This window comes from Seriola aureovittata, chromosome 5, assembly GCF_021018895.1.
Source record: "Seriola aureovittata isolate HTS-2021-v1 ecotype China chromosome 5, ASM2101889v1, whole genome shotgun sequence".
Taxonomy (NCBI): Eukaryota; Metazoa; Chordata; class Actinopteri; order Carangiformes; family Carangidae; genus Seriola; species Seriola aureovittata.
This window is the reverse complement of record NC_079368.1, coordinates 2,762,450-2,822,415: the sequence shown is the minus strand read 5'-3', so window position 1 is coordinate 2,822,415 and position 59,966 is coordinate 2,762,450. Positions and strand designations below refer to the sequence as shown.

Below are 59,966 nucleotides of genomic sequence, written 5' to 3'. Positions count from 1 at the left end.
CCTTGAATGCAGATACCTCACCGATCTACCTGTATATAATCATAGTAAAGTATGAAAACAAGATATACCTCATAAATTTCATTTATTTTTATTGTACAGCCACTTGAAATCAATGTTTTACTTCAACAGATCACTGGATTTTTTTTTTCTTTTTCATTTTTTGTATGATTATACCAAAGAAGGGAATATTTTATTGACACACATCTACCTCATTTGTTATAGACTGTGCCAACGAGCATGTTCACGATCTTAATTGCCAGTGTATTCATGGTGTTTCATATCCATGTGTTTGTGTGGATACAGATGCTTTTCAGTCAAAAGAAAAAACAGTAGATGATACTAGAGAATTAATGAAGCAACATGTTCAAAAAAAGTGCTTTTTATGTTGGGTGTTGTGCCGGCGCAACAGAGCAGCCTGTAGTGGGACACCATCGGTTCAGAGTCGATCCAGTCTGCATGAAAACCTGAGTACACAGAAGAAGACAGAGTGCTGCACCAGTGAGCCACAGACCTGATGTCCTCTGTCCCGTCAGGGGCGGAGCCTGAGGACAGCGGTGTCAGGTGACATCAGTCTGAGGCGGGAGGTTTACTTCTACAAAGTTTGGTTTAAAACACAGACCAACAGGACGGGTCCACAGGGGGTCAATGATCTTCAGTGTGACCCCACCCTCAGGACAGACATTTGTGGCTCTACCACTGATGACGAAGAGCTGTCTTCCTCACTGTGCAGCAGTTCTCATGCAGACGGTTCACAGTTCACTGTGACGACAGTGTCGCGCTCCCGGCTGATCACTGGTGACACAGTAAAACTGATAATATATTGTGTGACTGTATGTATCCATGGTGATGTTGAAATTGTACAAACACAATCGTGCAGCAGAGGACAATCCTCAGCCAATCAGATGAGCTGACTCCTCGGCTGCCCGTCGAGCTGGTGAAGGTGGTTCGTGCTTTTTAATTCTCGTGTTTACTTGAAATGCTCTTCAGCAATCAGACGATTCTGCAGGTAGATACAGATCAACCACTCCCTCACACACACACACACACACACACACTGAGACTGTCGCTTCATCTCGGTGTTCATAGAGCTGGACCCAACAGGCCTCCATGATCTGGAGAGCTCAGATAACTTTATTATAATCTGTGTCGGAAGCATAAACACGTATCTCCACCTTGACAGAGCTGTGAAGTGGGAGAAGTTCAGAAAAGTCATATTCATCTTCTTTTTGTTTGTGATTTATAACAGTTTGGGGAGACATTGACAAAAATGCCCCCACCTCCACCTCCCCTCAGCAGGGGTAAGGTCAGCAATGATATGGATCATATTGGCTGTGGCTGTGACTGGTTTCTTCTTCTCCGAAGCAACAGCAGCTGAGAGTATTATGGTCTTTATATGAATCTGCCACAGTAAAGTGTCAACAAGACAAAATGAAGCCTGATGACTGTAACGTCAGTCCAGAGGGTCATCAACTCGACCAGCAGACTGGATGTGATCTGCTTGTCCTTCTTCACAGCTCCAGCAGACTTTAAGACCTGGTCTCACATGAGGTCCAGATTCTGGAGACCCTGTCCCAGGTCCAGTCACAGTTAACAGTTGTGATGATGAATTATATTGAAGAATAGCCTCGATCCAGGACTGTCAGAGCATAGATGGTGGTCCAGGATCAGGATCGGGATCGGGACTTTTCAGTCACTCAGAGGCTCCAGATGTTGATATCTGATTGGAGACTTTTAAGGTGGAAAGCAGCAGATGTTAAGGGATTTATTTCTACAGAGAGGTGTCGTCCATCACAGTCAGTAGAAACAGAAACTCATAAATCTATGATTTTAAATGTTTTGCTGTACTGACTTTAATGAGAGAGGCTTTTCTTGTGCCTAATGTCATTTCCACCTTAAATGTTACTCAGCAGATCACTGACCACCTGACTTTGTATCTTTAACAACTTTTGCGACTGAAACGTCTGAACCAGTTCTGGAGGACCGCCACACGGAGTGGGATGCTCCCGGATCAGGGCTCCTTCAGGACTGGACCTTCTCAGTCCCGTCTCAGAACCTGTCCCTCCACGCCCCCCCCCCCCCCGCCCCCCCTGTACATACAGCTGAACGATGCCAATCACTGGACAGGTCAGATGACTTACTGTCCTCACCACAGAGTTTGGGAAGCTGTGCCCGGGCTCAGCAGCTCTGCATGCAGACCAACTCCTCCTGACTGATGTAATCTAATAACATGTTGTTTACTTTAGCTTTAGGCTGTGCTGTAGTTTTTAGACACTAACCGCTTTACTCGCTGTGTATAAGGCTTTAAATGTGTCTTTCATTTCCCTTTTGTTCATCTTGGATAAATCCAGTTGCATTATGGGAAAGCTGGATTGTGGTGCTCAGGGGTTAAAATATACAAAAAAAAAAGAGGTGAAAGAGATTTTCCTGGTTTCCCATTTGACTTGTAGTGTATTTAGAAATAAAATCATGCTTTTAACTTCAGTGTGGTCTCTGTGTCGTTCTTATTGCCAGCGATGGTTCTCTCCTAACGTAGAGGAGAAACATCTGAACAACAACGCCATCGCTGAAGCAGGTCGAACGAGGTTTATCATGGGAAACATCTTCAGTCATCAGTGTACCAGAGATAGTGATGTCAAGAACCTCCCATGTTCTCCTTTTTCTTTTAGATCAGCTGACAGGGGGATTAAGATTGTGTAGGACCAGACCACCTCTCTTCTTTCCTTGCATGGATCAGAAAAGCAGTGTTATCCCTAGAACAGTGGTTCTCAAAGTGGGGTCTGGGGATCCCCAGGGGTACTTGAGGGGGTTCCTGGGGGTCCCCAGCAAAAAGAGAAATTATTTATTCTCACTATAATTACATGCATAAGTAACCAGGGGTGGACAGTAACGAAGTACATGTACTTAAGTATATTTTTCCAGTTGTTGTTCTGTTCTTTACTTGAGTGTTATTTTTTGGGAAACTTATGACTTTTTTAATTTAATTTTTAATTTTTAATTAAACACAGGTTCCTTTCGTTTTAAATGTTTCTGTGTTTAACACGACCAAAATTCATCACTACCTACAAAAATGTGCCTTCCAACTGTAGGAAGCATGTGGAGGTATTAACTCTGTGTTTGATTCCAGATAAACAGCTATGGTTTAGTTGATTCAGTGTTTTTATGACCATTTTTATCAGCTTTTAATCATGTTCTACAAGCTTGTTATTTCAGGTTCTACAGTCAGTCAGTCAGTCAGTCACTCAGCCAGTCAGTCAGTCAATCAGTCAGTCAGTCAGTTAGACAGTCAGTCACTGAAGTATTTTAAAATCAAATACTCCAGTACTTTAACTCAAATAAAACTCTGACTGAACAACTTTCCCTTGTATTGGAGGATCTATAGTGTAATGTAACTTTGTCCACCTCTGTAAGTAACACAATGACAGAGTGTGTGTGACTGTTGTGGTCATGGGTTTAAACACCTTTTGCAATAAAACATCTAAAAGTGAAATCTTATCAGATGGGGGTCTGTGGTCTAATTTTTGTCAGTTTAGGATCCTTGATGTGAAAACATTACAGAACCCCTGACCTAATATATTGGTTTCCTAGTTTTTGGCTAACACTACTGGACCTGCAACATCCAGAAACTTCTACGCTGGACTCATCCGGGACAACAATGTCCCAGCCTGGGTTTACAGGAAACTCACACACTGGTATCTTGAACCATTAATTTGCCCCTTTATTATTGAGAGATCCAACTCTGAGGGCACATGAACCATAAGTGACCTCTACATAGAAGAAATATTTTCATCCTGTGTAGATCTTTCCAACAAATCCCATTTTGTTCAAAAGCATTCGCCTCATATGTCCCTCTGTCTCCATTAGATCAGTGGTTCTAAAACTGTTTCTCATCAAGGACCCTAACTGACAAATTAGACCACAGTCCTCCATCTGATAAGATTTTAGGATAACGTTATTACATTATTACATAAAGTGTGACCAAACTAGTCATAATATACATTCTGGATGCAATTATAGTATAGAAAAACTACATTGAAGGTGGTGGTGTTGGCTGATGTAGAGTGCACATTTAAACACAGGATCCATTCCAGCAATTTTATTCGTCACAATTAAAGATCCATAGATTGACGGTTAATGGATGAATAGATGGATGATTTTTTTCTGTACACAAGATATTAAAATACATAAAGACAAATGACAAAATGTCAGCACTAACAATAGATGATAAATAAGGTAATAAACAAAGTAAATCAAGCTGACATTACTTCCACTTATTTCATTTATACATCCACTATCTCTTCCTTTATTTTCAGGGTATTAAACAAAGGAATCTACTGAGACATTATACAAATAAACATTCAAAGGCCATGCAACAATAAAATGATGCTATAAACCAAAATAAACCAAATAAAAGAACATAAAGTTAAAAAAGTCCATTCTTCAACTCATAGTGGTTCTGTGTTCTCAGTGGTGTGGAGGGAAAGGGATTTGCAGACAGAAAGGTGGGGTTTTATTACTTCCTGGATGTGGTTAATTGGATGACAGCTGGAGGTGAGGCAGGATATTAGATTTAAATTTGTTATTTAACAGTATTATTATAATTGTCTTTGCAGGGGGCCCCCAGGAACCCCCTCAAAGACCCCTGGGTATTCCCGGACCCCACCTTGAGAACTATTGCATTAGAGGACCCTTGTGTCATTTTCATCATAACACAGAGGTGCAGCTTGTGAACAGGTAAGGCAGGCTCGGGGCTGTTAGGGGGCCCCTGTGGCTCCTGCCCCTTAAACAACCAATGGATGATTTGCAGTGAAATCTCAGAAGCAGTGGTGGCAACTATTTTCATTAAAACTGCACATACAGACAAGATTATAATAAATATATGATATAATATATGTGATTTAACCTAAAAATAATTAAACTAAAATGACTGCAACTATCTGGGCTCATAATGTGGGTTATTTACAATGTGACAACCTTATTTAGTTATTATTTGGGTTTTTATTTTTCTTATATTCTCAAAAGTCTACTAATTCTGCTATTTAATACATTTTCCATTGATGTCCGATGCCAGTTGAATGTGGTTCTCTGGTTCTGGTTCTCCCAGTGTGAACATCAGACACTGCTGAGACATGAACACACAGAGTTACAAACCCCTGATCATCAGAGTTTCTCTTTCCAAATACAATAAAACACGATTATGAAAAACGAAGACGTTTGCCTTCTTTAAAAAGTGGGAAACTGAAAAGTCCAATTCAGCAAACGCACACAGTTGAACTAATGCAGTTTGGTTGAGTGCAGCATTAAGCAGGTGAAATGGGGTAAAGATTGGTTAATTAAGGCTGAGAATCCTCGTGTAATTAGGAGCAGCAAAGATTAGTGGGAGTCAATGCAGCGACGAGGATTTGCCAGTAATAGACTTATTATTGGGCTTGGCTGAATGTTACTTTATACTTCTGAATAAACAAAAACAAATTAGAAGCAGTTGTCCAATAATGGGTTATCTTGTCAACGGCTGACAGAAATCCATGCCCCTTTAACACAGTGTTAATTTTATGCACCACTGACAAGCACAGTGCGAATCAATAGCACTACTATAAAATAAGGTGAAGCATCAATCTGCAGTGACGTGGTGGATGGAGGTGGATGGAGCTGTGAGCAGACGGACTGAAACATGTCAGCAGGCTTTCTGGAAGAATCTGCTCCGAACGTAATGAAGCCTGAGCACAGAGTGTGACGTCCAGACAGACTGACACAGCAGGAAGCACCCAGGGCTGACTCACTCAGTCAGAGAGTAATCAGATTACTTTCTCTGCATGCGTTACACATTGTGTATTAGGTGTCCGAACTTCTGCAGTGGGCCATGTAGGCTTCGCCCCGACACCTTCATTTATAGGTTAGTTTAAAATCAAAATGATCTTTGGCCCAGTGACCAGATTCATATACACTTGGGAACGCTGGCTGTCACTGTCACCAGGGGAATACCAGTAACAGGAGAAAAACTATTGATCTCATCCAACTAAGAGCCTCATCAGCAGTTCTGACTGACAATTTCTGACCTCCTGTCACAACTTGATGCAGAACACAGACAAAATAGCTACCAGTCAGATGTGCACTGAGTTATGGCTCATTTATACTCAACATCAGGAATGTATGCAGGCGCACCCTTTGTGCACGCTTTCTGAGACCTTATGGACAGGGATGAAATTGATCAGCTTCACTGTAAATCATGAGGCAGTGTCGCCTCGAAACACGACAATGACGGGACAAAGATCAACCAGTGTTCTGTCCAGTGGATTTGCTTAATGCCCTCAGGCCGGCGTCACAATCTGCCCCTTAAGAGAAGAAAACTGCTGCTCCAAGTAAATTAAAAGTAGATATTTCCAGTATGCTCTTCAACAAGCTTCAACAAACTGGCACCAACATTAGAAGAAACGCTCTGTTTCTGAACCGCAACAATACCAACAATGCTCTCAAACGTATCAGTCATTCTCAGCAAATATCACATCCATTAATCTGGAGTGTTCACAACACAGCTAATAACTGTTTGTATTGAACTACATCTCTTTGACTCTGTTTCAAGGCAACAACAATCACAAAAGCTTTAAGACCTTTAAAAGATTCAGGTTTTACTTTATAATAAAAATAAATAATTAAATAAATGTGCATAATACATGTTAAGCTTTTAATTGTTCTTTTGTGTTTGCTTATATTTTGCAACGCAAATCGGGCAGTGTTGTTTGTCCATTGTTTGATGCCGTATGTAGCTTATGTCCAAGATGGCGGACCCAGATCGAGCACCGACGCTGACATCGTCCACCATCACCATATTTGTTGTTGTCAGAAACATTTATCTCTGTGTTGCCCTCTGGTGGAGGTATCGCTGAACATCCATGCCAACGTAATGGAAGTAAGTGGGCAATCGTTTGAAATGGATGGATCTGTTTTCATTCATAAAGAGAGCAGAGAAATAGGGGTGAGGTCACAGCTGTGTTGAATAAAGAAACCAGGGGAGCCGCCATTTTGGGCCCCATCAAAACTGTAGGCAACATTCTGCACTAATGCAACACTGAGACCCTCAATGAGAAATGTGCTAAAGGCCATTTTACACATTAAATGTAATTTTAATGGTAGAATTTAATAGACATTTTTTTACTAATAAGAAAGAATAACTTTAACTTTAGAATAGATATAACTTCAATATACATGAACCTCTTCAGTTGGATATTAAATAAACAAAAGAATAAGTTTATACACCAACTGGAAAATAAGCAGCTGTACAACTGGAAAACTAAATGGAAATGAAAAGGCCTGATGGTGGCGCTAGAGGAAAGCTCCAGTGGTCACCGAATCCAGCATCCAGGACAGACTCCATGCTGTATTTTTTTAATATGATGATCAATATGTGGAAAAATAAGTTGTGTTTGAGGATTTATGAGAAGGATTTCATCATAAAATCATTTTCCTTTGTTGTCATAATAATGCTGCTCACATACTGTCATCCTGTCTTTCCTCTTTCCTGTCTCTCTTTTCTTTAGTTTTGGAAGCTGAAAAAGAAACTGTTACACAGTAAATAAAATATGGATGGAGCATGGCTGAGTGGTGACAGCTTTGTTGTGACATCACAAAGTTCCAGAAGTCCTGACGGCTGGTTTTACGGCTCAGTTGCTGATTACAGGCTGTGAGCATTTCTCTGTGGACTGAGCACTTTGATACTTTCACAGTATTAATATAGAACCTAGACCTGCTTTATAATCAAACAACACATGGACAGAAACCTTTGTATTATTTGGACCTTTAAGTCTTTAAACATAAAGACAGTGTGAGAGTGAAGAGAATCCAGATCCTCTCTGATCATCAGGATGTTGTTTGTTTCACTCAGTGGTTTGACACATAGATGTAGAGTGACTCTGTGATATACTGTACACGACATGTTGACTGATCTGTAGTAACATCTAACTGAGGTCTACAATACATACTGTGCAAGTCTGTGATGTGTCTGGATCACCTTCATCACCTGTGTATGTGTCTCTGTCCTCTTCTTCCTGTCTCCACCAGGCTTTACAAATGGAGGACGTTGGTTTCTACATTATTTTTTAGGAAAATAAAGTCAGTTATAACCAGTTGATGTTGTAGCTTCCATGAACACTCACTGGGAATGCATCAGTGTTAATTTGTTTTACTACCAGGATATCAAATCAGTCATTTAAAGTCAAAGCCTAAATATTAAATCAATGTATTTTAGTCCAGTATTCCTCTGTGTATATATATATAAAACTATAACTACCTACATATATATATATAGGTAGTTATACTTATTTATCTATCAGTTGGGGATGTATAGACCGTATATGTAGTGATGAAAGAAAGAGATCACAGTGAGGTACACAGCTCATATAGACACCAGAGGAACAGAGAAAAACCACTGAAGCAGGGAGAAATAAATGACATTAACAGTTCAAGGAATCAGGAGATTACTGTGTGTGTGTGTGTGTGTGTGTGTGTGTGTGTGTGTGTGTGTATGTGTGTGTGTGCGTGTGTGTGTGTGCGCACACAGGAATGCTGCCAGTCCAGAGGCTGAAGGCCATGACAGACAATCACATGCAGCCTAAAAATAATTGTGTTCTGTCATATAATACTGAGACCATTGTCAGTGGCTGAATGCAGCGTTTCACCAACAGCTTTGTGTGATGGAAAATTCTGTGAAGCAGGTCGTGGCTACGTCACTCTAAATGATGCAGCCAGAGGAGAAGAAAGGAGAATACATTCCTCCTCATCATCCACATAGTTTTAAAAGTCAGTTAAGTAGCAGTTTATTGAGACGTTACAGGAACACTTCACACTGACTGGATCAGTTGCTCAGCAACAGCTTAGCACAGCCAGAGTTCAGGTGTGTGGTTGAGACGCCTCAGATCAGGTTTCAGGTCTATCTGCTGCCCTCAGTGTTGAGCATGAGGCTCAGATCTAATTTATCAGAGTGATTCAAAAAGACCGAAGCACAGAATCACTTCAAAGGAAACCTGATCGTCTCATTCATCACCCACTCAAATCAACTCTCAGCCACTCCCACTGTAGGAGTCATTATGTCCTGAAATGTCTGCCTGTCATTTAAGGTGTATTCAGATGTTACATGTAGAAAAATGTTGATGTCACTTAGTTTGTATTGGGTCACTTTTGAGACAATTTCTGAACAGAGTTTATCAGCTGTTGACAGTGGTTTACAATTCTCCTGCTAACAAAAAAAACATTAGATACAGCATATTATACAACAATTAAATCCAGATGTTACCCAGATATCTAGTGAGTCAATTTCTCATGTGTCTGTGACAGTTTAACATTTCCAACTTTCACTTAAGTAGCTATTTGTAAGTTTTGCCATCGCTACACAGCTAACATTAGCATTAGCAGCTGTTTGCTAACAAGTGTAGAAAAACCGTTGTGAGTCCTTCTTCATTCTTTACTCATTAACAGCTGTCTCCAGAGGTTGCAATAAACACCAATGTTAACTGCTAAAAAAGATGGATATATTGGTTTAGAAACTCAGAGTGGGCTGCTCAGCCGCTGCCATTTTTGCAGTAGGCCCTACCTGGGACTGACTCACTGTTGGAGCCAAACTGTAGTGGTCATTACAGGAACTGCAGCCCCGGAGGTTGATGCTTGGTTTTGACAGTGGTGGCTGTTACATGAACTGCAGTCAGTGTCCTGTAGCTACGTAGGTACGATCGAGCATCCTGGGCATCAGCTAAAACAGTGACTTGATGGTCAGACTGGGAAATAAATTCACTCTATATAGTGCTTACATAGTGTCAATATAAGGATTAACAGGAGAAGAAGAATATAATTGCAATTGACTGAAAAATATTGACTGACGTCCTATTAGAAATCAAGAAACTCAAGACCCTTTTAGAGTAATATTTATAACTGCAGACATGATGACTAATTACAATTTGAGAGACTCATGAGTCTAATAAACAGCTCTTAAGACCAACATTCCTCTTGTACTGTACTGTTACCTTCTCATATATTACGTACACACAGGTTCAGCTGAATTTATGTGCATTATCTATCTTTTGCAAAATGAAAAAAAAGGACTTATTTCCAGATTCATGCATAGAGTTTGGCTCGGTACTTAAAGATGTGTTACAGTGCATTTTTTTTATCCTCCACACAATCCTGTCTCTGAGCTCTGCAGGCAGTACTTCCCTCCTCATGGTTTCTGCTCTGATCTGCATTGTCAGCTGTGAGACCTGATATAGACAGGTGTTTGTCTTTCCACATCATATCCAATCAGCTGAGTTTACCACAGGTGGACTGCAATCAAGGTGTAGAAACACCTCAAAGATGATCCAGAGAAATGGACGAACCTATGCTAAACGTCAAGAGTCACAGTAAAGTGTCTAAATAAATATATATATATATATTCTATATTTTTAGCATAAAACTGCAACATAACAAAATGTGAAATAAGTGAAGGGGTCTGAAGACTTTCTGAATGAACTGTAGGCCACAGACTGAAGGCTAGACAGTCTACTCCTGCAAAATAAATGTCGTAATAGCATATTTAACATTTTTATTTCCTACTTTGCATTACAAATCTTAAGAGGAGCTCTCACCACAGGGTAGGTAGGTAGGTGATTGTTTGAGCAGAGGCACTCAGACATGTGTGCACCTGCCAGCCTGTGTCCACTGGACTGGATGATATGGAACATTTAATATGCAAATATGTGAAAAACACACAAAGAGGCAACTGGAGCCTTGTAATGATGAATGTTTCCTGCAGTCACACTGCTGACAGCCTCACAAACACAGCTGTGGCTCTGCTTTGCCTGACAAATAAACCCCGGTCATGGTCGCTGCTACTCCACAACACAACGAGCAGCACAATGAGAGTGGGCAAACACTCCTCTAAATCAGGACTCTGTCTCTCAGCTGGAGCTGAGACTAAAACAGACAACAGGTATTAACAACTGCAGTCGTTTGTTTTATTGGACCAGAGGGCAGAATAACGATGGTCATGGGGAGTTAATTAATTCTGAACACACGGTGATTAGCGATCAAGCTGAGCAAGAGTGATTCACTGACCTCTTCTGGTTGAAGGTTTCAAGTCCGTGGTGCTGGGTGTGGTCAGAAGTGTTCTGTTACATCTGTACCTGCACCCACAGGTGATGTCAAGGTGTACTGACAAACGTTGGAGTGAACGTCTACATCACTGTAGTAAGATGATGAGCAAAAACAAGACTTCAGCTAAAGTTATATTTTAAAGCAGCAAAACAAATGAGAATATGAATTATCAGCTGAATCTGCAGCTGTACACTGTCAGTTTCAGAGCCAGATGTTTCCCTCAGGAGCTGGTGGAGATTCATCAGGTGACACTGACACCACTACACATAATCATCATGTCGATCTGTAACAGCTGGAGGTGGAAACAGGCACAAGTTCAATATGTCAAACATTGCTATCGCAACTTATTTCCACTGCCTCCGAGTGGCCACAACATTCAGTTACTACAGGCAGTGCTTGAAGCAGAAAAAAAATTGCCAGTACTCACCTGTGCATCGGCCGATATAAGCAAAACATTATTAAATCCTAACTTTCCACAGAGAGAAATATCGTGGGTGGTCACAATATATATTTATTTTCTCAAAGGAACCATTTGCAAAAGTATTAATTTGATACTGTACATTATGTATGTGTGTACTGCTGTGAGAACTTTGAATAAGCACAGACGATCTCTGCTAGGAGTAACTTGATTTGTCGAGAGGTGAACCCGTGAGTCACGTAGTGCCCTCTGGGTAATGCAGTTCATATAGGGTCAATACGAGTCGCCCAGAACCTGACATAGAGAGAGCAGAACGACAGTAACAGCAGCTTGTGAGAAAGTAAGGGTTAAAATCCTTAAACCAGGGGTTCTCAAACCGTTCACATCAAGGACCCTTAACTGACACAAATTAGACCACAGATGTTGTGTGTTTAAACCCATGGCCAACATATTCATTCATTCTGTCATTGTGTTAGTTATGGATGGAATTATAGTAAAAAATAATAATAATAATAATCCCCTTTTTAATGGCAACCCCCTGCGGGTCAACAGACCTTACTTTGCGAACCACTGACTTAAAGGACATGTTCTTGTTTTTATGCCTCTGCACCAGCAACTGCAACTGCATGTTGTTTTTCATATCATGTTGTCCGTCTGTCCCATTCTCGTGGACATGATATCCCTGCTTCAAATTTGGCGCAAACATTCGCTTGGACTCAAAGATGAACTGATTCGACTTTGGTGGTTAAAGGTCAAAGGTCAAGGTCAGTGTGAACTCACAAAACACTTTTTAGCCATAACTCAGGACTCCACACAGCAATTATGAGAAAATTTAACACAAATGGTTCATATTTTATATGAGCCTGGATAAACTGGGATGTAACCTGAAACTAGTCTGAGTGGAGGAAGCAGACAACCATGAGGCGGTAGTTCTAGTCTCAAGACTTCAAACTAAATTGAAATCTTTTCTACTATTTTTGTGAGTTTGGAGTTGGAGTTTACATTGGAACATACTGCCTCCAGGAAATAGCCATATCCATCCATATCCATAACTCTGAAAAGCTTTCACCTTCACCTGCTAAGGTTTTATGCGTTACCAAACTAACTGTCAGCTGTACAAATTAAAGCATTACAACCTTAAACAGTGTTACAGACACACACCGCTCAGCTTTAAGTGGTGACTGACCAGAAGTTTTGTCCTCGGGGCTTACCGTAGCTGTAGGACTACAAACCTGTAACAAACAATATGATTTAGCAGGAAATCCAGTTTCCTCATGGCCTAGAGCTCAGTATGTTCAGAGGCCTGAACTACACTGACTGCATTATTCTATAATCCATATTTGTACAGTGAAATCATCTGAAACAGAGCAGTTTTTCAGCTGTTGGGAATGAATGAAGTTTAAAACTAAGCTACGTCAAACACACCCTGGACCTGTTTGTGTACCGGGCACACTGAGGTTAAACTGATCCCCTGATCTGACTGTGTTTTAATGCCAAAGAAGCAAAGTTCTTCATTTCCCTACATTAACTTTAAGCAGTTCCTCTATGAAAGACCTGGTTGTTTATGTGCTGCAGACAATCTCAAACAGCTTGGTGTGATTTCTCCCCCAGTCAGAATCACAGCCTCAATTGATTCCTGTAATGGACACTGGCCGACAAACTGTGTAAGTGTTGCAATTACAGCATAGTGCAAACCACCAGCCAACTCCCATCTGAGCGCATGTGAAATAAAAAAAACATATACAGAAAGTACAACTTCACCATCCCACGTGGGTTAAATGATGAGCATAATGGTGGCTAACTGGTTTCACTCATACCTGTTCATTTAGAGGGGCTGTGTGGAGGACAGAGGCTGACAGGGTAACAAGGCTCCCAGACAGATGTGAGAGGAAAACTCCCAGAGGAGGAGTTCCTCCTGCAGCAGCTGCACACCTAACAAGCCTCCATCCACCTCACTGAGACCAGCAGCTGCTGCTTTATTCCACCAATAATTGGGATCTTGCCTCCGCCTGCCATCCGCTGCCAGTCAGATCCGTGCTGTACTGAATAAAGGCTCGCTGTTTTGGTCTGTGTAGACGTGTACCGTCGACTTCTGTCTCTGTGAGAACCTATTAGAGCTGTAGAGACACTTTGTGTGTGTGTGTTGTTGTTGTTGATCAAATTAAGGCATTTTGGCTGATCCTCACTTCTTCAAGGTGCTGGTTTTGGATTTGGACTTCCCTCAAGGGTCACAGCTAAAACTGGGATCAGGCTGAGGTTTAAGATTAGGGTGTGTGTGTGTGTGTTTGGCTTGGGCCAACATTCGATATATATACAATATATATATATATATATATATATATATATATATATCACAATATTTCAGTGTTGCACAGTCTTGCCTGCTGCAGAGTTCAACCCTCATTTCACAGCAGAATCACTTATACCTGCAGCATAAAATACAAGAATATAATTATGTTTTATTTCCCCTCCCCCATGATAATATTGTATATCACAATATATATTTGATGCTAGCATAGTTACCCTGTTCTTCTGTATACAGCACTACGTGGTTATCTGTTCCTACCCTCTCGTGATTCTGGTTTCTTACTCGTTACCAGATTTCACAAAAAACTATCAAACCATAAGAGGATTTTTGTTTTCTTGACCTGCTGGAACTCTGGCAGAGACTGTTCTTGCGAATAGCTAATGGCTAATATTACTTATGTAACTAACAAGGAAACTCTAGCAGCAATCATGACTCTGGTCCAAGCACATTCCCTGATTAAAGGTGGACTATGCGATTCCAGAGAGAGACTTAATGTAGAGTTCTGCAGGTCCTGGTCCCAATCCTAAAATGAATTGTATTTTATCACTTCCTGTTCCCTGAACTCTCTGGGTTTGTTGAATGTGTTTTTGGTTAGATGACTGAAATAAGGTCTGCGGTCAACACAAGCTCAAGACATTTTCATTTATTCTACAACATGAAATACATCAGTAAATACCCCAGTCCTGATTCCTTTCAGCTTTTGCATCTCTTAAAAAAAGCCGGTTGCTAACAAGTGTCTGAATGAGAAGTTAAGCAGAAGTTAAACATCATCACAGAGAACATGGAAACTCATCTACTCACCGGTCCACCTGCACAGCCTGGTTGTGTTTATACTATATATACTATATACGCGCTTACAAACTGTTACTAACTTTGTAAGAGGAAAGACGTCGGGGCTCAATCAAACTACAAGTTGAAGTTTAGTGATGTTGGCGAACATTAGCTTTTCACTTCTACTGGTTGTATTTAGGCTTCTAACGTCATAAAGTGGTGTTCATTAGTGAAGATGATCCTGCTGAACAAAACCTGTCAGTATTTTAAACATTTCCGTAATAAATGTAAAAATCCCATTGGCTCTCTGTGGCACTGTATTCGAACTCAAGAGCCAAACAAATGCTCCCCTTCTGTCAGTGCTCCTTCAGAAGCTCCGCCTCCCAGGCTAGGTGACCAAATATGGCAGAAACCAGAGCGTGTTACATGGCGTGGAAGTGCAGTGTCGCTGTGGCCTTAACCTGACAACTGACATGAATGAGGCTTTCCTAAATGAAGCTTTGAAAGTTAATTAAACTCTTCCTCCAGGTTGAAGGTGCCAGAGTACACAGACGTATGGTGTGTGTGTGTGTGTGTGTGTGTGTGTGTGTGTGTGTGTGTGTGTGTGCGCGTGCAGAGCCTGCAGCGCATTCCTTCCACTGGGACCCAAAATGGTTGAAGACAGCCATGACAGTAATCACATCATATAAAGGCAAATTCTTTCGAGGTCTTGTTTCCAGTGGCTGCTGTTTGACAGGCAGCAAACAAACACCTGGGGAGGGCGCTGACCTTAACTTCCCCTCAGCCTTCACTGACTCCATGGTGGAATCTAATTTCCCAGGTTGACTTCCCCCCCCCCATTTTGCCTCTGCTCCCCCCACTTTTCCTGCCCTGGTTGTCACCTTACCTGACACGTTGAGGGGACAATGATTTATTGGGCCCCTGACCAAAGATTAAAAGCAGTTGACAAGGGGGTCATTGTGGGGATTTTAACAGTGTTCTCTCTGATATCAAGAGAAAGTGTTGTAGAGCTGAGAATCAGGTTCTAACGGTCTGAGTTAGTGATTGTTTTCTTCAAACATCAGGTTTTGGTGATGAACAAAGTCTTTTCGGTGCCTCAAGAGGAATCTGAGCTCAGAACAATATCAGTTCATTTCAGTTTCCTTTGTAACAAAAATTGCAAGTATTGAAAAGATCATCTATAAAATAAGGGGCTCCATACTTGTTTCTGCAGCGGATGGAGTCTGACATGTTTAGATGATCATGCACTGCATCAACGACATTTGCAGAGCATCTTGTTTCCAGGGTTTGATGAAGAAACAGGTTGTTGGTTGTTCAGGTGATGTTTTGATTGGTAGATCATGAAACTTCACTTCTTTGATGCAGTAGTTGCAGTAACAGAGCTTTGGCATCAGTGTGTTATGTGCGCTGTGATGAGTTTCCTAACTCAAGGTATTTCTTGAGACCGACCAGATCTTGCAAACCGGGTTTTGTAACAAGATGGAAGTGACACAAGTTGGAATCAGTGCAGCTCGGTCAGATACGTCTTCAGATGATGACATCACTTCCCTGAACTCATCAACCTCACTCAAACATTAGATATAAAACGGACGCAGTGTGTGGAGGTGGGATACCGCAGGTCTTTCCTTCCTGCTGCTGTCAGACTGTAGAACAAACACTCAGTAGACCACACACACACACACACACACACACACACACACACACACACACACACACACACACACACACACACACACACACACACACCAAAGACAATGATTAACACACACCAGCTGTGCAATATTCCTTATCTGCTGCTATTTTTTGACATATTTGAACATATTTTGATATCTATCTGAACATTCTATGTTGCTATACTATATTATTTATCTAATATTCATCTTTTGTAATGTTTAGTATTTATTAGTATATTTTCACATATCTTGTCTTGTCTTGTCTCATCTCACCTCATCTGATCTCATCTTATCTTATCTTATCGTATCTAAGATGAGATCTTGTCTTATCTTATATTATCTCATCTCATCTCAAAAAAATAAATATCTACTTATGTGGTGGTCTTGTCGAGCCTGTAGTGAGTTTAACTTGAGTCTGACAGTCTTGGGGTTATCTGGCTAAATAAAGCTGAGGTGATAAATAAGTGTGGTTAAGTGAGCATTATGATCATGTGAAACAACTTAAAAGAAATTCAGATTAATGTGCTAATGTTTCTACAGAGGAGGTGAGCTGATAGAAATGTTGCATCATGGGAAATATTAAACCGTGTGCGGATCATTTTATCAGATATTTTAGTTCTCATGTTCTGAGCTGCAGTGATGAAGAGTGAAAGCATCAACACTGAAGTGCAGCTAAAGTTCACCAGGTAAAGGAGGTTACCACCTGTGTTCTACCTGGAATGCTAAAGTCCTAAAGCTAAAAGCATCTCCATGTTAATCTCCCCTGTGCAGAACGATCTGATCAGCACCTGTGATCATAGTGGAGACGGCTGCTGATATCATGTCAAGCTAAACAATACTGCCAAGACCTGAGAGTCTGAATCTGCCCATCATTTCATATGACGTCATTTGATCTGCCAAATGAAACGTTCTGACCATTAAGATGCTGACGCTGGTTCATCGCTAGTAACTTAACAAACTGATGAAGCAGCAGGTACAAATGCTGATGATGGAGAGTAAATCATAAATCCTTTATAAGGGTAGTCTTACTGTAAAGTGGTAGTGATGTTGATGGCTGTCATGGTCAGGTTCCACTCTTTGGGTACGAGGCAGAAAATAGTTGTGGGCTTATGGTGAGTGTTGTGTTCATGCATTCAAGTGAATCAGTTCATGCTGATGTCAGAGTGAAGGAGACAACTGTCAATCATTGTTCATCAGTCTCCGCTGATCTGGTCAGATGTTTTCTTTTCTTTTTGGACTGATAGAAAATGTATTTTATATAATACGTGTAGGTGAACCTTGTTTCACCAGCGTCCTTAGGTGTTGAGCTGTGGTCTGAGTCTCTGACTGAGGTTGTACTGCCCCCCTGTGGAAGAGGAACTGAACTGCCTTCTCATTAATGTCAGACTGAAACAAGCGAAGTAAACCATGTCCCCATGGCAACATTTTAAACTGAAGAGTAAATAGAAGGTGTAAATGTTGTAGCTCACTCACTCACTCTTTCACACAGACAGACACACACACACACACCCTAAATTCTCCTCTCATCATTTGTTTATACATTAATGTTGTTAATATATTGAATTAGAGATTTCACACAAATAAAAAATGAACTTAATAATGCAATTGTGGTTTTTCAGAATGACACAGGACGGAAAATTAGTAAGAGCATTTTCAAAGAATTGAGGTTAAATACTTGTGTCTGATTGGCTGTTTCTTTACACGTGATGATCTGAGAGCTGCTCTTTCCCTCATCATGCCACTCAAAGCAGAAACAAGCAGCCTGCATCTTACTTTTCACTTCCTGAGTTGGATCCTCAGAGAAGTTTGAACTGAACACAACACTGAAGATGATGTTCGATCACAACAACAACACGTCATCACTTCCTGGGAATAACAACACTTGTTGCACAACTTGAAGAGCGATAGAGTTTAACTGAATAAAAAAAAAAGAAAGAAAAACTTTTAATAATAAAAAACGCCCACACATGGAAACACAATTCAAACTGCTTCAAGTTCACAGATACAGGAAAACAGACGAGTCTGTACTGAGCCGATTGTAATGAACCTGGTGAACAACATGAGTCTGTTAACACGGTGTCAAAGAGAAACCTCCAGCTGATCTGGATTCTGTTTACAAAGTATGAAGAGTAAAAAAACAAACAAAACAACGAACGATGGCACGAGACCCCGCGGATCCACATCACCTACATCGGCGTGCAGGTGGAGAGACAGAGGTAAAGTCACAGACACTGACCTCCTCAAACTCTCTGCTCTCATGAGTGAAGCTGCTGTGTTGAACTTTATTTTACTTTATGTTAAAGGTTCACCAACATTATAAAAACATATTTTCTCACCCACCACTGACTCGTCTTCATGCTGATACTTTGGTTTTATTTGTCCAGATTTTGAGACACTGATTTGTGTCTTCAGTCCAAAACAATGAACAGTGAGTTTTTCAGATGTTTCTATTGTAATTCTACTAAAGAGTCAGAGTAACAGGGAAACTGAGTCTGCATTTTAATCCATAGACTAAATCTGTGGTAAAACCATCCTCATAACCACATAATTCTTTTTGTAATTTGGGTGCCTTATCAACATGTAAACTCATAAATATCAACATGATGTTTGAAAAAACAGAAACCAGCCTGGCCTTTACATCAGCGTCTGTAGTGAGTGAGAACAGAGGAGTGTGGGTCCCTGAGATCGAGAGCTTTGACACAGTAGCTGCAACATGAAGAACGGTGAAGAATAATAATGATGATGATGATGATGATGATTATGATTATGATGATGATGATGATGATGGTGTTAACAAATGTTCACGTCCATCACCAACACAAAGTGTCATCAACACACAGCATGAGCCACAGAGAGCAGAGAGGTCAGAGGTCAGAGAAGTGACAGGAACAAAATGAACCGAACACTGTAAAATCCTCTGAACTGTCTCAAACTGTCTGTGAGAAAATTTAAAGGAACAGTTCAATACTTTTGGAAACAGACTTACTGACTTGAGAAGATGGAGTCAGGAACCTGGTTAGCCTAGCTTAGCATAAAGACTTGAAGCAGAGGGAAACAGCTAGCCGTGGCTCTGACAGATCTGATGACATTAAACATGTTCATCACTGAGTGTTAGATGTTGGTAGGTGTATCTGTGAACTTAGGCTAACTGTTTCCCTCTGCTTCCAGTCTTTATGCTAAGCTAGGCTAACCACATCCTGACTCCAGCTCCGTACAGACTGATATCTGAACATGTGACTCAGAGAGGAAGCAGGTGAGTGCATCAAACAAGCAGAGAAATGGAGGACAGACAGGAGGAGGCAGAGTGGTGTGGACCAGTAGCTGAACTACATTTACAACTTTATTAACTAACACTAGTTAAATTATTATTGCTCTGACTAAATTACAGCGGAACAAAGGAACAAACTTTACATTTGTGTGACAGAGAAGCTGCCCTGTAACAACCCCGATCGAGGTTCTGAATGACATCTGTGAGGGCCAATCAAAACATGAGTTACTGACCTGCCCTCCTTGTTCCTGTCAGTGTAAATGAAAGGCAAAGCTGGAGCAGGTACAGTGACACAGACAGAGACAGCCCCGCCCACGCTGAGTGAGGGGGGTCAGACACCCCCACAGTCAACAGTCTGTTCATCAGTCCACAGGGGGGGGGAGGGGCTCCTCCATCCAACCAGTGAGTCACATGCAAGGATGCTGTCAGTCCGAGCTCTTCCTCCCCTCAGCCTGACTCTGCTCTGTGACGATGAGGCACAGGTCAGGTCGACCATGCCTGAACGCGCTGAAGTCAGATTCACATGTGCAGGCGAACAAATTGGTATAAATGAAGATTCCAATGTCCTACGTGTTTCCAACGTGTGAAGAGAGTGTCAGGAAAACCTCAGACCTCTGCAGAGCTGACGATGGGTTATTTAAGTATTGTATCTGTATTGATGTATGGACGTCAGAGGACCAGCTATACAGTCACTGTAAAACTGTACGGTGAAACACAAAGAAACTGCATACTGGTTAAGGCAACATTTCTGATATGAACACAGACATGTCATGTGAGAGGTCTTCCTCTGATTCCACTCAGTGTACACTCCCTGCCCGACGTCAGTGAGTGACAGGTGAAGCGATACAGACCAGAAGTAAAACCCTAGGGGTGTTGGACTAAACCTTTGTATTGATGTAATGTGATTAAAGATTGGAGAACTTCACTGACACACCTTTGGGAAATTGTCTGTCTCGGTCACCAAAACCATTCACCATCCTCCCACAGGACGAAACACCAGAGGACGACGACAGACACGCCTGCGGAAACCGTTCAGGTCATCAAAGAGCTCATTTATACCAATTTGGATGCTTCCATGTAAAACTCGTCATGTACATGTAGTCTGGATTTTTTTTTAAAAAAAGGCCACAAAAACCAGGCCTGAAAAGGTCCAGAGAGACGTGGCTCAGTCTAGAGAAATGATGTCTGAGATGCCACTGTCCGCCCCGCCTCCAGCGCCCCCCCCTCCTCCTGTGATGACCCGGGTTTCGTGGATGGAGCTGGCGCTGTGGGAGCTGGTGTCGTAGTGGCTGCTGGAGGAGACCAGGGCGGAGCTGGTGCTGGCTGCGGCTGCGCTCTGCATGCTGCTGGTCAGGTTGTCCAGGAACATCTGAGGCCGGTAATGCTGAGCGGGAAACACACTGATCAGGATCAACATCATCTATGAACTAGAACTTCCCCAATGTGTAGCAACATCTATAATCTTAATTTTCTCATTTTATCAGATGATATTTAGTGACCTCAGTCCAGCAGGAAGTGAGTCAGGCTCATGTGTGAACTGGTCATCATGCTTCATCACCATCCACAAGCTTACCACAGAGTATTAGGGCCACATTGAGGAAGGAAAAGAAATCTGAAATTTCAAGAATTAAGTCATAATTTTGAGAATGAAATAAGAATATTACAAGAATAAAGTCGTAATATTACAAAAATGAAAAAGACAGATGATGATGCTGACGAGCCAAAAGATGAAGTATCTCCTTATTTGTGAAACCTCAGCTGCAGTAGAACTTCACAGGATGCTCCACGTTCCTCATTTTAAAGTTTCTGCTATTTCCCCTTTAAAATACGTAACATAAAATTACAACTTTATTCACTTTATATTATGACTCCTTTCTTGTAAAATTATGACTTTATTCTCAATATTTCAGATTCTTTTTTTCCTCAGTGTGGCCCTAATACTCCATCGTAACAAGCTAAACCAGGCTTAGTTACCTGTTACTCTGCCATCCAAGCAATAAAGTCTGGTCTAAGAATTCATTACTGTTACTGACATTAGCTTCTCCTGTTGTTTATTGGTTATAAGGCTGTTACACTGAGACTCCATCCAGCTACTATGTTTCATCTCAACACGACTCCAGAGTTTTCAGTGCCTAAAACAGAGACTTTCAGAAACTCTGCTGGACCTGTTTTATTTTGAAAATTCTGAGGTAGTGTTGTAGCTGGACGTCAGAAACTGAGACCATTGGAAACGATGACGTAGACACCCACGGTCGCTCCCTGATTGGTTCTTATCAGCCTGGACTACCAGTGGTTATTGATCTTGTTGTCTTTTCTAGCAGCTGCTGTTCAGTGAAATTCTGTATTTTAGCGCTACGACTGCCTTTGAGTATTTTCTGCATCTAACCAATTGCAGAGTACACACTCTGCTTCCTGTTTACACCAGCTTGCCCACGCCCAGTGGATGTGAATAGTCATGTGATATGTGTTTTCAGGTGTGATAGTAAGGACTGAGATTACTTCTGGTACTGAGCTAAAATGCTCATCGGGACAGAGATCATTTTAATTTTAAAAAGAAGATGTATCAGTGTGAGCACAGACCAACAACCTTCACATTTTTCTCAGTGAACATAAACTCTAAATTAATATATCTAATTAAAAACCTTGACTGCAACTATTATCACACTTCTACTAACTACTATCAAAAGTTATTACAAACAAGTACAAAATGAAAGTAGCAGCTCATGGATATGGATCAAAATAAAGTGTAATAGTCTGTAGTCTCAGATTGTTTTCAGGGTGGAGCTCCGGTTTGTGAACATTAATTCACTCTGACAATCTCTGAGTTTTAGTTACTTATCAAGATGCAAATGATAAAGATTAAACCTAACACATTGAAAAAGTGACTGGATCAACTCTCCCTCTCTGAGGCTGCTGTTGCTACGACTCCTGGTTCAGACAAAGTGCAGCTTTTAACAGCAAAAACAAACATACCTGAGGATCTGCTTGGATTAATGAAAACAAATCCAGACCTGCAGGTGAGAGAGAGAATAAATAACAGTGTATTACCAGCACCACATGTGTTAGTGACAAAGCTCACAGTCTTCTTGTCCAGCTGACTCACTCTGCATGTCTGTGGGGATGGAGGCCAGGGTGGAGGGGTGGAAGGGGACTGCATAGTCAGCGAGCGTAGAGGTCAGATACGACGGGTCCAGGGACTGGATGTTCGGCATGCGCACGGTGGGCTGGTAGGTCAACACTCTGAGAGGAGACAGCAGACTGATGACTCTGAGGCTTCAGGTACAAATATTAGTTACTGCACCACATTAAACAGCTCTTACTGCAGCTGTGTGAACACTGACAAAGGAAAGAATTGTTTCTGGAGAACAGATCTGTCTGTGGTCCTACAAAACATCACAGAGGCGCCGGCTCACCCCTTTGCATGCATCTCCTCGCTCTTGGTAATGTAAACACAGCGTTTCTTCAGTGGAGGGTCTGAGTCCTCTTCATCGTCAGAGGAGGAGGAGCTCTCCAGAGTGAGATCTATCACATCAGCCTTCTTGGTGGAGCTGGGCTCAGTAGAGTGAGGGACCACTGACAGCTGGCGCAGAGGAGCTGAGGTAAAGACACAAAGGTCAAAGGATATTACTGTGCTGCTCTACTGTCAACAACATGTGACTCTTTGTGCTCTCTCACTCTCAGCCACAATTCACAGGTTTCTATTGACATCATTCATTAAAAACAACTCAAGAATGCAGAGTTTTATTTCTAAAAAGTTTGGTCATTTCCTGAAACAGCTGCTCAATGTAGCCTTTAACAAACATTACTTAAAAAGGAGGAAATAGTGCATCTGTTGGGGTCTATTTTCAGCAGGTGGATTAATCCACAACTGCTGTTGTGCTGAGTATTTGTAGCAGTAGGACAGCGTGTGTACAGTGTGTGTGTGTTCATGGAGATGAAGGAAACGTGTGTGTGGCTCACTGATGTGAGATATATCAGGCTGTAGATACACACAGAATGTGTTAGCAGGATGAATTCAAACCTTGTCCAGGTATCACGATGATGTACTTACTCTCCACTTTAGGAACTAACTGAGACGGGACCTTGACTGCCTCTTTCTTTGGTCTCATGGGGCACCAGGTTCCATCCTCCTGAAACTTGATTTCATCCACATCTGAGCAGTCGTTCAGGATCTCCAGGAACAAACTGGACACAGATTAAAACACAGATTAAGTCACCACTACACATGAACTGTACACTAACTGGTCACACAGGAAAACTGAGTGTGTTGGTGGGCTCCTCAGCTTCTGATGCCACAGTTCTCATGAGGAGTTTTGCTCGCCTCTCTCTCTCATTGACTGAACTAAATGACGTGCTCTGTCCGTCTGTCGATGCCTTCCACTCTTCAGAGTGCAGTTCCTACACACAACAAGCAGCTTCATTACAATCAGCTGACTGGAGTGTGTGTGTGTGTGTGTGTGCAAGTGTTGCAATCATGGTTTTATGTGGTTATATATGTTAAACTGTGGCAGGAAAATGAAACTTAGTATTAATTTAATATTAGAAATAATATAAGTTACAACATTAATAGGAAAACAAGTCAAATATCATCTTGAGGTTTGCAAAGGCATGAGCAATCGCTGATAATTAATGATCACCTATCACGGATTTCATCGCAGAAAATGACCTGAGGAGTGTCTGAAAGTGTGTTTACATTTTTACAGATGAGCTCACTCTATAGTCCTCTACACTGAACTCCCTGGGTAGTGAGTAGGGAAGAGTGAATGGGTGAGTGATTTCAGACACAACCTTGGTCTTCTTATTTTCTCACCAGCTACTTGTGACACGATCAGTGATCAGCTGCAGAGGAGGCTGAGATGTAGGGACTATAGAAACACTCACTGTTGGTTGTGTTGGCTTTTCGACTTAGTGTTAATTAGTGACGGCTAATATGACCTGACACTGATGACATCTCTAAGTGCCCATAGGGAAAGTGTCGGTGTGTGTCAGCTAAAACAACAAGCTGCTACCTGAGTGTTTCACACACTGACAGAAAGGAGAGAAAACTGTGGCCAATTTTTACTCTCATATACAGTGAGATGCTGCTCTGTGGAGCACAGCTGTCATTAAGGAGAGCAGTAGAGTACAGTCAAGAAAGAATCAGATATGGCTGGTGTTATGCTATGACCCGCAGGACATCTCTACTTAATTTTATAATCTGTAACTTTTCCACATTAAACATCTAAAAACAACTAGATCTATGTTATATATGTTGATGCTCTGTGATGTTACATTATCTCACATGTTTCCATCAATTCTCAAACCAGAGAAATCTGTGATTTTAAACATGGTAACGCTCCTTGTCATTTGGTCCCCTGTCAATGACATCATATCCTGTATGATAATGTGTCAGTGTTGTGGTTTCCTGCCAGAAGCTCAACATTGACTTTTATCTCGTTTTAAGCTGAAACAAGCTGAGGAAATGTTAGACAGCTCAGCTCCCAGCTGCTGAAGAAGTCCTGTCCTGTGTCACTGAAGAGCGTCGCTGAATCTCTGATTTTTAAAGCAAAATGGCTTCATTGGTTTACTGGTTCTCATCCCCTGGTGTGTTTGTTGTGGAGAGGAGGACACCTCTGTGGATAATTCAGCTGCTGGTAAAAACCTGCTGAACGTCTGGTTCATTAGTTATCAGAGAAACAATCAGAACAAAGGTTAGCATCAATCTCAGCTCCATCTCTTCCCTGAGTCTCTGTCCTCCGTACAGCGTCGCTCAAACACTGACTTTAAATGTCAAACTGCTTCATTCAGTGTTTTTAACAGTTAGAATCTGTTTGATTTCCTGAACCACTGACACTGAAGGAAACTGAAGCGGGAGGAGCTCACGGTAATGGTGGTGAAGACAACAACTCCCATGATCCCATGCTATTTCATGACGTCAGCCAACGCTGTCTTTTGATTTTGCATTTGGCATTTACAGGGTGAGACTGAACTCCTGCTGCTTTTTTTCTCTCCATATGCAAGTATGTAGATGTGTATTTATGAATAAAGTCATTGTTTTTATAAAAAACTTATCAGCTTCTGTTTGGGAGGAAGACAGATATAAAACCAAACTTTTCTGTTAGGATGTTATGAAATGATATGAAAAAAAAACTGACCCGTCAATGATGAGACTCTCGTACGCAGCCTTCTTGTCACACACAGGACAGATCCAGGTGGGTTTCTTCTCATTCATCTGCAGGTAGAGGGCGGCGTCAAAACACTGCAGGTGAGAGCAGGTCACCGCCCGGCACGGCACCGTCAGACGCATCTTACCAAGCTGGAGGACAGGACACACTGAGGTCAGCACGAGCACAAAGCTGTGTTCAATTTATACAAAGTATGACAGGTGGACAAGTGCAGGTCATCAGCAGGTACTGTGTGACACCTGAAGCTAATGCCATAACCTTATATATACAGCAGACACTTGTTATAGGCAACAGTCACTGGTGGCTAAGCTAGCAGCGCTAACCATACAGTGAATAGCCAGCAGTGATGGACAAATGCAACTATATGCTATATATTACTTATTTAATGTAACAGATGTATATGTCAGTGGAACACTGGGCTGTCATTCTCACACACAGCAGCATCTGTCTCTGAAGAAGAAAAGTTACATACTGTTTTCACCATACTCTATTCAAACCTGCACATCACTAACAAGACCAGTTCTAAACCTAGTCTATGTCTGGACCGCCTTTGGAGGCAGGTCTTTAAATCTAACTCCCTCTGTTTGATATGTTGAGTCTGTCATAGCGGTTAGTACGAAGCCTCGTTACCGATGACTTCTCTCTCGCCCTCCCTCTCTCCTGCTCTCTCCGCTCAGTGTGTCTTATGTTTAGTTATTCCTCTGCCTCCTTTAGTAAGAATGATACATGTAATGAAAGTAGTTTATTTGCGGTAATATTTTTAAATATCATCAGTCACTCAGTGACATTCGAGATTATATGGTTGACCCCACTGTTGCGGTCCAGTCAAAAATCAGTATATGACGGTACACCAAGTGTGGTGCAGCATCAGTATGTCACTGGACAGTGGTGTCTGTCCTTTTAAGTCCCACGCAAGTAGCAAAGTGCTTCACATGAGTCAAATATAAAACATCAAAACTCTCTCCTTCAATTTCCAACGTAGGCCAGCAATGAACAACCAGAGAATCTCAGAATGCATCACAGGGGGATATATCAGAAATATAGGGAGGGATTATAAAATCAATCCTAAAGTAAACGGGCAGCCGCTGCTAGGACCGGGGTGATGTGAACACACTGGACTGAGTTAGGAGCCGAGCTGCAGCATATGAACTAACTGTAGGTGGTGCATTGATTTCGGACTGAGACAGGTATATAGAGAGTTGCAGTAGTTGAGGTGGGAGGAAATAAAGGCATGGATAAGTTTCTCCTGATCTGTGGCTGAAATCAGAGTCTTCACTTTGGCCGTATTTCTCAAGTGATATAACATGTATAAAGAACTTTTTTCACCTGGGGTTCAAAACACATATCCAAGATTTTTGGCTGATGGCTAAATGTAATTTGTTAATTGATTTGAGTTCTTTTTGTGGGGGGGACCAAGTACGATAACCTCGGATTTTGTGTTGTGTTGATTTTGTGTGATTTCATTGTAAGAAATTGTCTGACGTCCAGTATTTCATTTCAGTAAGAAGGTTGTGGACGGTTGTTATGTCGGACTGGTCACCGGGTCTGATTGGTAGATAAGTGTCATCGGCTTAGCAGTAAAAATGGACATTGTATTTTCAGATGATGTCACCAAGAGGGAGCACAGAGGTGACAGTCTGCAGGAGCTTTGAGTTCTGATACAGAACAAAACTGTGAAATTGTTGTGTTTCTATAAAGGCAGTGAGGGATGTAACGAACACCTGTATCAGCTACATTTACAAACAGCAGTGAATAAAAGTGAAAAAGTGACTTCTGCTGTGGACGGGTTATTCATTTTCATCCGTTCATCTCTCTACAAACTAAAACTTACAGTCATAATCATTTGAACACTGCTATTATCACATGGAACATTAGCCACAGAAGCTGCATTTACCGGACACATTAGTGAGACTCTGAGGCTCGTTGTTGCGATCTCGCTGTCAGGATCTGCTGTCAGCTTCTCTTTAACTGGAACACAGCAGGGGAGAAGAAACCATTCATTTCATTTGACGAAAACAAATAACAACAGCACATACGAGCAGAAAATAACTGATAAACAGGGTCTCTGACCAGAGAACCAGCTTCCTGCAGTCAGCTGCTTCCACTCACACACACACACACACACACACACACGTGCCGTCCACTAAAACTCAAACAGCTGGAGGTCTGAATACATTTGTTTCCACTGTTGAACACCTGACTACAATTCAGACACATTCACTGTCACTACAGAGACTGTCCTTTCACTGCACCATCAGCGCGCACACACACACACACACACACAAACACACACACACACACACACACACACACACACACACACACACACACACACACACACACACACACACACACACACACACACACACACACAGGGTGTGTTGTATTGTATCACTACAGTTAAAATAAGTGAATAATTCTTTCAAAAAAAGGTGCATGGAACAGTCTGATTACTGATTTCCACGTGTTTCTTCTGTACATGTACATAATCTGGTATTTTCTGAAAACTAGGGCTGCAACTTATATATTTTTTTCATTATTGATATATCTGCTGATTATTCTCAAATTCTCACATCTGAGAAGCTGGGAGCAGCTTAGATTTGACATTATTGCCTATTCAATTATCAAAATAGTTGCTGATTGTTTTCCTGTTGATCAACTAATCGTTTATGGACTAATGGTTAAAACTCTCGTAAAAAAAAAAAACACTAGTCAGGTGTGAGAACCTCGAGGTAAAACTGCTATGGTGTGTGTGGTGATGGTAGTTGACTGTGCAGTTACTTAGTGCTCTGGAGTGGTCAGGGTTCCTGATGCCCTTCATCCTCAGCCTCTGCAGCAGTAGTGGTGACGTCAGCTGCCTCACCAAGTACACAGACATGGAGTAGGTCTGAAAAACAGTCAGTCACACAACCTGTTACTGAGCCCACACACAATGTCCAGAGAGGAGGGAAAAACAAAAAGGTGAAGAGTTTCCAGGTAGGTTTTTGTTCTCACTTTTCCGATCTCAGGTGCCCACGTCACTGAAATCTGATTGGGTACGGCGGATGAGAGTCTGACGAGGGAGGTGATGTTCAGCGGTCTTCCTGGTCTCTTCTGTTCCACACCGTTTTTGGGTGGTGGTGCGTAACCCTGCAGGAATAAAACACTTGGTTAGTGTCTTCGTTGTGAAACGCTGAAGTTGCATTGATGTTATTGGAACTGGTCTGTGAAACAAACACTTACTGGCAAAGGGAAAAGTTTCCCATTGACCTTAATACACAGACTGTTGGGGTAATTATCCTCCTGAGGGCAACTCGTCTCTGACAAACAAAACCTGATGACAGAGAGAGGAGGAACATTTAAGAGCGTGAATATATATTTAAAAAAAACTCTTCTCTAATATGAAAAAAACCTCTTTAGTGTCATGAGTTCAAACTTAGTTAGTTCAAAACTTTTTCCTTTAACATATTAAGTTGCTAAGAATTTAAAGACCCAGAAAATTCATCCTCACCTCAGCTGAATCTGAACCATATAGTCCCTCCTACCCCCTGGTAGAAAGTCCCTGTAAACACACAAAGTTCAACATGTTTTTATTTCCATCACACACACAGTCACGTGTTCCTCAGTGACTGTGGAATCACTCAGCTATCGACCAGTCCCACCTGGATATGCAGACTTCTCGAACCTGCTGTGGCGTCAACGCAAAGATGAAATATTTTTCTTGGTGGTACCTCTGTGCAGTGCTCGCTCCTGGAAACATACATGACGACTGGGAGTTACAAAGTGCTGCTTTTCACACAACTAAAGTGCCATGACCCACACACACACACACACACACACACACACACACACACACACACACACACACACACACACACACACACACACACACACACACACAGGATGTGTTGTATTGTATCACTACAGTTAAAATAAGTGAATAATTCTTTCAAAAAAAGGTGCATGGAACAGTCTGATTACTGATTTCCATGTGTTTCTTCTGTACACACCCACACTCACACCCACACACACACACAGTATAATTTAACCTCAACCTTTACCTTGAGTTAAATAAGTGTAAACCAAAAGAGAAAGAAAAGAGCACAGACCGAGACTCGAAGGCTTGATCAGGACGTCCAGCACATCGTAGAAGGGGAGGGGCTTCATCTGCACATCCGGGTGAACAGGGGGAATGAGGGGGGCCGGCTGCTGGAGATTCATGCTGGTTTTGACGTCGGGCCACGCGGCTGTTTCATCGGTCAACAGGCTGAAGTCTGTGTTACAGGACTGACTCCTGCTAACAGAGATGTTCACTACAGTTACTCTTCTCATCAGAGCAAAGGTGACTTTATGGTGTAAAAATCAGGGTCAGGTGTGTGTATGGTCCTGGAGTAACAATAGTAATACTGGATATAATACTGGACTAGTAATGGAATTATCATTAGTTTGTTTTCCTGCCTCAGATATTTTCTTGAATTATACAAACTGTCATATGTCAACTGAGAGTAAAAAATAATATAAGCAAAGATAATTACAACCCAAAAAAAAAAAAAAAAAATCAGACTTCTCCTTATCCACTCTTCCTTTACAAAGTCACCTGAGGCTGGAGTCTAGGCCGCTCTATAAATACAGATATCATGTTAATAACATTGGTTAGCTAATGCTACACTGGATGTTGTTTCAGCAGTGATGGCTAGCTTTGGCTGCTAACAGTGAGCTACACAACTACAACTGTGTAGTGTGATACTATGCAACATGAACGATGATAGTTTTGTCAGACTGTGGAAAGGTGCATCTATGGTGGGTTCAGTAAAGTTGTGTTTTGATTTGACTTGAGATGACATGTGGACATATATCACTTAAACATGTTCAACTTTTATTTACCTTTGTGACCTGTTAAATCATATGCACAAATTATTAATTAGAGAGGAAACTTAAGTTTGAGAGTATGATCATTTGTGCCTCCAGGCTCTATAGGTGTAGAGGCGAAAAACAGTAGAATCATTGAAAAGAGACAATCGCAGGGTGGGTCAGTTTGTGCCACCTACCAAACAGGACTTATGTCCACATGAAGTGACTTCTCTCTCCCACTCTAATATTCACACACTGAAGTAATTCAACTCATCAGAATATCCTTCAGCAAACAGACAAAGTACTGTTGCTTACACACATCAACTACCTGAAAAGAAACTTAAAAAAGTGGACTGTTCTCATGTTCACATCCTTTTTTTCTTTCAATTATTTAATATAGATGACCTTTAAACATTTCAAATATTAAGGATGATATTAATTAATTATTAAATGAAAGCATGGAAAACAGAACAAAGCAGATGATGCTGAACACTGATAAAATGTTCAAATGTTACTATGGAAACATGACAGAGGGAACAGGTCGATCCCCTGTAAGCAATCCACAACATGTTGTTTGTAGGCCATATATGTGAGAGCATGGTCACACCATCTCATCACTTTTAGATACCAAGTCACTGTAGCGTCCAGTCTGCCGACAAAAAGTAGCTGCTCAGAGGACATTTTATAACCTTTTGTACGGTAGAAGCAATAATGGCTGAAGCTCTTAGTAAAAGACCATCACCACCACCTGTTCCCACCTTCAGCGGCAGAGAAAACTTACAAATAGTTCATAAATTAGCAAATATTTCTAAAATTCTGTTTCGACTTTCATTATGGGCTATTAAGTGTAATATGATGAGGGAAAACATGGATTTTCAACGATTTTAGAATAAAGTTGTACTATACTGAAATATGAAAAAAAGTTGAAGGGGTCTGAATACTTTCTGAATGCACTGTAAAGCTTAAGTCATCAACCAGAACCTGGATTCAGCCCGGGCTATGGCTGCTTTCACTGTTATTTTACATGTTTTGAGCACATTGGAAAACTATAAATTGCATGTCTGGGTATTTGATGATGTGCCAGTCCTGAGCACTGCTACAGAGTCCTGTCCTCTCAATCAATGTAACGCTTGCAGCAAATCTTTTCTATACATGTACAGACTTGAATTTCTCCTGCAGGTTCATCTGACAGGTGTACAGAGGCTGGTTTAGAACTACAAACTTTACACTTAACAAGCTCAAAGATACCATTTGTTTACAATGTGAACATAACGTCCCAGGATCATGTTTCAGCTCAGAGCAGCTGTTATTCCTGTACTACACATCAAGACAGCTAGTGTTTATGACCGAGGCCACCTCGTCCCCACTGTCTGAACCTGCAGCCAGTTATACAGCCGTATATAAATCAGATTCTAGGTTACAATCAAAGTACAACTATATGACAAGTAAGTTGGCCAAGCACAGAAATATTCAAACCCAAAACACTGACTATATCTGGTCTCTAGTATGGAGGTTTCCGCCTCCTTTAATCAGCCTTTCCGTTACTAACGTTAGATCACCAAGCTACATGAGATCGAGCTAATAAACGGGGCAATTACAATTGACTCAGTTTGTGTTTACAGTCAAACAAAAATGCTGTTTTCTACATAACAGTGCAGTTCAGTCAGTATGATGATAAACCGATTACTTTTAAATGTAAATCTGTGGTGTTTAAGACAGTGAGGCACCCTGGTTTAACTTTTGGCTAGCTGGCTGTATTCTCTTGTTATTAGCTGCTTGACATCGGTTTCCTACCGAAGTCGTTATTACTCATGAGTTACTTAACAACAGTAAATGCCAACGTATCTAGACAATGACAGCGTAACTGGTTTGTTTTCAGTATGGTCTCCACTGCTTGTAACGAGCAAATAACAAGGAGTCTACAGGCGACTGGCTAATCTTACTGTTAGCACTAAGGCTAACTACCGATACGTAAACGATCTGATGTGGAAAAAGCTCATTCCTGCCTGGCAGTGGTCTGTCCTCTCAGTCCACCAGCTCAGGACACCGTATACCAACTAGTCTATTCGTTACAAGTCATTGCTACATGTTGCAGTGTTGATAGAAGTAAGTCACAATCAGTGTTTTTCTCTGCGCCTACCCGAAACTCCTCATTCTCCACCATCTTGTTGTTCCGGTCATCCCGCCCAGCTTGACTACTTCCAGGTGACGCCACAGCTGGGCAGTGGAGATCCGGTACGGGCCCGTTTACGGTTACATCGCTGTATTTGCGCAAATAACTCCGTATGCATGTTAATATCTAGATTTCGTCAATAAAATTGCGTGTTATCAGGTACACGCTCTACCATTTAAGACGCATATTTTGGCGCGTTAACATGCAAATGCAAGTCTTGTTCCATTCTTCTCAACTTAGTCTGAAGAAAAGCGATTTGTTTGTGACTTGTACTGGTGCTGGGACTCTTCTCTTTCTCCTTTGTGGTGTAACGGCTGTTGACATCCATTTAATTATATTAATGCCACCTTTGGTTGTAATTATGTGCCTGCAATCAAATAGCATTGAAGGCATTCTGTATCATACTGTATCGAAATTTCGGTGCGTAACTAGTCCCGCAGCTTTGAGAAAACCCAGACAATATATATTTCAATGCGCGCGGCTCGATTATATACGGTCCATCACAGGTACTGGTGTGCTATAACTTTTCATAGCGATTCGAGTAACCATGGTGACGTAAATGGCGATAAAAGGCGAACAAAAATCCCATAGACAATGAATGGGGAGACGTTGTGAAAACGACCAAACCACCTCTCGTTGGAGCTCTACTGCTGCGTCATACTTCAACATAGAACAATGATTGAAATGTTAAAGGGGTCACAAGACATGAAACTCTTTTGGGTTAAATTAGTATTTTGACAACTATTACGGTTTTCACAAAATTGCAGTTTACGTGTTGTGTTATTTTTAGACAGTTTCAGATCTTATAATGGGTGTGTATTGCAGGGAATGTTCAGAGTAAGAGTAGATGATAACTGCCATCCCTGAAAATTTTCCTAAATAACAGATCAATTACATACATACAAATAAAACATACAAATACAAATTAAAAATTGACTTGACCTGACTTGACCATGACAATTAGTTTAGATCATGCAAGTCTTTAGATCTTTATATTCAAACATGTTAGGACTGTTGTGTTTGTATAATAAATAGTACGGATAGATACTAATATGGAAAAAAAATAAATACAGTATTAGGCAGTGGATCCTGAACCCGCTGGTTCTGGATCAAACAGTCTCTTTGTTTTACTTGTAAAAAAAGTTAGTGACGCATCTATCTGGACAACAGCTGCAGGAACAGACTGAATTCTACTAAATCACTTAAACGTCTGTCAACATCATCAATCATACATTTATGTCACTTGAAGTGTTTGTCGGTACGTTTTGTCATTTGCACTAATGATACTTTTCGCTACAGACCAACATTAGATGTTACTCGCCCAGAGCTGTCTCCTGTGGTGGAAAACCACACCAGGATTTACTCATGTTTTCTTCTCTTCTTTGCCGTTCTTCTTTGTCTTTGAAATACTATAGATGGAGGTCTTGGTCATGACATTATCACTGTGGCTCCTTCACATACTATTGATAGGGTTAGTACATTTTTTGAACATTTTAAACAAAAATTCTGGCCAGATCTTACACACTACACCTTTAAAGCTGTTGTCTGCCTTGGGAGACAGAGGGGGTTGTATGTGCGTTTTTTCCCTCCTCCTCCTGGAGGCTCTATGGTAGACAGCTCTACTGCCACATACAACAATACGCACACGCACATTGACAGATGCACACAAGTGCAGTTGCTTTGCTATGTTTTGTCCAAGCTTTATTGCAGATCAACTTCTGTAAGGGCATGTACATATGTGTTTACATGTCTTACTATGGTTGTGGGGACAAATTTAGGTTAGAAACCATCATTGTGAGGTCACTTTGGCCAGTCCTCACAGTTTCAAGGAGGTTTTTGAGTCATACCTGCTGTGACTGAAGAGTTAGGATAAGTCTTTACAATATGAATGATACTGTGTGTGATGGATACGCAAGAAGCAGCAGGCACATTCAAAATTTCTTCGGGAATTTTCTAGTTGTCCACTACAACTTTGTAATTAGTGCAGTTGCTTTCTAAAAACCTACATATCCATTTTCTCCCATACCAAGGTGGAGAAAGACCAAACTATTTTTTTCCGTTATCATTACAAAGCTCGTTATCTGGAGATAACAAGATATTATCCGGAGAAAGCGGTTTTGACTGAATGTGATCTGACCTGATCTCTGAATAACAAGGTAATTATAAATATATAACAAGCTTTGTTATCTTGAGATAACGGGATAAAAAAAATATTTGCATGTATGCCCTTTCTCACGTTCCCTACACCATGTCCCCATCAAATATATGTTTCTTCAGTGCCCCTATGGCCTCTGTTAGTGGATCCTTTGACACATCTGTAAAAGGGTGTATACGGTCACTGTAATTCCTGTCCCTATATCTGCTATATTCTTAAACTGGATCGAATGTGTTATTTCTATGCTTAATATTTAGTTGTTCCATGTCCATACAAGCATTTTCCCTACCCATCCACACTTGTGTTTTGCACTAACTCTCCAACCGTCCTTTTAGGTGGATGACTTTCTTTGTGTTCCCTTAGATTTATCCAGTAGGTGGCATTTCTCCTGCCTCAACTGGAACATTACACTGGTGCAACTGGTGGAGTCTGATGATCCAGGTCTGACAGCACAGACTTGGCTGCTGAGTCTTCCACCACACAATCATATTGTATTCTTTCCTGGACTAGTGCTACATATATCTCGATGAAATATCAGCTCTCCATTCTAGCCGTGCCAGACCTGCCTAGCACTCGGTAACTAAGTGGACTATTAGCTATCTAATATGTACTGTACAGTACCCTCTTTAGAGAGCACTGCTTATGCAAATCAATAAGACAAAAGTGGCTAACAGCACTGTTACTTGATGGCACTACTTCTTTACACCAATATTGTTTACAAGGCAGAATTTTCACTGAAACCAGTTTGTGCCTGAAATAATTACTGTAAATTTTGTCTTAAATTGACCATCACAGGCATCAAACATACTCTGTTGACCACAGTTTTATTGTCTTACTGATGTCTTTCCCATAGAGCTACATGCAGATGTCACTGATCCTATTGAAACCACCAGGCAGTTGAGCATCTCTGTGACTGAACCCTGCTCAACATTTCATACCTGCTACAGTGCATGATGTGGAAGCATCTGAATTCATTATGTTTCTCCATTCCTTCATTCAGGTTTTTCCTTTAATTTGTTACATCTGTATGTAATGTATGACCCAACCCAACACAAAATGTACTTGGCAACAACTGAAGATAGTTGAAATGGGTGAGATATGATTTCATTACAAGCAATTGTGGTGTTGTTTAGCCTAATTAGAAAACATCCTGTGGCTTCATTCAACACGTGATATATTTAAGTAAGTGAAATTTCTTTTTCAGACATCAGCTGACACTAACACTGTTTAATATAGTCTATTTCAAAACAACACTTCACAACAGCTTATACACAGAAGTCACCAAATATGGATATGTTCAGATTTGACCTCCATTATCAACAATAGACCTGTCTTTAACTGTCCAGTCTTCTTCATCTTCTATCATTTACTGATGGTGTAAACCATGGTGTCTGGTAAAGCCATAACTCACCTCTATGCAGATGTAATTGTACTCGTAATACTCCACAGATTTGTCATAATGGGTTGAACATAAACATACAGTAGTTCATTTTCATTTCTGATGAAGACACCTTGTCAGCTGCCACAGAGAGGGATGATACAGAGAGGCCTATTGAGGTTTACACCTTAAAAATAACATATAACAGTTGATGACAGTCTTGTACCATAAAAAGATAGAACCTTCTTTTTCTCTAACACAGCCAGAGGGAGAGGGGCCATCCACCTCCACATCACAACTCACCTCAGTAAGATGTTGTTCAGCATTGGCCCAGAGCGTACAATGAAACTAAGTAGACCTGGCACTGTGACATTCACTGTCATGTTTTTCTCTTCCTATCGCTTCCTGTGAAACAGCTGCACAAGGTGTAATCGGAGAAATTAATTGGGAAATGAGATGGAGACAAAGACAGAAATACACCTCAGTGCAGCATCAGTTAAAGGTGTTGAGGTGTCCACAGGTGGATGATTTTAACTGTTTGAACAACACAAAAAATATAACTGTTCTTTATTCGGACTTGCAGGAAATAAAGAACTTCATAAAAAGAAAGGCACATTGTCTTTATTATTTACTGGGGAGGTGATGGGTCAATCAGCGGTGATGGTAGCATATTGTGTCTCACTGCTCTTCATCTTATGAGTCAGCAGGGTTGTCAGGACCGTTATCGGGATCGTTCAGCGGTTGAGTTGGACATTGTCATCTAACTCTGATTCTCCAATGTTGTGGAGAATCAAACATGCCCTCTCTGGGGTAATCCTTGGTGTACAAAAGCACTGGAGCTGGGCCTTGAACCTCACAGTGGTCACCCTTACCCTGGCTCATGTCCTGCAGGGAGCCACATTCTAACATTGCTGCAGGCCAGCTTCAGGATCAGGGTAACGGTTCAGCAGGTAACCATCAAACTCTCTTGTTGCAATGGTAGGAAAAAAAATATTGATCAAAATAGGATATAGCTATACAACCACAGGCAAATCTTGCTCTCTGTATGTCACAAAAGACTGAGCTGCACAGGCAGAGAGAACCATGAAGAAGACTTGAATACTGGATGATGTAGTGATGTTACTTCAAAGGAGCTATTTGTAAGTTTTGCCACATAGCCAACGCTGACATTAACAGCTGTTAACTTACAGGTCTAGAAGAAACATGAGTTCAGCATCAAACTTCATTCCTTTACTCACCAAGCGCTGCCTCCAGTGGTGGAAAGAAACCCTCTTATTTGGCTTCTATGTATAGCACTTCTTTTCTGCTAGTGAAGTTAGCATTGTAACCAGCTACCTATCAGCACATCTTGTCACTTTCCAATAGTGACTCACTGTAGCATCCAATCTGCCCTGAGGAAGTATCGCTGCTCAGACGACGTATTATAACGATGGCCAAATCTCTTATCAAGCACCAAATAGCCCCTTTAGTAAATGAAGCCCCTGATCTGGAGGCAGGATCAACTCAGGCAGGCAGCCTGAAGTCTGGAAAGCTGATGAGCAGCACTCCATGGGCTGACAATACAGGGGCAGCACAGATGGATGAAACTGGCTCAGTGGATGAGGAAGGTGATGCCTCTGGAGGCAAAGCAGGGTACTGGGGTCCAGAGAGGGCAGCCAGTGAATGGAGGCCCAGAATGACTGACAAGCTGACAACCAGATGTAGTTGAGGCTGGAAACTGGAGCATTGGGCAGGTAGCCTGATGATCTGGCTGCCGTAATGATTTAATTATTGATAAGATGTCTGATGACAGTCTGACAGTTCAGGCAGTTCTTGGTTTTTCAGGTATTTCGATTTCAAAGTGAGCTGTTTGCAAGTTATACAGCTTCCTGTATTTAAAAAATTCACAATAAATCTAAGTTAGATTGTATTTTATCTCTGTGTTGTGTAAACCACTTGGAGTTTCTCTCCAGTTCTCATTTTATGGAGTGCTTCACATCTTCTTTCTCAAGTTAGTGTCTGTTAATACATTTCTTGCGTTTCCTAAATGCAAATGTAAAATGTCTTGTCCCCTTAACATTGATTTCATAGATTTCACTGAATTAGATTTTTTCTGTATATAAAATCTTATGCACTTCTCTCATCTATTTGGATTTAACTTTATTTTTTAAATTTTATAAATCCAACTGGGCTAGATTTATCTAAAGCAGGGTTTAACATGACATTAAAATCTCCACCCATTATTCCAAAGCCTTTACATTTGTCAGTAACACCAAATCTGACATAAATACTTATGCATTATTATGATGAATCTGCCACTTGTGTTTGTTATTGATTTTTGTAATATAAATGGGATATTTATTTTATTAATCAAGATTGCAGTTCCTCTGCTAGGGGATTTATATGAAGAGACATATATTTGACCCACACATTAAAACAACCATACAACAGCACTGCTGTGTAGACAATCAATTGGGATTTTTTTTTTAACAATACCTTTATCAAATTCCAGAATACACATTCTACCGATCATATCTAGTGTTACAACAATCAGCAGGTTAAATAATAAACTAGTTTCTACACGATACACACCCATACAGAAATGTAATATGACATACAGTATATGTCCCTATATCAACAGTGATGTTGCTGTATATGTCACCTACAAGGGGATGTATTATTATCACATACATCCTCTGGATATATTAAGATATATATGAAATATCAATACCAGCAAAAATGATGTATGTACATATGTTAAAAATATCTATATGATGAATCAATATATGGTATAAAATGTTGCAACCATATATGTTAATGAAATATATTATTTATTATGTAACTATATCAAAACAACATACATAAACATAAATATTTGTATGGGCTAGACATATGTCAATATACCAAACAGTTCAATTTTTCATGAGTTTTATATATCATTCTCATTTCTTTTTATTTAAAATGTATATATATTTCAAATATGGAAATTCAAGATATGCATTCTACATTTGCGTATGGACATCAATTGCAGTCACTACAAAACTTTAACTGAGAATAATATTGGAATAATATGGTGAAAATACTGTCTAAATATTTCTAAAAAGCCATATCCATGGTAAAAAGTCATAATTTATCAACTATTTAAGTCTTATCTATTTCAAGTAACACTGTACATCTAACACTAAACCAGCTTGAAAGTAGCCTGTGGTCATAAAACAAGTTAATTTTAATGTTTCTCTTCTCGACCAGCGGCTGTTATGTGATAGAAAATTTGATTTTTGCCCGAAATGTCCATTTCAGGGATCTAGTTAACGGGCTAATGGCCGATCCTCGGCCCCACAACCAGACCTATGGACTAGACCCATATTCGCCGCGCTGTGTATTCTGGGAACACACAGTAATTTCAAGATGGCGGCGAGCAGGAGGCTGGCCAAGGTAAATCTCCCGATCCCGTTATTTTCATTCTATTTGTAATGTGAATAGACGCGTTGGCAACTAAGTGGTGCGTTCTTTATTCGCCTAAACTCATATAGGATAATGTTGTGGAGTGAAGACACATTTAGAGTCTGTTTTTAGCTGTAAACTTGTTAAAAACGAGAGGTCACTACTGCTCACCCAGCCGACCCAATATCAACGGTAGGCAGCCAAGCACCGGCAAATTAGGCCAGAGAGTCTAGAGTCAGCCTTCCGAAGACCATCATCGAGATGGTGCTTCGTTTACCAGCCAACACCGACTGCCAGGCAGCTATGGGTTGTATGACCGAGGGAGCGGGTTTAGATGTGGCCAACAAAAGACCATGAGCGAGTTTCCACCGCATAAGGCGTTTGCTAATCAGCTAACACGCTAGCCTCGGATCTTAGCTGCGTTTTAGCTAGCTAGCCGGTGAGCGTTAGCCAAACTCACAGACAGCCGGGTTTGGGAGACCGTCATCAGGGCACGGCTGAGCACGAAATCAGTCTAAATCCTCAGCTAACATTAGTCACTGCTGTAACATGAGGGCGACACACGGCAAACGTGTTTTTTAAATCAGATTGTTCACCTCAGTCTTAAGCTGCCACCCACAGAATGAGGGCGCTTGTATGTGAAAGTAAAAGTCAGAAGAAATGTCACTGCTGTTGGCCCAGGATACAAAGAGCTATGTTAATTACTTACCTGACCTCTTTTGATTTTGCATTATTATTCCATTACAATTCATTCATATTAAATGTAGAGGTCATACGTACTGCATAAAAAGCACAAATGACCCTGGCAAAGTATCATATACTTAATATGTGCGGTTGAGATCATAACACAGGATGTGCCGTTTCTGAGACAAGTCAGTGTGCTTTGTAAAGAAGCTGCTTTGAACCTGGCGACACAAAACAATATTTAGCTTGAAAAACTGGTTGTCAGAACACAACCAGGAAATCAGCCCGAGAAAAGACAGAGGCATGACGAAAGTACGGTCTTGGTTATCAGCAGTGTTTCACAGAGCAGTAGTTTAGACTTGTGTCTAGTCACCAAAGATAGACTCCAGCAGGATCTAGCAGATGACAGCGATTAAAGACCAGGCTTACACATCGCGCCTTTGTTTTGTAGGAATTAATCAAACCAGTATGTCATGATGTCTGTCCTTCCCCTGATCAGACAGTCCCAGCCAGCACCAGTGTTATTATGAGCTAGGAAGGATGACACTAAAATTATTAACCTTACTATCAGGCTGCAGTTTGCTACGCTGTAATAATATCACAGTAGCATCCCACTGAATACAGTATTTGATATTGCATATCTGTTTCAGTCGTTATTGAATATAGCTCTGATTTTATTGTATGCATATTTAGATCATCATATACAGCTGTACATGCTATCACATTTTGTCTGTGAGGTGGCGGGCAAGAACCTACCCCCTGTGCCACCCATCACCTCCCTTTAACCACATTGTGATTAAGGAATCAATAAGAATTTAAAAACAGTGAATCATGTTTCTTAATAAATCCCCGGTTATAGACTTGGAACCAGTTCCAAACTGGTTTATTATACCCAACACTCAATGAAGTGGGTGAAAAGTAGAATATTTCTTCATCCCTAAATGGAAATCAATAGCAGCACTTGTACAGCTCTTAAGTAAATTTACTAAAAACTATTTTTTTATGTTTCAATTCTTTCTGTCACCTGCTTCCCTTGTGTAACGTTCACTGTCTGCTTCTTCCCCCAGGAACTTGAAGAGATTCGCAGGTCTGGAATGAAGAACTTCAGAAACATTCAAGTCGAGGAGTCAAACCTATTGTCATGGCAAGGGCTCATTGTTCCTGTAAGTAACCGCTCCTTGTTTGACTTCCCTTACATCTGCCCACAGGTTCTTTTACTGACCTCCATCTCTCACTTTTAGGACAACCCTCCCTATGACAAAGGTGCATTCAGGATCGAAATCATTTTCCCCACTGAATACCCTTTCAAGCCTCCCAAGATCACATTCAAGACAAAGATCTATCACCCCAACATTGATGAGAAGGGCCAAGTGTGCTTGCCTGTGATCAGTGCAGAGAACTGGAAGCCTGCTACCAAAACTGACCAAGGTGAGTGTGTTAGTGTTGTAGACAGCCTCTGTGGTAAGGTGATGCTACATCAATTGGTGTCATAAAGTCCATGTGTCTACACAGAGCAGGGCATTGAAACTGTTCCCTAATGGCGCTAATACAAGTTTTAGTTTTAATAACAAAATGAGACATCTTTAGTACTTTATGAAGTCAATTAATTTTGTCTTGAAACAAGCTGAGCCAAACTTAAACTCATTTATGTGTTATAAGTCTGATCTGATAAATCTGGAAATATATGAAAAAAGCATCTGTGTTTGATGTATTCCAGTACTCTGAGTTAAAGACATACTGTAGAGACCCAGTCCTGTCAGTAATTAAATATGCCACATTTAAAATGAAACCCACTGCTGTAGTAGTAGCTACAAAAGAAAGTATCTTACTATACAAAAATAAGTTAAAATTGGACAGCCATGACCAGGGTTCAGTATCATGTGTTTACATCTGTTAAAGATTCACCACATTCTAATTAAGTGTCCTGGTGTCTTTTAAAGTAATGTTGAAAGAAGTTCAACGTGGTTCAGTCACATTAATACAGTCGCACATACAAGCCCATTCGTCCAGCTGGATTAGAGAGACTCACAAGGTGAAAACAATACGAGGCACGCTGTCACAGCAGGTAACCATGCTGTAATGACTACTGATGTGCAGACAGACTGACGGACACCTGCACACACCTACCAACACCTCAGTATGTTCACTGAACCGTAAAGAGAGGAGAGAATAAAAACAACACTGAACTGAAACTGAGACTATATTTGGTGTTTGACTGTGGTTAGTTAGTAAATGAACATACAGATAACAGCTCTCAGCTGCAGCTTTCATGTGTCCTGCTGAAAGCTGGTGATGGGCTGATGGTGCCTCATGTACTGTTTATCTAGATTTATAAGTGTTAGGGAAAAAACAGAATATACTGCACCAAGGTCACCAAGTCATTACTGCAGGACAGTAACAGCCTATAAAATAATAATTATCACATTGTTCTGGGATGGTCTGACAGTTAATGTTCTGTAGACGGTCCCACACACAGGATTTAGGAGCTTTTGAAATTAGCCATAACTGTCCGACATGCTTCCTTATTCTCAGCTGATAGATGAGCAGCTGGAGGTAAATATGAGTTTGTGCTGATGGATCTCTGTGGTGAAGTTAACCTGCAATGGCTGGTAGAGGAGCAACCCACACAGAACTCAGTCTTACCAGTGGTTTGCATGTTTAAACCAAACTACTACCGTCTGCTTACACCTTCATTAGTCATGGTCATTCCCAAAGCATGCAGCAAAACTGGTTTTCAAAATGAAATGTTCAGGTGATACAACCACCTTAAAATTCAGCGCTTTCCCGGCAAAATCCAGGTCTGCATTTATAAAGTCCTGTCTATGAGTAGTACTGATTGGACAAAGTTAACTCTGAGAAGCTCACCACACTTCTGACCAAAACAGTCTAGTTAGGAGGGAAACGCAATTCTGTCATCTTCACCGTGCAGCTGCAAGTGAGCACTGCAGTCACACAGCTCGTCACATGTAGGTTCATCCTCTATTTCACCGGTTCACTTTGACTGTCTCAGCAGCAGCTGTATGAGGGTGCAGAGGCTGGTGAGGTTGCAGCACTGCCTCCTCTCGCCCTGCTCTGTGCTGACAATATTAATTTCAGCTACAGGGAAGTGCTCTGACGTCAAACCTCTAGACTGAACCAGAAGTGGAAGTTTGTTGTGTTGATTACATCTGCTGCTGGTGTTCACCTTGCACCTGTACTTTATCAGAGAGCTGACGGGTTTTATCATGAAGGACTGAGAGCTGAAAGAAAGGCAGACCATCCTCTAATTAAAAACTAATTAGATCAGTTTTCCTGCACAGTTCTGGGATCAATGGGTCATCCCACTGTTACAATAACCATGGTGACTGGTCAGAGTGTGCAGCTACTTGTGTTTTATTATGTGTTTATAACAATATCTCAATAGAAGTTGTGTGAGTTTACATGTTATTACAATATTTCTTCATTGAAAACAGTCACAGTGGAGAATTATCAGGTTAATTACACTGTTACATTATTACATTTTGTTTCCAAGTATGAAAAGACGCTAAATGAACACTGTCAGCTGAGTACACTGAGTGAATAATTTTAACAGTATTTGTATAGGAATGATTCTGTCACAGTGTTGATCACTAAAAGAGGCTTCCAATATATCTCTGAAAACATGATTTAAAGGCTGTGGCTGATTTATGGCAGCTCACTGACTGAGCTCCACCTCTTGTCTTGTAAAGTGTGAGTGTCATTTCATGGGCTCTTAAACAGTCGTGTAGATTGTTATCAGGCGTTAACTACATGCACAGTTATATTTTGAGTAAAAGTGGCCTTCAAATGATCAGATATGACCATTGGACCGTAATTGTGCTGGACTTGCACCGTGGCTATGGCCAAAGTCTAGGCAAGAGAATATAAAAGAGATTTAAAGTTAACTTTCTCAGGTTCCCACTAACTTAGTGAGTGAAGCCTCCATGTGAAACAGTGATGTACGCCACCGTGTGACCAGTGGAGGCAGCACAGCCATCAACCAAACCTCTGCCAGTTCTCATTAATTAACAAGGCTGCTGCTACAACGGAGTGAGCTGGTTAATACTGGAGGTAACTCGGTGGTGCCAGTGTGTTCCAGAATTGACACATTATAACTAACTGTGTGAACCACTTGGAGCAGAGACCATTTTTAATTGAGGTCATTAAAGCGACTGGACGTTAAAAGACAAAACATGAAATGGAACAAACAGGTCACATAAGGTCATAAGGTCAGTACTGTGTCTCACTGATGCTCTACAACAGTTACTGATCCTGATGATGATAATAATGATGATGATACTCACTGTCTGACATGTGAAAGCATCAAACCTCAACAGTTAGTTAGCTGAGTTAGTTCTACTACTTAAGTGTTTACTAATGAGCATGTAGGTCTTCAGCCCTGATCAGCCAATCAGAGTGCACATCTGGTTTCATAGAGGGATGTTGTGTTTATGTGCTGGTCTTCCATTCTGAATTCAGCGTTTTCATTCAGCATTGACAGTCAACACTCATGTCTGATGATTATTTGTATTCACAGTCACAGCAGCTCAGTCACAGACCACTCCACCATTGAACCCTGCTCACACAGTAACAAAGGAACTTCAAAGAAAATATATGCTTCATTATGATGTATAATTGATCTGTTTACTAAAGTTAAACAAAATGACCTGAAGCCAGTGGTCACTTGTGTTCACTGGTAGATGGTTGTCAGAGATGTGAACTGGTTCAGTTACCTTGACCTTGTTACTCTCAGCTGTTTACGCCCCGGCTCAGACCACGTGGAGCCAGACTCCGTTCTGTTCTCAGGTAAATGATGGTGCATATCTGACTTGTTTCTGTGGCTGTGTGTGTCTTGCAGTAATTCAGTCCCTCATTGCGCTGGTGAACGACCCCCAGCCGGAGCACCCCCTGAGGGCAGACCTAGCAGAAGAATACTCAAAGGACCGTAAAAAATTCTTGAAGAATGCTGAAGAGTTTACAAAGAAACACGGCGAAAAGCGGCCAATGGACTGATCACCTGACGAGCGTGTAGCCCTCTCTCTGTCTCTTTCTCCCCCTCTCCTCTTATCTCACCCGCCCGACCAAATACCAAACCTCCTCTTCTCGCCTCTCTGCTCTCCCCCCACACCTCGCCACCCTCCTCGCTCACTCCCTCCCTCTTTCTCCCCCACACTAGTCCTCCCTGCAGCCCAGGAGCTGCCCAGCTGAAGCCCGGCAGTGGCAGCCTAAGCTGCCCTCCCCATCCAGGACTCTCTGTGGATCAGACAGCTTCCTCCCCCACCTCTTCCTCCTCCTACTCCTCCTCGGCCATAAATATCCAGACCATTTCTAACTTTCTACTCTTTTCTTAAAGTGAAAAATGGAAATTGAAATGCTAAGGGAACACAATGTTCAGATGAAGTTAGATGGAAATACTCAGAGTAATGTGTTGATTTTCTGTTGGCTTTTCCTCCATATAAACAGCTCTTGTGTTGAATAGATCTCACTAGACATGACTTTTCTCAAGTATTTTATTTTTGCAGAGCAGGAGAAGTGATTGATTTATTCTGTTTTTCTTTTGCCCCATCAATAATCAAACGTGACAGACAGAAGCAGCTGTAGTTAGGACCTGGAGGTGTTTCCCTCCCCTCCTCTGCTTCTAGACTTGCACTGTCCTCTGTGGAACAATCCCTTATACACACACACACAGGTTAAAATCCACTCAGCAGAAACATACAGTCACAGGCCACATACATGATTTAAATAGTTGTTGCTGTAAATGCTACAGAAAAGTAAAATCAGTTGATTTCCAAACACGCAGCTCTCATCAACAGCAGTACCATCCAAATGTTGTCAGATGTACGTTGAGATGCTGTTAAACTGTTTCCTGCATCACAAACGGCTGCTGTCACTTTCTTTTCCTGGGTAACAATCATTTTCTCTCACCACCTCCACATGTTTTACTTTGACACTTGATGTATTAAATTGATGGGAATGTGGGAAGAGCCTGCTCAGTTAATTTGAATCTTCCACGCATGTCTCCTCTCCCACCTGTATAACCACCTGTCACATCAGAGGCAGAGCCCTTTACCACACTGAGACATATTCCAGCAGCAGGTTGTCAGCTGCCCGGCTGAAAGGGACCCGGCTCATCGGGAGGGGAGGGGGAGGGAAAGCTGGAGGAGGAGGCGCTCAGCTGGAAGGGAGCTCAGCTCCTGGGGGTGGTCCTAGAAACAAGCACCTTGAAGGCAGCTGGGAGCGGATTGGCTGTCCGGGGATGTGTCAGGACATGGGAAGGGACTGCAGTGGCCAAAATTCCACCATGTAACAGCTGTTTGATCTGGTCCCAATATTGTTTCATAATAAAGATGGCTAACCATTTGGCCTCACTGTCTGCCTGCTGGTCAACTGGATGTTCACATTTTTGGCTTGTTTGACTGGACAGAGCAGAGCGAACACAGACCCATCCACATGATCAACTAGTACTAAAAATCAACTACCCCTGTAGTTGATTTTAACAATGCAGTTTAATTAAACTGTGCTTAAGTACTGAAGTAATTGTACAGGATAATGAGCAGTGTGTGCTAATTAGCTCCTCTCATGCACTGTCGGGTTGTTGTGGTTGAATAATCTTCATGTTGGTGTGTCACAGTGCTGGTGAGTCCAGGTTTAACATTATTGCTAAATTTGGACTCATGAGATCCTCATCAAACAAACTAACGTGAGTTAAAGCTGCTGAGTGAACTCATCAGTGTGCAGATCCTTGATTTAAGTAAAGGTATCTTTGCCACAAGGAAAAATATGCTATCATATATTAAAGTATTTGATTAGAACTGATGAATTAATAAAATTGTAGTTTTAATGTTGCAGCTAGTATTGACAATTTATTCAGCAACAATGCAACATGTTGAAAGCTCTTTGCTTCGTTGAAAAAATTTGAATCTGTGAAGTTACTGGTAAATAAAGCTTGATTGATAGTAGGCTTCACCAGTATATACTACTAGTCTACTTCTCTCCTCCACTGGTGTCCAGCTCCAGCAGCAGTGGCGTCCGTGTCTCACCTGACAGGTGACGGACAGGTGGCTGAACTGTCCCAGCAGGGAGAGTTAGCAGAGAGAGGTGCTCAGCACAGACAGAACTCACCCGTTAAAGTTATTAGAGAGAATCAGAGAAAATGTGAACAGACAAATAACAAACAACAAATTTCTCAATATTAATGAGACGTTTGAGTTTGACATCATTTATTGGCTCACACTGTCAGAAGCTCAGTTACAACCTTTAATTCAAACAGCAGTGCATAAAAAGTTTCAACAGAAACTAAACCAAATATAAAAATTTAAATACCCAGACTATAAATATTACACTTAAACTGTATTGTTAGAGGTGATTGTTAAACACACCTGGCAGGTGATGAGATGTTCAGTGCTACTTGTGCAACACAGACCTGAGATCGCTGGAGATCATCCCTCCAAACACCACGTGGCTTCATAAACCTGGTAAAGGCCTCTGAGGCAGAGATAGTCTGCTGGGCCTGTTACCCCACAACTCTTCTATGGTACAGGACCACCCAACCCCAGACTGCTGTGTGGTAGTATGAGACATGGACCTCAAGATCAGATAAGTCATGGTAAAGAAAATTATTAAAACATGAGTCTTATTACTTTAGTTTCATTTATCAGTAATTATAATGTTTTACTCCCCATGTTAAAGCTCAGATGTGCAGACATGGTGATATCACTACAGACTGATCACAGAACAGTCACAGTGGATGATAAAGGACAAAACTACATTATAAATATGTGGAAAGAGGGGCTTGTAAGTAGTGCAGTACAGTGGTCTGTGTCAGAGCAGTGTACAGCAGCACTGAGTATGGCTTTCATAACAAACACCTGTTCACCTCTAAACACTGTACAGAAAATGTTCCAGTTTGTAGGTCACTGTAGTTCTTAGTAGTGTTTGTGTCACAGTCAGTGTGAAGAGATGCTACTTCCCGTCTACAGAGAGCTGTAGTCCTGATGCTACTTCCTGTCTACAGAGAGCTGTAGTCCTGATGCTACTTCCCATCTACAGAGAGCTGTACTCCTGATGCTACTTCCTGTCTACAGAGATCTGTAGTCCTGATGCTACTTCTTATCCACAGAGATCTGTAGTCCTGATGCTACTTCCTGTCTACAGAGATCTGTAGTCCTGATGCTACTTCCTGTCTACAGAGATCTGTAGTCCTGATGCTACTTCTTATCCACAGAGATCTGTAGTCCTGATGCTACTTCCTATCCACAAAGAGCTGGAGTCCTGATGCTACTTCCTGTCTACAGAGAGCAGTAGTCCTGAGACCACTGATTCCTGTCTATACCGATCTGTAGTCCTGATGCTACTTCCTGTCTACAGAGAGCTGTAGTCCTGAGACCACTGATTCCTGTCTATACCGATCTGTAGTCCTGATGCTACTTCCTGTCTACCCTCTGTGACTCAGTTCAGTATATCATTGAAGGTTCCTTCATGATTTATTGTGAAAAGGTAGAATGTGTTCCTGGGTTTCAGTCCTTCATGATTTTAACTAAGTTAATGACTCATTAGTAACAATTAACCAGCATGGCAGTGAACACTGTCTTAAACCTGTGCTTTGGGCTTATGGGAAATGGTGTTCATATTACATTGTTGGTTGTTTAAAATTCACCATTTCCTGTTAGACACATGTAGCCCCCACATCACAGACGGTTCATTATAATTACAGGGTTATCGTTGCTGATTTAGAGCTAGTTGTGTTATTGTAAAAGTTAGTTTGACTCTGAATGATGCTGTTTTAAACCACTGGAACAGAACCTGGGAACCTGGGTCCACGCTGGTTCTCTTTAGTATAAATAGATGCTTGTGCAGTGGTCAGAGGTCTTTGAAGGCACAGAGCTGCACTCTTTCCTGGCTGTAGAGGGCCTGCAGGGACGGGTCTCTGAGCACGCTCAGCTCGTGCTGTCTGTCAGCTGACTGGGAGAAGTCATCAGGGCCCTCTCCACAGCCTCCCTCCTGGGGGTGACTGGGGTAACCTGGGTGGACCATTAGCTCTGCGGTGACCACAGGTTGATTGGAGCCTGATGCGCTGCTGGAGGTAGTGCCTGAGGGCCCCGCAGCCAGAACGTGGCTGAGGGCTCGCTGCAGGTTGGGGACGGACATGTTCTGGCCCATGGTCGTCAGTCCCAGGTACACGTTTGGCCACCTGTGGACATGGAAAAGGCTTAGACTCTGATTAGACCTCTCAGTACCAAAGCCCACTGACAGACACCGTCACAGATGAACATCTACTTTTAAATCCTGTTCACACTTAATAAATTTAACTTTCACATAATTATTTACCTGAAATAAAGCAAAGAGCAGCAGCACCAGTCTGATAGATGTCTGTGTGCTCACCATGAACATGTTAATTAAAAGGACTGGCTCTATAATTATATAATATATGACTGTATAACTGAGTTGACTCCTGATTCATTAGTAAGGGCTTTGGAAGAATCAGGTGAGTTCATCTCAGACTGTCGGTTGTGCAGCTGCTCTGTGTGAGATGTGTAAATTCTCACTGCACATTCTTCCATAAATACCAGTTCATGTGGTGAAAACTGTATGCATTTTATTGTGCAGATGCATCTTTAAACATCTGGACCCAGGACTGTAATCACTAAACTGATCACTTAAATTCACTGTTTTTACTGCTGTTCTCCGTCCACACTCACACACCAAAGCATACCTGATTCCATAGCGTCTGAAGACTGAGATGGAGTCCAGAGCATCCTTCTCCACCTGTGTGTAGAATCTTTGGATGTGTGCTGGCAACCACGGGCAGCTCTGTAAACCTGGTTCCACTGGAACACGAGTGTATGGGATCCTGAGGTCTGACAAGACCTGTGCAAACACCTCACGCACCTCTGCAACACCCAGCACAACAATCAGGTAATGACAAACTGACTCCAACATTAATAGTGAAGATATGAAGTAATGAAAGTGTGTGAGTCTCCAGTCAAATCTCCAAAAGACAGCAGTGGTAATGTGGGAGGAGCTACTGCTGACACTGACAACACAAGTTATTTGTGTGTTGAATTTAATGATTCCTAGATTTCTGGTGTAGGATATTTCAGGCACCTTTAAGTGCGACACCTTCCAAAGACTCATCCCTCCTTTAAACCCCAAGGCCTAGTTCCTTTTCCACAGCTGTAAATTAGTCATGATGCCAACTGCAGCTCTGAACAGTTACCACATCAGGCGACTGATCAAAGACGTTCTTGAAGGAAGCAGAGATAAGACCAGATTAAGCAAGTGACAGCCAATGGCCCATGAGAAATTCCACAGGCCCCGTCTCGTCTCCTGTTGGCTGTGGCTCTCTGGTACCTGCTCCTGCCAATTTACCTGTAGTTCATCGTCTCATCAACCAGTCAGGCTGCTTTAGCTTTTAAGCCCAGGATCTTCCCTCCAGCCTTCACCAGGGGTCGGTTTCACAAAGACAGACTTTGACTGTGTCTTAGATATAAAAAAGAGTCAGACTTCAGATGGATGTCTAAATTCATCCGTTGCACAAAGCAGTTTAGTTCTTGACTATCTTAAGCCGGACTGTGGTACAATCAATTCTGATTAAATTAAGACATTTTTCAATATAAAAAAATGGCTGACCAAAGAGCCGCATCAAACCATTGAGCTTTGGTTACGCCAGAAGAACATGTTTGTCTTTTGGAAGAATTCATCAGTTACAAGGACGTTTTACGTGGGAAATTCAGTGAAAAGTGAAACAATAAAAAAAAAGAAATCTCTGCTGTCTTTAAACACTTAAACTTTCCCTTCTCTTTGCTCACTATAACAATGTTACCAAACCACAAATTATGAGCCATTGTTTTCCTGTTTTTTGTTGTTGCTGCTCAGCGCAGGTGTCACTGATTGTTACCATGGTAACATTGGTCTTAGGCCTGGGTTGGCCTATGGGTAAGGTGTTTAATTTTTTTGGCTTAAAATGAGTCAGTCATTATTTTTGTGAGATATTTTAACCTGCATTAAACTAGTCTATGAACAAAATTAAGTCTGTACCAACACTACAGACCAGTCTGACATATCTTTGTGAAACCGACCCCAAGTCATTCAGTCTAAACCAGTGGTACAAACGGCCAAGTTCCTTCTTTCTTGTAAAAACCTTCTTGACCTGTCCTCCTCTCAACCCAGTCTGCCCGATCCTGGCATCATCTCTGACCAGTCCATGAGCTTTGATGCACACATTAAAACACAGACTAGGTCATGTTTCTTTCACCTCAGAAATATTGGCAAACTTGGTCTATGGTATATATACACACACACATATATATATATATATATATATATATATATATATATATATACATATATATATATATATGTGTGTGTATATACCATAGACCAAGTTTGTATCACAGATGTACTTCACCCCCACACACCAAGCCAAGCTCTTGAATCTTCCAACCTGGGTATTCTAAGCATACCATGAACACACTTTAAGACCTGGGGTGATCACTCCTTCGAGTCAACAGCTCCTAAGCTCTGGAATAGTCTCCCACCAAATCTGAGATCCTTGCACCTTTGGACTTTTAAAAAGTGACCTGTGTCCTATATCTGTCTTTTGTACATTTTATCTGGTGTTTTTATTTTTGCTTTTATTTGAAGTATTTAATTCTTTCATTTAATTTTATTCATTTGACAGTCACCTTTGTGACTAGTGTCTGCGAAAGTGCTATATAAATAAACTTTGCTTGCTTGTACAGGTGTTCCTAATAAAGTGCTCAGTGAGTGTATGTTAGTTAGTGAGGAATGTGTAGTTTGTTCAGCCATGTCCACGTCCAACAACAGTTACAGCTGAGTCTTTTACCTGGCAGTACATGAACATGCTGGTGTCCGTCCATGTGGTGAGGCAGGTGACCTGTCAGTTCTCTGAACAGCCTCACCTGGGCCCTCAGCTCCAGATCCACCTGGGAAAGAAAAAATACACCTGGATATTAATGTAATAGAGAAATATAATATTTTCCCTATCTTCTGTTGGTAGCTGAAAATCAACATGAGATATGTCACTAAATGAGCTGTTTGTTAACTTTAAAACCACTGTGAGAGGAACTTAAAGTTAAATATACAACACAGCAGTGATCAAGTGACAACTCCGTTCTCACGCTGAATTGCTCAACATAAACATGACTTCACTACACATGCTGTGACAGTTGGATCAGGTCAGGTTTCAGGGTGAACCCTCGAACCAAACTAAATAATAGTGGAGTTTCAATTCAGTTCACAAGTAAATTCTCTTTCCAACCAAAGAAATAAAAGAGAAAAGAGAAGAAGTAATCTAACTGATTTGAAAAAAGGATTCTTATTTATTCAACTAAGTGTGAAAGATATTGTGTTTTACATTCTTAGTTATTGTGTGATCAACAAACTGTCACACCAGCATTAAATATTAAAACAAAGAGAGTAAAGTCATCACAGTTTGTTCCTTTTGTGTGTTTCTTTTTGTCATTTTTTTTGTAGTATTATATTGTTGCGTAAATGAAAAAATGAATACAATACATGCATGTAATGGGCTTTGGAGAAGTGTACCTGATTCATGCTGAGCTGCCCTCTCTCCAGGGCCTGACGGAAGCCCGTCTTCCCAAGGAAGAAGCCCCGCTGGTTAATCAGTGTGGAAGCCTGCTGGAGGCTTGGACACACTGGAACGCCCTCTGACAGGTTGGCATGGAGACCGATGGGGATGTTGTGTCTGACAAGAAAAAGAAAAACTTTTTTATCATATCATGTGATGCTGGCTCAAAATGTCTGACAAGTTTAATGCTCCACACTTTATTAACTTGAAAAAAAATTATCAAACTCACTTCAACTGATGCAATACTTAACAATGTTTTAAAAATAAATCTTGTTCATTTAAATAAAGAGTGCATTTAGGGAAATGCATGAAAGAAACAGGAACTGTTGCATCTTCAAAAGTTTGAGCACCCTAATAAGTTGGTGCTTAGGTAGAGTTTTGGTTGTTTAATGCTGTATTAACTTTCACTCACAAGCCAAGTCTTTCAAAAGGCATGGATCCGAGGGCACAGATTATGACCTGAGAGCACGGACTATGAATCCAAGAGCATGGCTTATAATTAACTGCCTATTTACACATGGATCTTATTTTCTCCTGCCTTTACCTCAGTACATTGATTGAATTTTTGTAACAGGTAATTTTGCATGCCAAAACTTGACCAAGGCAGGCCAAGCAATCAGCCCTGACTAACAAGGGGACTGCACCAGTACAGTACCATACAGTACCTTTTAGCCAGATCGGCTGCCTCTTTGGCAGCAGAGGCATTAACCAGCAGTGACACATTGGAGATGCCTCCAGCCTGGAAGCAGTCCACAATTCCCTGGTTCCTCCTGGGACAGTAGCCAAAATCATCTCCCGTAACCACCAGCTTCACCCTGGGTTGCGGCATAATTGCTGGTCTCTGTAGAGAACACATAGGAGACAGATGAACGCTCATCATTAAGCAATTAAATAATAAGTGTTTGATCCTCAGCTCCTTCTGTACACATGTCAAAATATCTTACATTTCTCCTGATGGTTAGACCAGTACTTTCCATGGAAGCTCTGCTATTAGTGAGTCTTTGAGTGAATGAATGAATGAATGAGAAACAAACTGTGACGTGCTTTGGTAAAAGCATTACGAAATTGGTGTCTGTTTACCATTCTATTCATCACTACAGGAAACGGCAACTAGTCAGTGCAACACATACATGCATGTGACTTGTAACAGTAGTTATGACTCATTGTCACAATTACATTTTACAGTTAACCTATATAAAATAGTCTAAACTGGAATTTAGGCTAACAGCTACAAAATGATGGCAATTTAATGAAGGCAATTTAATGAGCAAATATCTCAGGTTAATCCTGAATGGAACTGAAACACCACAGTGAACTTAGCTTTAAGTTGGATGTTTGACCCAAGAGGCTAATATGTCAGTTTAAGAATAGATTGTGAACCACAGGGTCATATGATGTGGGACGTGGAGGCCAGAAAACATTATTAATAAACATGCAAAATACTAATATACAGTGTCAATGATGTGCCCTCTTTAAGCTATGTGATCACACATTTTAGAATAATCTCTGAGCCACTCACATGATGTCACATTGTGGCTGACAATCATCTACATGCTCCAAAGAGATCACAGCCCTTTACATTGTGCAGCACAATGGTATAATGTAACAGTACAATATAAAGGCGTGTAATATTCCCTTAAGCCACCACCAGTCGTTACCCAGACAGTAAAATGAAACTTCAACATATGGCTGGGTCCTTGGCCCGAGTCTGGCTCATATACTTCCACATCTGGGCAGATGCTGGCTGTTATCAAATTTTCTGTATGCGCCAAAGTTTTCTACATGTGGAAGTAGCATCTGACTAATATTCTGTATATGACCGGACCTGATCCTACAGCAAACACAAGGTGAAACTTTATGAGACCCTGCTGGATCCGGACTGAATGTCTGTCCAGTATCCAAGTATTACTTAATTAAACCATAGGAATCCAGTGTAACAATGAACACTGCAATAAATACACCCTCTGTGCAACATAAACTTTTACTTTATCATTATTATTACTGACACTGTTTGAATTAAAGTCGAAAGATTGCTGTCGTTATTGGTCAAGCTGGTCTGGACTATATTTTGGTCAGTTAACGTGACATACACTAAATGGGTGACAACATATTCCAAAAACCTCTCGACAATCCATCACAAAACTACAGTTCACACAGAGCTAAATCGACTCCTCTCATTTAAACAGCCCCTGAACATTTTAAGACGACACCGTCTTTATTTCCTCTCAGTGTCATCGCCGGGAGACCGGCTGTTGACATCCGACAGGTCCACCCCTGTAACTCAGACGACATGAACACAGTCCTGTCCTACGAACTAAAGAAAAACTCGGTCTTACCCATTTTATCACACACGTCTATCCATATGTGTCAGACGCCACAGAGATTCAGTGGAAATTAGCTGTACTTCCGACTAGCAAACCGCATTAGTGTAGCCTGGAGTTACTAGAATACGACGCCCTCTGCTGGAGGAAACATGGCGGCTCCTGTCCGGCTGCTGGCAAAAAAATAAAAAATAAAAATAAGACGTTTGCCGGTGTTTCAGTTATATCCAAAATAAACCAAACCAAAAAACTGTATCTTGCTATGTCAACCTATCGTTTACTTTAATCGTCTCTTTCATAATGGATGTATTGTACTGTATATGTACTTATTTTGCGCTTGGTAATCATATTAAATTTGCTCTTAGTAACCCTATTCATTGACCTAACTGTTAATTCTTACCATTATAAAAATGAAATACCATTTTGTAGCGAATACTGTACATGTGATAGCGCTTTAAGGAATTTTATTGTGAAAAAATCGTACCGGAAACTTGACGTACCACATTCTCTTCTTAAATGATAAGTGTACAGTCTACTCTAGAAAAGTTACTACCTTTGTTTTTTCCGGGAGAACGCAGAGATAACGTAAAACTGATCACGGGAACAGGTAATTATACTCCGAAACACCTGAGCCACTAAAATAAACATTTAAAAAGCGTCAAATTCCATCACGTCTCCATTTAAATTCTCAGTGACTACATGTACCGACTCCTTTACCACCAACAGTCTCCGTGAACATACCTTCCACAGCCACAGCCTCGATGAATACTGAGCTCAGTGCTGACTGTGTGTTACTACATGTGTACAGATGTGGCCTCCCTCAAGTGTTCACGTCACGGATTCCTTAGAGACACCTTGGTCACACCAGATCCAGGTCCAGGGCCCTGATACCAAGAGAAAACGAGACCAGAAGAGCACAAAGGACTAAAGAGAAAAAAATCATAAAATCGTGCACGCACACACCTCCATATAAATAGCTGTTTATAAATCACAATTAACTTGAAAACGTGTGAACTTTGTCGCCTCATATTCTGCCAAAACACTCCCACAGCAGACCATAAATGGTCAATGAAAATCCCTCATGAATATTGACACAGCCTTCCTGTTGTTCCTTTGGAGGCAGTGTCAACAAAACAAAGTGTGAGAGGCTGACAGCTGCAGCAGCTGTTAATCTAAAAAAAACAAACTTCAACACCCAGCATAGGGATATGTCTCTCACGCCCAGGTGATCAGGGGTTCAGGTGGTGGACAGGTGTCAGGTGAGGTGGTGTGAGTGTCCTGACAGCACAGTCATAACTGAAAACTAATTAAAATCATACGGTGAAATAGTCACAGTATTAGAAGAATTTGTTAGGAATCTATCAAAACTCAGTTCTCCAGATCTGTGAAGAAATTGTATTATTTCGGGACAAATCTGAGTTTAGTCTAAGCTTGTACTTGACTTTCACTTACTGGACAAGTAAGTGAGATAGTAATAACATTGCTATGTCAGGTAGCTTGTCTCACCCTGTGGAGCGCAGCAGCTATGCTGTAATTACTAACAGAGGATCTTAACACTGGACATGAAGGTAGGGGTGGGCGAGATAGATAGATAGATAGACAGACAGACAGACAGACAGACAGACAGACAGACAGACAGACAGACACTTTATTTATCCCCTAGGGGAAAGTCATATGTCCATTAGCTTATTGGTAATAATAATAACAGTTAATAATGAATAAACAATAATAATTAATTGAGTCCATTTCCATTGGCTGAGGTGTTGTATAGCATGATGGCAGTGGGAACAAAGGATCTCCTGAACCTCTCTGTTCTGCAGTGCAGTGAAATGAGACATTTGCTGCAGCTGTAGCTGCTTCTCTGTCCTGCCAGCATGTTGTGGAGAGGATGGTTGGTATTGTCCAAGATGGCCTCCATCTTACATTACATGCGTCTCTCCACAACAGTCCTGAGTGAGTCCAGACTCCTGACAAGCACAGACCCAGCCTTTCTGACCAGCTTGTCCAGTCTCTTTGTGTGTCGGACATGCTGCTGCCCCATCAGACTGCAGCATTAAAAAGTTCACTGGCCACCACTGACTGATAAAACATGTGCAGCATTTCACTGCAGACGTCAAAAGGACCTGAGCCTCCTGAGGATAAAGAGCCGGCTCTGCCTCTTCAGGTAGATGGCATCAGTGTTCAGGTACCAGTCCAGTTTACTGTCCAGGTGCACGACTAGGTATTTATAAGTGTGCATGACTTCACTGTCCTTCCCTTGAATGTTGACTGGCTGAAGGGTGGGCCTGCACCTCTGAAAGTCCATGACCATCTCCTTGGTCTTGGAGGCGTTCAGAAGGAGGCAGTCCTTGTCGCTCCATTCACTGAAGGCCATCGTCAGATCCCTGTACTCCTCTCCCTGCCCGTTCATGATATGTGACAAAATAGCTGTGTCATCTGAGTATTTCTGGAGGTGGCAGGACTCAGAGTTGTATTTAAAATCAGCCATATACAGGGTGAACAGGAACGGAGCCAGAACAGTCCCCTGTGGAGCCCCAGTGCTGCTCATCACTGTCCCTGAGACACAGTTACCCAGCCTGACCTATTGTGGTCGTCTTGTCACGTAATCAACAATCCAGGACTTGAAGTAGGGATCCACCCCATCCCTTCCCGCTTGTCTTGTCTAGTGCATGTTCGACCTGTGGCTTCAGAAGGTGGAAAAGCAGCGGCTCCAGGGTCTTCATGATGTGTGATGTGAGGGCCACCGGTCTGTAGTCATTTATCTCCGCAAGTCGTCCTACTTTAGGGACCAGACCCCCTGTTTGTAGGCTTAAGTTAAAGATCCTCTGGAGATATATCGAATATACTCGATGTATCGCGGCTTGCTCCATGTGGGATGTAGTAAATGACAATATTGCTAACAACGAGTATAAAGTGTTACACTTGTTACTTTTCATTATTAACCCATGCTGGTATAATTCAGTTAACTGTGTATGTGGGCTCCAGGCTGCAGCATACAAAACATACCTGGGTCAACGACAGATGAACTACGAGCTAGTCAGTGCATTTCTCCATCTGTATGTGACGATCTTTCACTGGATGTTTCCAGAGATCGCTCGTGTTTCTGCCCAAAAAGACTGAACCACACTTTGAACATTTAGTTCTCTCCACCATTGAGCAGCGTCTCTGTGTCTGTGTGTGTGCTGCATGCGAGAGAGAGAGAGAGAGAGAGAGAGAGAGAGAGAGGACCTTACCTACACTGCACAGGTCCGGTTAATACCAGGTTTCAGTACCCAGCCGTATACACAACACAAACTATAGCCGCGTTTCAACCGAAAAGGAAAGGAAGTAAAAAGTTCCTGTGGCCCATTGTTGTCTGTGTTTCCACCTCGGCCTAAAGATTATGCAAAATTATTACTTGACATTACATTATTCACAGCACTTTGAGGACATAACATGAAGGAAAATACGGGATAAATAGCGTACTGTATATATTCAATAGCCTACAGGATGCAGCATTTTATTTTCAAATATGTGACGATCCCGTATTATATGTGAAGGGTGGAAACCCTCGCCACTCCGGTTGTTGTGATCCTATTTTTTAAGCCCTGTTTCGGTTTTTTACCTTCTCCCAGGCCTGTTTCATGGTGTGGAAAATGATTCATTGTGGACTTTTAAACATGGCGGGTATAATAAAATGCAGCAAGTACTTGACCAGTCAGAAATGTTCAGCACTGCAGACCACACCCCCCAAAGTTCCTGAACCTTTGGAAAGTACTACCCCCCGACCAGGTACCTTTTTGGGGGTCAATCAATTACCCCAGAACTAAATTTAGACCCTGGCTCCTGCGGTGGAAATGTGCCGGTTTGGAACATTTTAACAACAGACTCTGCGGTTACTTCCTGGGACTGGTACTGTTCACCAAGAAGGCTGCTGCATTATTAGAGCCTCTCTGTGGTCTAGAAGAGTTATTGTAGAAAAATGTAGAAAATTAAACAATTGATCGGTGGACCGGCTGGAAATGATTGACGGGCCGGCGTTAGCCCACGGACCACTAGTTGAATAGGCCTGTTCTACAGGTTCTCATTCCTGTCCAGAGAGTGACCCATGTGTTTGTTTAACAGGAAAACACTCGCCACTAATGGATCTTAAACAGTTTACGTTGCTGGAGCCCGTATGCAAATCTTTGCAAATACTGCCATTTAGTCGGCACTTAGACAGACACACCACATTAAATAAATGTCAAGATATTAACGTTACATTTTTCTCCTTAAGGAGTAGTCTATAAAAGTGCACAAATGAATGCCATTATTTATATGACATAATGTAAATATTCTTAACCTCAATGCATCGGCAGTTGCGGTTGGGCAGTTGTTTCTTCCCTTGAAATGATAAGGTCTATGTGATTTCCAATCAGAAACTGATGAATTAGTAGCACTCAACACACTTTAAACGCCTTAAGACGTTCAAAATTAGCACGTTAACACGGCATTTTATACCGTCTTTAGAGGTAACTCACATGCTAAGACAGCATTTTCTGCCTTTATGCAAATTTGATGTCTTAACACGTCAATCGGTGTGCCATAGAACTGAGAAGAGAGCAAAAAAAGTGAAGCGCCAAAGTGACTTTATCGGTAACAGTAACTTCAGATGGAAGCAGACGAATTGGTTCAGAAAAGGAAGGGCCTCTGCTTTGAGTGT

At 41.4% G+C, this 59,966-nt stretch overlaps 3 protein-coding genes across 4 annotated transcripts; 1 reads left to right on the top strand and 2 right to left on the bottom strand.

Annotated features, from left to right (window-relative positions):
• Positions 1–18,179: 18,179 nt before the first annotated feature.
• pias2 (protein inhibitor of activated STAT, 2) lies at positions 18,180–32,992 on the bottom strand. 2 transcript variants are annotated; one of them, XM_056377092.1, is made up of 14 exons: positions 32,688–32,992; positions 29,806–29,993; positions 29,359–29,446; positions 29,208–29,258; positions 28,940–29,030; positions 28,712–28,846; positions 28,499–28,604; positions 27,612–27,685; positions 25,688–25,848; positions 23,605–23,738; positions 22,967–23,147; positions 22,657–22,793; positions 22,527–22,564; positions 18,180–20,937 (listed from the first exon to the last, which is right to left on the bottom strand). In XM_056377092.1, exons 1-14 carry the CDS (start codon positions 32,726–32,728, stop codon positions 20,719–20,721), a joined length of 1,644 nt encoding a protein of 547 aa, XP_056233067.1. In that variant the 5' UTR covers positions 32,729–32,992; the 3' UTR covers positions 18,180–20,718. The 2 variants fall into 2 exon arrangements, with proteins under 2 accessions (XP_056233067.1, XP_056233068.1); XM_056377093.1 differs by having other exon boundaries at positions 29,806–29,990; positions 32,688–32,989.
• Positions 32,993–39,527: 6,535 nt separating this feature from the next.
• ube2l3b (ubiquitin-conjugating enzyme E2L 3b) lies at positions 39,528–46,730 on the top strand. Its single transcript, XM_056376434.1, has 4 exons — positions 39,528–39,667; positions 41,428–41,523; positions 41,602–41,788; positions 45,216–46,730. The coding sequence occupies exons 1-4, from the start codon at positions 39,641–39,643 to the stop codon at positions 45,368–45,370; spliced, it is 465 nt and encodes a 154-aa protein (XP_056232409.1). The 5' UTR covers positions 39,528–39,640; the 3' UTR covers positions 45,371–46,730.
• Positions 46,731–47,560: 830 nt separating this feature from the next.
• ydjc (YdjC chitooligosaccharide deacetylase homolog) lies at positions 47,561–55,452 on the bottom strand. The gene is made up of 6 exons (XM_056376433.1): positions 55,301–55,452; positions 53,630–53,805; positions 52,922–53,081; positions 52,203–52,302; positions 50,070–50,247; positions 47,561–49,547 (listed from the first exon to the last, which is right to left on the bottom strand). The coding sequence occupies exons 2-6, from the start codon at positions 53,791–53,793 to the stop codon at positions 49,217–49,219; spliced, it is 933 nt and encodes a 310-aa protein (XP_056232408.1). The 5' UTR covers positions 53,794–53,805; positions 55,301–55,452; the 3' UTR covers positions 47,561–49,216.
• Positions 55,453–59,966: the final 4,514 nt, after the last annotated feature.

What these genes read in the sequence shown, in the direction of transcription:
- pias2 (XM_056377092.1), bottom strand. Translation starts at nt 32,728, where the DNA reads ATGACCGGAACAACAAGATGGTGGAGAATGAGGAGTTTCGG. An exon ending in GAGGAGATGCATGCAAAGGG is followed by an intron (nt 22,794 to 22,966) that starts GTGAGCCGGCGC and finishes GTCTCCTCTCAG; the next exon opens with AGTGTTGACCTACCAGCCCA. An exon ending in TAATCCAAGCAGATCCTCAG is followed by an intron (nt 20,938 to 22,526) that starts GTATGTTTGTTT and finishes TTTCCCGCTCAG; the next exon opens with CATTACCGGCCTCAGATGTT.
- ube2l3b (XM_056376434.1), top strand. Translation starts at nt 39,641, where the DNA reads ATGGCGGCGAGCAGGAGGCTGGCCAAG. An exon ending in GGCAAGGGCTCATTGTTCCT is followed by an intron (nt 41,524 to 41,601) that starts GTAAGTAACCGC and finishes TCTCACTTTTAG; the next exon opens with GACAACCCTCCCTATGACAA. An exon ending in TGCTACCAAAACTGACCAAG is followed by an intron (nt 41,789 to 45,215) that starts GTGAGTGTGTTA and finishes TGTGTCTTGCAG; the next exon opens with TAATTCAGTCCCTCATTGCG.
- ydjc (XM_056376433.1), bottom strand. Translation starts at nt 53,793, where the DNA reads ATGCCGCAACCCAGGGTGAAGCTGGTGGTTACGGGAGATGATTTTGGC. An exon ending in GGCAGCTCAGCATGAATCAG is followed by an intron (nt 52,303 to 52,921) that starts GTACACTTCTCC and finishes TTTCTTTCCCAG; the next exon opens with GTGGATCTGGAGCTGAGGGC. An exon ending in GCATGTTCATGTACTGCCAG is followed by an intron (nt 50,248 to 52,202) that starts GTAAAAGACTCA and finishes TGGGTGTTGCAG; the next exon opens with AGGTGCGTGAGGTGTTTGCA.